This window comes from Choristoneura fumiferana, chromosome 23, assembly GCF_025370935.1.
Source record: "Choristoneura fumiferana chromosome 23, NRCan_CFum_1, whole genome shotgun sequence".
NCBI lineage: Eukaryota > Metazoa > Arthropoda > Insecta > Lepidoptera > Tortricidae > Choristoneura > Choristoneura fumiferana.
This window is the reverse complement of record NC_133494.1, coordinates 10,338,465-10,410,553: the sequence shown is the minus strand read 5'-3', so window position 1 is coordinate 10,410,553 and position 72,089 is coordinate 10,338,465. Positions and strand designations below refer to the sequence as shown.

Genomic DNA, 72,089 nt, shown 5'->3' with positions numbered 1-72,089 from the left:
ATAATAAATGGTTGTTCTACAAGGGCTACCTTCATATTAAATTTCAAGTTTCTGGGACAATTGAAAGTATTTTGTAGATTTTTATTCCTAGCAATTTGTATTGTAAGTATATGACCTTTTTATTAATGACTGTAGCTTTTGATTGCTTTGAATAAGAAGATTTATTTTTTACTGCTATAGGAAATTGGAAATTTAATGATAATTTCAATGGATTACGATATTACAATACATGGAAGTGCGTGTCCGTTTGTAGGCGGAAGTTGAAGTAGAATAAATATTGTTTTCAGAATTGATCTCTTAAAACTACATCCTTAATACATGCAATTACGGCCAAGGCGAATGCTCTTGACCTGCAATCGATTAGGTATTATATTTACGGCCAAGGCTTAGGTAATAGCAGTGTTCCTATGGACTGACTGTATTCACCATTCACAGACACATTTGTTTGGGTGCTACTAGCGTGACGGTAACTAGGTACTTATTTTATTTAATGCCACCACAGATAAAAATTGACGTCTCTAATTCGTATTTTTCGAATATCAAAGTAAATTATCAGAACTAAAAATAATATAAAGCTAGTTAATAGTAGATTGTTAAACAAGGGACTAAAACAAGCCATAATGACACGAGATGTTAAGCCACCCGAGAAGATTATAGTTCGAGTGTCATTATGGTTTTTTAGTCTCGTGTTGAATACTCTACTTTTCACTTTGAATGCGACGGAAAAAAATTACGTTCTATACAAAAGTACAATATTACATTTTTACAACGTACGTTCATTACGAGTAATGGACATATGTTTAAAGCAATAAAATTTGTTCCGCGGTCTTTTTCTTTTTTTTTCTAAAGTGACGCTTTAAATGCGTGCATAATTTTAGCCAACAGATTCAAACTTGAAAACTGTTTTAAAACTAATTGGACCATTCATAATAAAATGAATTCATCGTTAATATAATTAAATATATTCATTTTCGTAATTTAATCGTAATTCATGAATTTAAATCGTTTTTTAAATATTTTTGCAACATTGTCATTTTCAGGTTATTTCTACGCCATACAAATTGTCTATAAGTACACAATCAATGAAAATGCGATAATCCTCCGCACAAATCACAAACACCGTGATTGGTGAAGTAGGGGTTTCTAAAATACTTTAATTCCTTGAGATTAATAAGGAGCTTTAGTCCTGATATGCAGAGACTAGTAACATTTTAAGAGCATGAGAAGCGAAAAAGTACTACTTAAACGTCTATTTGTTCGACAGTCGAAAAGTGGCATGCGATATTGTAGGAAATCTGGGATGCTTGCAATACCTACCAGGTACTACAACACGTGAGCATTGCCGACCTTTCGTAAGTTTTATTAGTACTAATTATACTTATTACGTCTTGTTTGTGTTAGTGGCTAATCCACAGACCACCGATCTCACTTGGAAGTATGTTGGCTTATCGCATAATTTTTTGCAACTTTTGTTTTTATTTAAGAAATATCAGTGCATAATATTACAAAGGAGGCATATTAGTTTCCACAAAAAAAAACATCATTAAAAAATCTTATTGCAAAACCACGACTCTAATATGTAGGTACACAGATGATATACGCCTAATAATATGTCAGTATGTGTTTTCTAATATAGGTAAGTGTGTGTAAAGTCATTGGATCACAGCCAATTTTCCTAGCTACGATGCTTCTTAACAAACGTGATGACGACGTTGGTTATGACTCGATTATATACGGAAAGGTCAAGGAAATCGACGTGGTTGAAGCCATGACCAGTCTGCGCTTTCACCTCACCAAACTACCTAAATAAATAGGTAGACAAAGAAAAAGTACCTATCACAATGTACATTTTAATGCGTTTACAATTTCTGTCACATAAAATAAATGAATGTACCTACTCGGTAATTCTTTATTTTACGAAATAGCGACTCAAATGATCAAGTCGTCACCAGGGTTAGTGATAACCGCTCATGGAGTATTACAATTATTGCATTATGTAGTCTAGGCTTAAAAGATTTAATCAGAATCTCAAGCTTTTGCGCTTCGCTTGGCTCTCTAACCAAAGCCATATAATTTATTCTATTGGCTTTTATTTGACTCGTGTTTTTTAATCGTACCAGTAATAATAAAATTGAGTATGAATGTGCGTGTTTGTTACTCTCTCATATTAAAACAGCTGAACGGATTTGAATGAAATTTGGTACGTAGATAACTGGGTTTTGGATCAATATAAATTTCGGAATGTATAACATGTAAAACCTGTAGGAGACATGAAGTTTGGCGTGAGCGTTTTGCTTACAACACAGATGAAGACCGTTAAGTTTTATTAATGAGATTACATGATTATCTAATAAAATAACGAAAATCCAAGTCAACTAGGTACCAGATCTAATGGTTTACGCGCGTGAAGGCGCGTGTAAAATCTAGTAAGTCCATAAATTAAATTTATACGACACTTTACCCACGCTTTAGCTTTTTACCGAGTGTCATTCCAATATTTTTATTACAGTGTGGTCTTTCGTAACGTAAGTGCGTGCAATATGGTAGGTGTGAGATAAGTGCTGTAACAACGTCTCATCGCAGATAAGTCTCAGTTCAGTGAGGCAATCGCATGCATAAAACATTAGCAATTAGCATGGATCGTTGATGATGGTCGAATTAATTTAGTGCCAGTATTAGTACACCAAAGTACCTACTATAGCGGGGCTTAGTGACAAATGAATTATCTATTACTCCGTCAAACGTGTCTTGAGGACTACAGTGTAGTTCCTAACTTTTTGCTCCGCTATATTTGTGAGAAAATGAATATTCATTATTTGTATGAGGACATTTGAGAGAGGTCGACACGTGATGGGCTACTCCTCGTACTTGTTGAATTGATTGAATCTCAAGAAAACTTTGAAGTTGTTTACTCGTAAATTTTTGATTAATGGACCGTCGAGTTTTATCAGTTTCTACATTTTTTTTTACGAGCACAACATATCACTTGTAAACTGATCTAACTAATATTAGGTACGAAAAGGTATAAATGAAAAATAAATAATCTATCTGTATCTATGTCTTGGTTTATTTACTTACCAGAAAATATTCCCGTAGAAACGTATTTTGAGATTGTGAAGCATGTAGGATGAACCGAATGATCGGCAAAGCTATTCGAACACCTCTGTTAAATTTTAATTGCCGTAGAATATAGTGCTTTCGGGTCTTGCAACAAGCTATGAGAAAATAAAAAATACAAGATGTTTGATAAGAAAGTAGGTCTTGTTTGACTATGCTCAGGGGCTTAGTTGGGTTCCGCGATGTTATCTGTGAAGCATGGAGCAATTCACATTAAACACTGACCTGCAGGCGTGGGAGAGTAGTATTGTCAAAAAAACTGTAACTTTGGCAGTAGGTTAACTCATCTCATCATCTCGAACTATATACGTCCAACTGCGGGGCACAGGCCTCATGTCAGACTGAGAGGGCTTGAGCTGTAGCTCCCACGCGGGCCCAGTGCGAGTTGGGAATTTCACATACACCATTGAACTTCTTTGCGGTTGTTTGCAGGTTTACTCACAATTTTTTGCTTCAATGTAAAGCTGATGGCGAAAACTTAGAGGTGCGAACCCGCGTTCGTACTCACAATCATTTGGTTGAGAGGTTTAGGCTTTGGTAGAGGTCGAACCACTTATTTATTTTAGTAGGCAAATTAATTAAATTAGTTTATGAAAAAACTTTCTAATCACATGGGAAGACGTTGCAGCGGCGCAGTGTGCTTTTGGCGTAATTTGTGTTTGTGACCTAGGTATACGTTTTATTTATTTATTCAAAAGTTTTTTTTATTACTTATCAGATTTAGCCTAAACTGAAGTTTTATTTCACCGTGAAATGATATTTTTCGTCAATTTTTTTGGTTACATATTTAAGCAATACTTATAATTGAGGTCTGCTTAAATAAATATTCTTCTAATTATAATAGCGAAAATGATTTTCTTTGTTTGTTTTTCCGTTTTCACGCCTTTACTATTGAACCGATTGCCATGAAATATTCCATGAACTGGAATAAATAATAAGATTAACTTTTAGCCAGAAAAGAAATCATAGGTACCGAGAGCGCTCAATAAACGAAATATTCACGGTAAACCACTAGTTATTAACGAGTACCTAAATAAATATTAATAACAGAAGAAGACACATGACAACGTTGAGCGTAGGCGGTAAGTTAAGTCCTAATAAATATATAAGTACGTAGAATATATCGAATATCAGAACGTTGAACAAAATTAAGTGGCCTAAATAGTTTCATTAGTCTAAAAGCATTACAATGAAAATAAACAAGCGTCGAGGACAGCTGATAATGTTTACAAATTATAACAAATCGATGTCCTTATTTCCAATCATTTCTAATTATGCTATCAGCACAAGGTCTACGGGCTCGCTCCGGTAATCACGTTTGATGACATACTTTTTGTCGTTAAAAAAACGATAAAGAATTTTAGGGAAAAAAATTGGTTAATTAATTTTGATGATTCGACTCCACATCTTATTTCGCTCAAATGCAGTAAATGAACACTTTAGCTAAAATAAAATTTCATTATTTTAAAACTTACATTATAAATATCACAAATAATCAATGCAAATTATCACCAACGGTTCACTGTTTTAAAATTAAATTGAAACTCCGCGCTTGCGTATGTCAGAGTATTCAGTATACGTCCGATCCTTGCGTCGGTGCGCTGCTCTCTAGCGCACTATACAAAAGTATACTACGAGTATATAGCAAAAGCCACTGTCGCAGAAATACATCTCGCTGATACAAAGCGTACCTAGTTAGAATACCGGCGTTTGACATTTCAATCGAAAAACGAAATCGTAAATACGAAGATTTTACTGGTAAAAAATTGATAACCAAAATGACTCAATAAGAGTGAAGATATATAAAGAGACTTGCCTTGTTAACAGACTTGAGCATTATATTATACTTAGAGTTGGAATGAATGCTCATTTTTCAATGGTCTCTCGACAGTAATTGCATCGCATTTAAACAACGACAAGGATACAGAATAGTAGTCTCAAACTGAGCTCTGGAACGTGAGTTCATGTATTTACATAGGTACACTTGTCTCCCGTTACACTTAGAGACATCCATTGACTCTAATTGATTCTAAATACTATCGTTAGTGCAGTGATTACGAATCCATAAATTATTGCAAATAATAAGGAAAAATAATAACCTATACAACTCACTGTAACATTGGGACATGGTTCCACCTGAGCGCAGTATAAAATTTTCTTAAATATCACCTTACATTTAGGCGGTAAATACTAATCAAGCTATGATGGAATGTCGTTGATACCCTGGAAGACTGGCCGTGCGCTGGTGTGGGACTCTACCTGTACAGATACCCTGGTGGCTTCCTACCTACCAGCAACTACCAAATGTGCGGGGGCGGCGGCAGACGCCCGGGAACGGCTCAAGGTCACAAAATATAGCTGTCTCGGCGCCCAATATCATTTCTTTGCTTTCGGCGTCGAGACTCTAGGTCCTTAGGGGTAAGGGTGCGCTGGAGCTACACAGGGAGCTCAGCAATAGGTAAAGGGAGGCAACAGGCGACCCTCGCGCCGGCAGCTTTCTCGCGCAAAGAATCTCAATCGCAGTTCAACGCGGGAATGCTGCCTGCGTGATGGGCACCATGCCATGAGGCCCACCTCTCTTTTTTAATTAAAGTTTTAGTTTTAGTTATTTTAATTTAATAGTAGTTTTAGTCCTATGGATATTTTGTATTTTCTTAATAAATATCTCATCAAGCTAATAATATTGGAACACTTAACAACAAACGTCTTATGGCTCCCAAAAAACGAGTGAAGTTGTAGGCACTCTCAAGAATTTAGTGACGAAGCGGGTCATTGACCTCGTTGCGATCCTCCGTACTCTGATTCATCCTGGGTTCGCGGACCTTATCGACTTTTCAAAATTATGTAACCGGGCGTAATATAAAATTATGTAACACCTGTCCACATTATCTACACATTTAATATTTGACTGAGATATACTTAATCCTTATAACCTTTAACCTTTCGACATTCAAACAATGGTTTCTGCTGAACTTTGCTTAAATACCGTTACCGGAATTTAGGTAACCTGCAAGTTTGGAACCATTCAAAGAAACACAGTATTTGCCAGCAATAAGCATTACACTTATTGCGATGAAGATGAGATAATCGATTAAATTTTATTGTCACAACAACGAAAACTATGTTATGTTTATGTATGCATGTGTTTATGTTATTGTTAATCAAATTCCTGCAAAACTCTACACAAAACTATATAGCACTTTTTAAAAATCTCCCTTCAAGCCACTTTGCGCTAAAATTAACTCCTAATCTATAGAATACTCCCTATCATAGCATAGCTACCTATCATGACAACCAACAAAAGTGGGGGAGCTTGAAAAACAAGCCAGGACCATAATTATTTTTTGTATAACTTTGGTACTGTCTTAGGCAAAGGATTGTCTTTTTCTGCATAAAGAACTAAAAGGGTTTGAGACCGGGTACTCACTTGGATATAATGTGTAGGAGGCTTCGCGGGCGGGCGCGCGACGTTACTGCGGGGCGGTTGTGCTGCGCTGCCCGCCCTATTGCGCAGCTGCGAACTGTACAGTCTGTACCAGTTTTACAACTATATTACGCTTTTAAGTATGTTTAAAGCACATAATTAATATCAAAGGAATATAAATATTAGCAAAGAATAAACGTGACTGCGTATATGGAAAAAAGTCTTATATTTATTTTCATAGCTATATCGGAGTCAATAGAGATTATAATAAATAAATACACAAATTTATTTCAGGTAAAAACCCACAGCAATTTTGAAATTACAAAATGAAAAATGACAAGACAATTCAAATACAAAATAATACGAGTATATACCTAAATATTGTTATTTATAAATGGAACACATTTTTTTCTTCATTGACTTAAGATAACGTTAACCTGGAAAACAAAACGAATGTCTTAAAAATCATCAATAACCAGTATGTAGGTTTGTATTTCCAGAAAAAAAACCGGCCAAGAGCGTGTCAGACATGCCCAGGATAAGGTAGCCATTACGAAAAAATCAAGTAATATTTTTCTCGGGATTTCGTATTGTGTACGGAATCTTCTAAGTTTAGTTATAACTATTTTATAAGTTAGGATGCTATTTACTCTTAAACTACTAATAATTCTCAAGCAAACTTAGCCGCTATAATGTTTCCTATAAATTTGATATATTTGCTACCATTCTGATTTTTTCAAATTTTTCCACCCAACAGTTTAGATTTTTGAGGGGGGGGGGGCACTCGTTTTTAATGAAAATTTGCACTTTAAAGTTGAATATTTTGCAAACAGATCACTGAATAAAAAATCGTCTTAGCAACCCCCCAATGGTTTTAAAATACCTATCCAACGATACCCAACACTATAGGGCTGGCCGAGAAAATAAATCACCCCACTACGTCTATGGTTTTTTTTTAAGTTTTTTTATATTGCCACTTAGTCGGCGTGACTGATATGTACATTCATGCCAAATTACAGCTTTCTAGTACTAACAGTCTCTGAGCATAGCCGCGGACCGACAGACAGACGGACAGACATGGCGAAACTATAAGGGTTCCACTGGTGACCATAGGGCTGGCTCTTTCCTCGGTCAACGTATTGGCATTGCCTTACAACGAGGAAACGCAGCCAGCCTAATGGGTACCCTGCCTAATAGCAGCGACTTGGGTGATATTTGTAAGTACCTACAGTCTGTTCAATATAATATAGGAATGGACAGAAGGAAAATAGGTTCTTTATAATGCACGCTTTAGGAAGTCATTTAATAAATTGCATTTTTTTAAGTATACGGTCTAAACTTCATTCTAATTAAAATATCGAAGACGTCAATATTGGTTTCAGTTATTCATTAATTCACTGTTGCCCGCGACTCCGTTCACGTAGAATCGTTTATTGGGCTCCACAGAAAACTAGCGTTACTGCACATAATGTGCGGCAACACATGCTGAGTGGAGACCCTTTTTGGTATCCTGCCGTGTCACCTAGTAACATAGTTTTAGTGCTAGTTCTAGTCTTAGTTTTAGGTGGTACTTTTTGGAGCCAAAATAAACTTTTCTTTCTTTCTTTCTATCCCGCGGGAACTATGCAAATTTCCGGGATAAAAACTATTCTATGTCCTTCCCCGGGACTTGTACTATCTGTATACTGAATTTGACCTAAATTCTTTCAGCGGTTAAGACGTGAAGTGGTAGGTAACAAACAAACATACAGATTTACAATCTTTCGCAATTATAATGAATATTAGTGAGATTAACTTTGCTATTTTGTCATATAATAATTTAAATACAATAAAAAACTTTTCCTATTTTGTTAAAAACAGAAACGTCTTCCTATAAAATACCTAAAGAGGCAGAGGTAAAGAACGTTCTGCAAGAAACGCAACGTTTATAATATTGTTAACTCAAGAAATATTCTGTACATTATTTATAGTTTTTAATCGCCAGTTTGGATCAAAATGTAATGACCTTGAATCCACAACTAAATAAATGCACCAAATTTGATGAAATTTGGAATGGAAAAAAGCTTGAACTTCATAGCAGACGAGTAGAGTAGAATATTTTTATATGAGTCCACTAAACACAGTTATTAAATTATGTATAAATATAAATCGAATTATTATTATGTACCAAATTACGTATAGGTAATATTGTGTTATTTTGTAAGTACATTACGTATTAATCTACTTACAGAGTAAACAAAATTATGACTTCTTTTATTCATCATCATCATCATCATCATCATCATTATTACGACTTCACAAAAAATGTTTAGAACCTCTTCTTCTGTGACCTTCTAGAGTCCAATGTTATCCTGAATGGACAATATAGATTTTTAGGATTAGAGTAAGTTAGGTTTAGTTTTATTTTTATTTATTTTTGTTAATATTGTATATATTATTTGTTTGTTCATAAATAAAAATAACCTAAAAAACTAAAAATTAATATTAATATGATCGTGTTATACGTACTGTTGGATTTTACAAATAAAAATAACTTTATTTCGCTTGAAATATGGTACAAGAGGTGTTAATTAAAAGACAATATTGCATCACATATTTCACCATCATCTGGCATATCATTTTTCTGTCTAATACGCAATTTAAAACTTCCGTATCTTCGTATTTTTAGAAGAATAAAAAAAAAACGACAACTCGATTTATCACACAAAAATGTATAACATATCTACATTTGAACAAATAAAAGAAATGCTTGCTTTGTCCCATAGCTGAACTAATGGGTCATTGTAGAGATGGTGCTTCAAAAAGATTTCATTTCGTGGAAATACGAAAAACGTTTCCTCAGTGACAAGGAGAGAGACGAAAAAGTGGTGAGAGCAAATGGAAAAGGAAATACACTCCATAACATTTCTACCATCTTATTATTAATTGGTGGTTTTATCAAAATTATTACAGCTATGGAATCGTACTAAGTAGCAATTAACGTTATTTTGGTGGTAAATCCTCATTGTTGACTACGCTTTCGGATTGTGCAATAAACGGTTACTATGGGTAATGCATATTCACAGGTTTATTATTTTCGGAAGATATATAAAAAATGTATGCACCGCGCAAGCGCGATTTCACAGGCCAATGGGCACTTTTTATTCGATTTAGCCCAATTTTGAAGTTGGCTGCTTTCCGTCGTTATGGAGACGGTAGTAGTCCATACTAATACAAAATACTTATGGTATGGTCTATTTGATTGATGTTTTTTTCGGTCTTTATGTAGATAGGTAAGGTAGATACATAATTGAATTTAATTTGGAATAAATTTGAACTAAAAAAATCAAATAGGCATGTAAAATTATACGTAGTCAAGGTCAAAATAGTTAATTGTTATGCAAGGCTGGAAAGTAACTGTTTGGCACGAGTGCTTATATTGAAAGCCGAGCAAGCGAAGGATTCTAGGATTGAACCACAAGCGAAGCGAGAGGTTCAAAAGAATAATCCTGAGCGTAGTCGAGGGTTTCAAAGGCACGAGATGCTAAACAACTTTACAGCCGAGCGAAACCCACAATTTTTCACCTCACGACGGCGAGAAAAATGTAGATGGATGAAAATAAATTGAACACTCTTATAAATCAGTTTCAGGTTATGCTAGCTAGCTTATGCCAATGGCATCTTCTAAATCGCAGAATTCTCATCCCATGGTAATATAAAATACATCCACGTTCTTGTCTCCATAAAAAGAGGGAATTTCGAAGTCCAGGATAAATTCAGCTTTCTAGATCCAGGGTTTGGGTTGGACGTTGATAAGTGAGTTAGCCAGTAATTTTTACATTTAATTATGCAAGTAGCTAAACCTACTTAAAATTAAAATTAGGTACTAGAATTGGTAATACAGTGTGAACTTTTTCCCTCCGGTAGGTGCGTTCTGAATTTGACCACATATCTATCTACCTATTTGTCGTTATTTTTTGTGAATAAAGACGAAAAAGCTTATGTTATAGAACAAAATGTAAATAAATGTTATCTATTTTCTTTGGTATTAATAAATAACAACACTACTTATCTTATAACAAGAATGAAAACACTAACGCATTTATATTAATGAAATAATGACAAACCACGTTCCAGAACGTGTCATTGTGCCTTTTTTTCTCGGGTGTGTTGCCGAATCCCTTTTCATCATTGATATCCTATTTTCTTCTTGTGTGTTCTGTATTTTTTATTTTTGTAATTATAGACGCATTTGGAATAATTTCAGAAAACTGAAATGAGCTATATTATTACTAAATAAATGTTTAGTAATAAGAATAAAATAACAGAATAATTACAGATTTAAATATTAATTCAACAATGTATGAATAACTTTCTTTGTGAACACGTTAATATTTAACGCTTACTTCCTTAACCTCGTATCTACCCGAAATGTATACAACAATACAACACTCTGTCGTACTTACCACAAAGATGATTCTAAAGCAATATTGTGGCCAGATACGAGGTTGTGAAAGTAAGCGGTCGATATGTATTTTCAAGGCGGCACCCGTTCACGATAACGTTCGAATTTCAAAAACTTTCCAGCCAAGAGGATAAAAAGCGACTTTCCACGCAGATTTCGAAGGATAAAGACAGCTTTTTCGAGCTAGTGAGGTGAAATAGTACATTGTGTCTTAAGGGCAAAGAAAAAAAAGTCGATGTTCGTAATTCTAGTACCGCCCGTGCGACATTCAATGTTTTTCATCACATTTTCGAGTAAAATGTTATATTTCTAAAAGAAAAAATATAATTCTTCCAAATATTGGCGATACCTTAGGCTGCGCTCTTGGCAGCGCCGCCCTCCCCCTCCCCCTCCCGCATCATGCGCCTGACGTGCGTGGCGTGTGGGCCAGCGCGTGCAGCATCATCAGTACGGGCACTGACTCATTTACCGACCTTGGGTTTCATGACAAGCACATTAAGATCGAGGGTTTTATTTGGGGGTTGCAACCAACGGGTTGCAAAAAACGGGCTTTTCATGTTACTATTATTACTTTTACTTTTTTTAGTGTGTAGTGTATTGGGTCTGTGCACGACATCAGCGCCACCTAGCGGCGCGCATCTTTTTTGGCTCTGATGCTCTGACGTTTTGAAGTTTCATCGCGACATTGTGATAAAAATCAAACCTATAACGTTTTAATTTATAATACAAAATTACTGTGATACCGTGATTTGGGTGGACAAAAGGTGAATTTTATTTTTGGTCATTAAAATTAAATGAGGTAATTAAGTAAAATTTATTCAAAACGTGCAATGTGTTTTATTTTCGTTATGTCAGGGTTTGTTTACTGCATGTTTAGTTGTACTTTTACTGTAAAACGAAAAGATAAAGCTATCTTATTGGTTTTTTTGAATAATAGTAAAATAGTGCTGGCTGAAAATCAGCGCTGGGGCGTTCTTAACGTTTTTTGCAATGTGGCGTGGCAGAGTTGTCGCTGTAATTTTAGCATTATACTTATCGTCGTCCCGGGTGGTAGGTAATAATCATTTGTTTACGATTCTTGGGCACCAACAAACTTCCTCTACCGAAAATATCCGTCTAAAACCACACGTCAAATAGTTTGGTCGGTCTGGCCGAGACACCGCGCTGTCAGTCCGTCCGTCGCTGCCCGAATATCGTTAACGATTCGTCCTAAATTTATCACACGCTGCCTATTAGAACAAACCCAACTGAATAAACAAAGAAAATCTTGTGGTTTTTCTTAATAGATAATACTAGCTTTTGTCCGCGGCTTCGCCCGCGTGGAATTCGGTTATCGTGCGCTGTTCCCTCGGGAACTGCATTTTTCCAAGATAAAAAGTAGCCTATGTCACTCTCTGCGCCATAAACTATCTCTATGCCAAAAATCACGTCGATCCATTACTCGGTTTCGACGAGAAAGATGGACAAACATACAAACACACACACTCGCATTTATAAATATTAAGTATAGATTGCTATAAATAAGGAGAAAATGTAGGGCACAAACAGAATAATTATTAATAACTAAATGAGTTAACTATCGTTGTGCGAAGAGCTCTTTATTATTCATAATAAGCTCGACAAAAAGAAGAAGAAGCCCAGGTTTCTGTCTTCTCTAGTCGCTAAACTTTGGACGGAGTGGTCGGTCGTCGGTGCAGAGCCAACTTTCTTGGGAAAATAGGTAGTGTCTTGGTTTTCTCTTACTTATAAAAATTAATTCGGAAAAACTGGAAAAAAGATATACGGTATAAATTCAGATCACCCAGAGGAAAAAGTTTACTGAACAATATAACCAACTCTAGTTATATTTCACTGCATTCTTAGTTAGGTTACTCCCTACTTATTTAATGTAAAAAAAAATAACTTGGTCATCAATGTTCAGCTTAAACTCTTGGATGTAGAAAGTTGAACTTTTTAAAGTAGGTACTTGAAGCCCCACGTACAAGCAAGCGGATAATAAATTATAAATTAACCAAAACTGATCAACTCATATGCCTACTATATTTATTGTTTACCCAGGTATTATTTTCCTCGCTGTAGTGAAGTAAAATATTCTGTGTTTAGCTCGCCAGCAAAGTTGTTTTGATGCCTCGTGCCTTTAAACCCTTGCTACGCTCAAGATTTTTATTAACTACTCGACTAGCTGCTCTACTTCAGTCTTACGATCCTTCAGGTTTCAATTAAAATAATAACTTTTCAGCCTTGCATAACAATAGTTATTTGTTATGCAAGGCTGGAAAGTGACTATTTGGCTGGTTTGAGCAAGCGAAGGATTCTAGGACTGAACCACGAGCGAAGCGAGTGGTTCAAAAGAAGAATCCTGAGCGTAGTCGAGGGTTTCAAAGACACGAGATGCTAAACAACTTTACAGCCGAGCGGAACACACAATTTTTCACCTCACGACAGCGAGAAAAATAGCAGGGAGATGAAAGAAAATAAATTGAACACTTATAAATCAGTTTCAGGTTATGCTAGCTAGCTTATGCAAGTGGCTTTTTCTGAATCTCAGAATTCTCGTCCCATGGAAATATGTCAAAATACATTCACGTTTTTGTCTCCATAAAAAGAGGGAATTTTGAAGTCCAAGTAAAGCTTTCTAGATCCAGGGTTTGGGTTGGACGTTGATAAGTGATTTAGCCAGTACTATTTCACTATGCAAGTAGCTAAACCTATTCCGGTAGGTGCGTTCTGAATTTGACCACATATCTATCGACCTATTTGTCGTTATTTTTGTGAATAAAGACGAAGAAACTTATGTAATAGAACAAAATGTAAATAAAAGTTATCCATTTTTTTTTGGTATTAATAAATAACAACAATAATAACAAGAATGAAAACACTAACGCATTTATATTAATGAAATAATTTATGACAAACCACGTTTCAGAACGTGTCATTGTGCTTTTTTTTCGGGTGCGTTTCCGAATCTCTTTTCATCATTTGATATCTATTTTCTTCTTGTTTGTTCTGTAATTTGGCATGATTTTCTGAAAACTGAAATGAGCTTTATTATTACTAAATCAATGTTTAGTAATAAGAATAAAATAACAGATTTAAATATTTCTTCAAAAATGTATGACGAACTTTCTTTGTGAACACTTCTATATTCAACGCTTACTTCCTCAACCTCGTATCTACCCAAATTGTATACAACAATTCAACACTCTCGCATACTTAACATAAAGATGATTCTAAAGCAATTTTGTGGCCAGATACGAGGTTGTGAAAGTAAGCGGTCGATATGTATTTTCAAGAGGGCACCTGTTCACGATAACGTTCGAATTTCAAAAACTCTTTCCAGCCAAGAGGATAAAAAAAGCGACTTTCCACGCAGATTTTGAAGGATAAAGAAAGCTTTTTCGAGCTAATGAGGTGAAAATGTCTATTTTCTAATGGTTCTCTACCAAAATATTAGGAATGTCTAAAACATTGAAGTCATTGTAGTTTATGATGTGAATATCAGCTAGGAATTGTATTGATTTTGAAAGTACATCAAACATACCTACCTGTAGTATATTGACTTGCTTAAAATATGCACATTCTATCTAATACCTTTAAACGAGCAATTCATGTATCCTCCTAATTTTGAATGCTATGTGAAAGTTTCTGAAGATGTTTGGATATTTGTTACTTCATCACGTCTAAACCACTGAACCGATTTAGATGAAATTCGGTATACAGATATTTTGAGTCCCGGGGAAGCACATAGGATGGTTTTTATACCAGAAAATTGCATAGTTCCCGCGGGATATCGATAAACGAACACTACGCGGACGGAGTTGCGGACAACAGCTAGTATTATTATACATATACATATTTCGGGGATCTCGGAAACGGCTCCAACGATTTCGATGAAATTTGGTATATAGGGGTTTTCAGGGATGAAAAATCAATCTAGCTTGGTCTTATCTCTGCGAAAACGCTTGTTACCGAAGTTTAGCCCGAGTAAAGCTCGGTCGCTCAGGTGCTTTATCATTATGGGCCACTTAAAGTTGTCTATGATGGATGTTCTTCTAATACCGTCGAAGAAAAGATATAATCTAATAAATATAGTTAATAGGTGAATGTATGTCACACAAGGCTGGACCATAAACAAGAGTTAAACAGCCATTTGGCCCCATCACCAGAACATCGTTGATTCAATTGGAAACAACCCAGAGCGCTTCATGAGCCATAATAATAAATGATTAATATCTATTGTATTTAGAATTAACCTCATCTGAATCCCTTCAAAAAATCTCTTCTTAGTGCATCTCTATGATCGTCAAGGAGGGAATTTGTCAACCATACCTAAGTATATCAAATCTTTAGCCCCAGTGCGTTGTTTGTTAGTCAGTCAGACGTTAGTTACTTTTTTATATGTAAGTATAATTCAATTCAATTCTTGAAAGTACAGCTCCATCGATATTATGTAAGTATATCTAGTGCCATCCACGAAGACGCGTGATTTTGTTAAAATTAGACATTAATGACATTGTTATAAGAACCACGGCACGCGTCATCGTGAATGACTCTACCTATGCTCTACCTAAACTTACGAGTATGTACACTTAGATAATGGCTACCTAATTTCTAATTCGAGAAATGAATCCCTATTGCGCTATGCTCAGTGCCTGATTTAGAGTTAGGCTAACTATGAATATACACCCCCCCCCATAGCAGCAATAATTCCTCGCTGATGTAATGACCTCTCTTTTTCTTACTCAATCTATCTATCCCGCTATTTCACTTTCATTCTCATCTGTGTCAAACGCACGTATTTTCCTAAAATGACCAGATATTATTAATAAGTTGGCAAGTAAATCTCAGCTCCGCTTTGTGCGAGCTGTCCCCTTGCTCTTTGCGCCCTGGGCTCTAGCCTTAATAGCCTGTGGGTAAATCAGGCCCTGTCTATTGCTACCTTGTTTTTTTTTTTTAATTTTGTTAGTTTACTGTATTGATTTTTCATTTGACTGTGATAACTACTCTATGGATAATATTATTTGTATGTATGTTTGTGTTGTACTATTAATCATTCTTGGATACAAGTAGAGTACTTAGGCAGTACAAACTGGTGTTTATTAAGATTGGTTTTTTGGCATATTTTTGTATTTTTTATTTCAATTCTAAATTTTTACTTAAACGGTCATCCCGTAAAACCTAAATTGAAAATACAAACTGAAATGTAGATGAATGCAGAAAAATAAGACCATCACTGGGCTTCCCAGTGATGGTCTTATTTGTCTGTTTTTTCTGTGCATCTTCATTTCAGTTTGTATTTTCAATTACTGGTGTTTATGTCAAATAAGCCCACAAAGCTAGTGTAATCAGTAATTTTAAGTAACTACTGTGTACTTGTTAGTCGAGCGTGCTCTACATTCGCACCACCTGCAATTCGATGTAATGTGTAAAATATGGCGCTTTTCACTGACGCAAATTATAGTAATAAATTGCGTTAGCTCTAACACAAAACTATTAGCCTGGTCATTCTACAGTTTTTTTTTTAATAATTCGATATAAGGCTAATTTTTTGTATACAGCTTTTACGTGTAATTTTAAGAACCTATATTTTCGAATCCACCAAAATTTGGTTCCGGAAGATGGTAATAGTTATTTGTGCAACAAGAGAGCAAAGTGGTTTTTGATGCGAGTGTTGATTTTCAATCCCGAGTTAGCGAAGGATTCTAGGTTAGAATCCTGAGAGCAGCTAGGGATTCAAACATATGAGATGCCAAAAAACTTTGCTCTCGTGTGACACATACAATTTTTCACCTCAGCAGCGAGAACATAATTTAAATGTAACATAAGAATAAAACCACATATACCTACCTATTTACAAAACAAACACAATTTTTTAAATATAATCCGATTATTAAGAAACAAATATAATAATAACATTAATAATTATCAAAAATGATACTTACAGTTGCTATTATATCTTTAAAAAGTCACCAGAAAGTTAAGAATGCCAAACATTGTTCAAAAGCGGTAAGTAGAGAGGTTTTGAATTCGGAACGAAAAATTGTCTAGTAGGTACTAAAAACGTATAGTGATTACTTGCTCAGTGGTAGGTACAATACAAATCTCATACTCATAACATGCATTGTAATTTGAACTTAGAACTACTTGTAAAATAAGTCATACTTATTTTTTAATACTGCAAAAAGCCTTATCGTTGGGTCATTAAAAAGGTTGAACAATAAACGTATAATTTGTTATAAATATTATTAAACTTTTAAATATGATTTTATTAAGCTTTGCTTAGTTTGGGACTAGGTCAATTGTGTGTCAAGTATCCCATGATATTTTTATATTTTTTTCTATTACATAAAAATAAATAGATATTAATATTTAAAAATAAATTAATTTTAATTTTTTTTTACTTACCATAAAATAGGTGATTATTTTGAGCAAAAATTATATCAGTAAATTTACTGTCAAAATATGTTTGAATAATTCCGTTTTTAGACCCGTAAGCTGAATCCACCAATACATCTAACAGGAAATTAAAAAAAAAACACTAAAGTGATTATTTCGTATACGTCTAATGTCTATTAGGAGAAAAATAAAATAAGATTTTTTAAGTCAAATATTATCAAGAAATTGGATTTTAAATAATTATCATTTAAAATCAAACAATAGATATGATTGGAAATAACGTATTTTGTTAAACCGATATAAAATTAGCAGCAAAAATAAGTAGGTACAAAGAGTCTCAAGGCACGTTAAAAAGACATACTTAAACCATACTTACCTTTTATAATTATCGTAACTAATTTTTAATTTTCACTTTTCAAAACATGAAGCCTTTTTTGTTCCTTTAAAAAAATAAGTGGATTTTACATGTGTAACAAAGCACATAAATTAAACTAATAAATTATAAAGTAAATAGGCACAGAAAGTAATTATAACAATTTCGCCTCATTTTTACAGAATTATTAAAGAATATTTTTTATAAGATTTTATTGTCGCGGTGATAAATTTTGGTGGATTATTGAAGCATATATTCGCAAATTACCTGACCTAATTTTTAATGCAAAAAATTGCTTATTTGAATTAATTTTGATCTTACTTAGAGCGAAGGTGTTAGGTGACTGGGGTATATGGATAAAACAAATTAATTTGAATCATGATTTTGAAGACTCGAGCTCAAAGCGCCCTCTAGTAGAATTTAACCTCACTACTTCGCGTGCTTTCCCATGTCCAGCGCTAAAACTACGTAGAGGTTGTTTCCCTACTGTTACACGAGTTTTCGTGCTCAATGACATTATTTTCCACTAGATGTCAGCCATATCCATTAAAAAGGACTTAAATGTCAAGGAAGGATATAGGATGATATAGGTACTCAAGATGGTCCTGATGCAGTAACTTTTAATTTGAAGTCACCTTGCTTATTTTAATTAAGTGCTTCTGCATACGATTATAAAGTTGTTAATGTTAAATTGTCATTATCGTCGCTTAGCATAGTTATTAGTATTTATAGATGCAGTACCTATCATATAGTATTTGTTATTCAGTATGTAGTTTTCATTCATGATTTCGTTTGAAAGGTTTGAAACTTTTTAATTGACTTTTTCTTGCCAGTGACGATATTAAATTATTTGGCACTCTTGTTCTGTATCAAAAGCAACAAACGAACACAACAAAATAAGAATAAGCGAAATCGGTCCAGCCGTTCCCGAGTTTTGCGCTTAGCAGCACATTTTACGATTTATTATTTATTTAGATTTTTATTTTTATTTTATATAGATAGATTATATGGATTTAGTAATCGCGTAAAAGTTTAATCTAGGTTCGGCAGTCTGAAGCTGCAACGTATCCTTTTAGCTAACTACATTATGAATTATGATACAGTGCTGGTTATGGGGAATAGAGTATAGACAGATTTAAAGTCTGGTTATACACATGTTATATTCTTATAATGAATGAATGGTTTTGTTTGTTTGTTTGTTGGGCAATGTTAATCTTACTTTTTTGGCATTAATATTCAGTACAAACTTAAACGTTATACATACAATCTCACAAATGATTGTAAGCATAAGTAAGTCCTCAAATTTATTTAAGTAGATGGAATCACGAGACACCAACATAAGACGTACAAGTAGATACTTACACCAAGCCTTCCTTCCTAATGATCGTACCGTGAGTGCATATATCTACATATCTGCCACGAGAAATTGTAATTTAAATTTTAAAGTGTTAGGAACGCGATCTGGGAGAGCTTAGGGCGACTTTACACTTGATTTATAGGCGCAGGTAACGGTTGAAAAATTTAAATTTCGCGGCACACCGTGTTCTCGCCGTGGCCGCTCACTTCGAAACTCGCTGCACCACACTGCAATAATGGCCGAATTTGCATAAAAAATCAGATAATTATGTACCCACATTTCTAGACCAAGAGTCGTAAAACATTTTGACGGTGCTAAAAACTGTATGATGATAGCAATTTCCTAAAGGGAATGCACCAACAATTATTCAATTCGTAAATTTCAATATATTAGGCAGTAGTTTAGTACCTAATTACATGAGTTTTTACTTAATTTGGATTATAAAAAGCAGTTAAAAATGACTATCCCACTGTTTTTCTTTTTTTACGCATTTTTTTATTAACAAGACGACAGTTTTTTGGAGAAATTTGGTTGAAATGGTGAATCGTGTTGAATTGGAAATTCGAATAGAACAGTAGAAAATTAAGCTCTGATAAATAAAATTCCAGATACTATGTATATATAAAATAATAAAAAAAACATTAATTAGTTACAATATTTCATGATCATGATAGTTTAGGCGCAGATTGCGAGCTTGTAGGTATATAATTTATGTGCGGCGAGGCTAACATCTGCTGTCTGCATATTCAGGCTTGTTCCTGAACTTTGCCGAAGACATGAGCCCATGACGCAACGGGAAGTTTACCATACGGTGTGTACTGAGATCACGTATTTTATTTTTCATTCTACGAGGAAGCCTATGGCCTGCAGTAGAACGTATACATATAGGCTGAGATGATGTTGTAAAAGATATACTAACTTACTTTTTCGATGAGGTTAGTACACCTACTATAGGTATACGTAATAGGTAGGTAGACGACCGGATGGCCAAGTGGTTAGAGAACCTGACTACGAAGCTTGAGGTCCCGGGTTCGATTCCCGGCCGGGGCAGATATTTGTATGAATAATACGAATGTTTGTTCTCGGGTCTTGGATGTTTAATATGAATTTAAGTATGTATTTATCTATATAAGTATGTTTATCCGTTGCCTAGTATCCATAGTACAAGCTTTGCTTAGTTTGGGACTAGGTCAATTGGTGACAAGTGTCCCGTGATAAATTCAAATTCAAATTCAAAAGCGAATTTGAAATAAAAATAAGTATTTAATTTTTTACGGTCACGACTTTGTCTCTTTGGAAAGTTTTCACAGCAGCAGCTTCAGCCCAACCCTTCGTATTTAGTCCCTGGGACGGATTTATTTAAACCAATTACTAGAAAATACCATTTGCGAGGTTGAAATCTGTTCTGCAGTAAAACTAAAACTACGCTACACTTAAATTTTCAATTAATTGTTAAAAAAAATAGAATTGTAATTTTCTACTATCCACTCTAATTTGAATTTCAGACAGTTTTCCACTAATTTGGAATGTCATTTTCATGATAATAATAATGGAATGTCATGTGATTTCAAATTTGGTCTCCTGTTCCCAACAGAGGAATGTTATATAATGTTGCACATTATTATTTTTAAGCACTGATACTGTATATACTTGTAGCCGCTGCTGCATCGACGTATATACTTGTGCTGGATTCTTATTACTTAACTTATATTGCTGCAACAGATGTAATAAATTAATACGTTTTCTTGAGAATCTCAACTGACGCCGCAAGTGTGAGGAAGAGTTTCTGGAAAAACATAGTAAATTATCTTATTTCTTTATTACACATTTTTAGCATTTAGTTATTTAGCTACAATATTTTTTTATTCGCGTTAATAATCGTATGATGTCAAATACAACAACACATGTTTATCAATTATCAAGTACTTTATTTATACATGCCCATTTGTAAAAAATATATTTTCGCATTGTATTTAAATAATTTTACGTTAACTCTTTACATATTGCACAAAAATAATCAAACAGACACAATTGACAAACGTTGAGATATTGTGCAAAGGCGAATTTCCTATCGCTTTAGGGGTATTTACCAGTCATTGTTGCAAAAGATTTTACAATTTAATGGAGAAGTAGTTTCTTAATCATATCATAACTTAAGGTGGCTGTGCCCCTGGGGCTTCGCTTACGAGTCGGGAATCGAACTTGACGCACCCCTTGCCGGCCCTTTCCTTATATATTTGCACTCGGTCTACCCATCGCTACTAAACCATAGAATTATTCGTAATATTGAACTATATAAATGTCAAATAAGAAGTTTAGAAGCTTTGTATTTGCCTGCCTTGCGCTTATTTAGTTATTTACGTATGTAGATAAATACGTATTTTTTATACGTCCTTTGCTTTGTTAGTCTTCTACGAGGCTTCTATTAATTATGCATGTAAGGCATAATTAGCATTCCCGTGCCCCTACTTGTTAATTCTAATTCACGGAAAGGATGTCCATACGTACTGTCCCATGGCCACCACTTTCGGCGAACGTTCTCGGATACCTATGCCTCTGCAGACCAATTCGGACAGTTAAACTTTACAAGAACTGCCACTGTGGCACAACGAACAACTTCTACCGTATAACGTACTGTAACAAAGCGGAAAGTTACAGTTGCGCTGCGATTTTATTTAGTGAATCAGTGTACAGTGCCTTAATTGAGGATCGTCCAATCCCGCTCGAGGCCTATCCCATCCGCCTTACAGCTCGGCGCAGTAATAAAATAAGCAGTTTTTCCGATTCAACGTTTTATCTTGTCGCTTCGTATTCTTCAGGCAACTTTCGCACGGAGGGAATCGAGCGGCGGTCTCAGAGGGCCTACTACGAAGTTCGACAATCGAAGTTCGTGTCGTACCGTCCCTTTCGCTCTCGTATTAAATAGTATAAGTGTCAGAGGGACCGAACGATACGAGCTTCGATTTTCAAATTTCGTAGTAGCCCTGCAGGCTATTCCTAGGAGGAATTAGCTTTGCTTACCGTGCACGGCGGAAATCGAACGTTACGTACTCGGAGCTGCTGCTTGCTTAATTGGTAATAGTAACTAAGCCGATAAATCTTGAAGATTGGGCCAATCAACTTTTTTACCGACACTAATCTGTCCGCAACATTTTTCAAACAATTGCAGATTTTTGTTAGTAAACATGTTTTTTCTGTAATTTAATAGATGGTGTACATGAATACATGCCGTCCTACGTAAGTTCAACCTATTAAACCGTGAAATATCTTGTTGGAAGTACGATTTTTTGGTAACGCCAGAGATAATTTTGGTAACGCAGGAGACGCCCAAAGTGTCGGTAAAATAGTTGATTGGCCCGATTAAGACTAACGCTGAGCTATTTAAGTAGGCGTATTTATAAGAGGTTTCAAGCAGCACATATGTTCGCTTGCACTACGATGGGCACTATACTTTGCAGGAATATTTATTTACACAGTGATTTTTCACTAGCCGAAGACTTTAGATTAAATCTCCTTTAGCCTTAAAGGTATTTCCGCTCTATTATTGAGTACATTCAACTACAAAATGTCTCTCCCTGTAGTTGTTACGTTAGAACCATGATCAAACAACAGTCATCGAGAAGTGTTTGATGTTTATTTGCTTCAGCCATAGTACCTACCTATTCGAATCTCGAGTTATGAAAGGCGAAGTTTTACAATGTAAACACAAAATCTTCTCACAAATCAAATAAGACGTCGCGTCTATCATTTTACATTTAAATCAGCTCAAAGTTTAATTCCGTAGCCTTTCGTTGAATATTACATTGTATATTGCAAATAAGTGGCATGTACTCGTAACATAAAATATTATAGCATCTTATAATGCCAGTGTAGTAAATGGTATATTATTAGGGTCAAAACTCGTCATATGTATATCGTACCACTTCAGGCTTGTTATGACTTACTCATTTATTTAAATAAAATTCCAAAAAATATTAGGTACAAATGAAACGGATACAAAATTCAGATCTATTGTCAAGAATACATTAATATCTAAGGCGTATTATAAAGTTAATGATTATATCTTGGACAGGGATATTTGGTAATAATTCCGATTCGCATTAGCGATCCCTTCAAATAGCGAACCTAATGTGTTAAAAAAAAGTTGTGTTATACTTGTGATGTATAGATATCATTTAATAATATTGTAAATCTGTTTTAAAAATATACCTCGTTGAGTTTCTTGCCGGATTCTTCTCTGTAGAGGTTTTTCCGAACCGGTGGTAGAGTTTTTTGACATTCATAAGTGCTTGTTATAGCCTAAATTGAATAAAGATATTTTGACTTTGACTTTGACATGCGAAGCCTGGACCTTAATCCAGAGAAATGAAATAAATCTTTATCTACACCCATATAGTAAATCCTCCATTTTGCGTTCAAAAACCATAGATAATGACCATTGTTACGATATTGGATTCTATTATGAACACGGCTGTATCGTAATGGTCTTTACGATACAGAAATCAGTATAGCAATGAGATTTCATACATCATTTTTACAGTACCGGTGAGGTGGGGGGCGCAGGGCGCACGAGCAGGCCCAGGTTGTCGGGCGCGCCGCGGGCGCAGCTCGTGGGGCAGACATACCTAGTTCTCGTTAATGCAGGTCATTCTCAATGGTTCTTGAACACATGATAGAGGATTTAATATATGGATGTAGATAAAATATTGTATGCAACTGTACGTAATTATGCCTTAAAACACTCATGTGACCCTATTTCGGCTACGTCTCGTTTCATAAAACCACACTCGTGTTTTAAGGACCCCTATTACAATACAGTTGCATAAATAACTATTCTGTGTTCGAGAAAAAGTGCTTAGAAACATTTTTGGTCCTGTTAAAGAGCGTGACGGTAACTATCGTCAACGTGTGAACCACGAGCTGGAGCCACTCATAGAGCACGAGTCTATCAGCAAGTTCTGTAAGTCACAGCGTCTGAGATGGGCGGGTCACATTGAAAGGATACCGGACACGTGAGCTGCAAATATAGTGACAAAGTTGACGTTGCAACAGAAAAGACCAACAGGCAGGCCAAACAAATGTTGGAGAAATTGTGTGGAAGAGGATCTGAAGAAGATGGGGATGTTTACCAACTGGAAGAAGGTCACCAGGCACCGCGACAATTGGAAAAAGATTGTAGAAGCGGCCAAGACCCGCAAACGGTTATAGCGTCAACGAAGAAGAAGAATATCAGCGTAGAAACTTCTGGTCTCTTATGTGCACTGGCTGATTCTTCTTCGCTGGCGTGTCGCGCTGGTCGTATCGGCCTGACAGGCCCTGCACTGTGGTTCATTAACAGGTCACAGCATCGTTATAATCTGATTGCATGAATTGGAAGATTAATATCTCTTTTCTGGAAAAAAATGTTACTTATTACTTATAACTTTTTGAGATTAGCTTCCATAAAGTAAACACCATCAAAACTTCAAGTTATAAGATTTTCCGGTTGCAGAAATCGACAAATGGAATGTCCGATGCAGCGCCGAGTGGCGGCGGCGCATCGACGAAATGGATTTTATGAAAATTTCACCTTTTCCGATGCCAGCTTATCAACTAAGTGGCAAATTTCATTACCCACGAGTATATCTGAAAATGAAAATATGCGAAACATGTTCCGTTTAGCTAACGGACGCAAACGTGCGTTCTACCTGTATAATTAGGAACGGAAATTAAGTTTTCGATTGGAATGGCATTTGCCGTTTTTACCTTAAAAACACAGAGTAGCTACCCTCATCTAATCCTAATTTGTTGGAGGGGCGCCCGTCGCGAATTCATTTAGGCCCTCTAAAGGCTGCGCGAGGCCGAGTACTCTCCACCGCTGAACACTATGCAAATTATAAGCTATTCAATAAACCCACTATTTTCCTAAAATTATGACGGAACCACTTAAAATTCGGGTCGGGTTTAAGTTCACCCAGATAAGCGGCTGTTGGTGAGATTCAAGGATCTTAAATCTTAAATAACAGTCCAAAAGTTTAAATACACTGCTCCACAGAAGTAATAAAATAACAGAAATTTACAATACAATACAATGACTCTTTATTGTACACCAGAAATAGGTAGTAAGCGATACAGAAAACAGGTACACAGAGAGAAAATTACAAGGTAAGCAATGGGCGGCCTACAACACACACAACAGACATTTATTAAAAGATCTGTATACAATATATTGCAACAATGTCGGTCCTACTAATATTATAAATGCGAAAGTAACTCTGTCTGTCTGTCTGTTACCTCTGCACGCTCCAGTCGCTGAACGGATATAGATAAAATTTGGTATGAAGGTAGTTTGAGACCCTGGAAAGTACCACGGAATAGATGTCATCCTGAAAAAGTTATTAGTTCCCGTGGAGCAATAAATGAATTCTTAGTAGACGAAATCGTAGGCAAAAGCTAGTAGTTATATTTTAAGTAGTAAGCATTCGGGACACCCTTGTAAAATAAGTAAATAAATAAATGGAGGCTCAAACTCGTTGCATTACTTTAGGCAAGTTCACAGCTTCGCTCGAGTTTCTTTCCGTTTGTTATTGTTGCGGTAATTTGGTACACTTTGTGAGCTCAATACGGGCTATAGTATAAAGAGTGTAACAGTAGTACATCGGTATCGCCATAGACTCTTAAGTACCTTTATAGAACCGATAAAAATGTTTAAATACTCGTATATCTTAAAGCATGCACGTTCTTACTATATAGACAAAATACTTCAAATATTTAGACTAAAGTTCAAACATCGCAACGTGCATTATTTTTCTTTGTCTCACTTTGTTTGTAAGTTAGGTTTGTTTCTGGTTGTCCGAGGTAAGGAACACATGCCTCATCTTAAATGCGATTTTATGCAATGTGACTTAACATTTTGAAGACTTTCTTTTGACCATTGAAATGTGCAGTATTCTATAAATTTACAGTAAGCGTTTACCTTGTCGATCTTTATCGGGATACCTAAGGATTGGAATTCCCTGTCAGCGTCTGTGTTCTCTGATCGGTATAATCTGACCATCTTTAAATCTAGGATGAATGGCCAGTCGAGGGTATAAATCTATACAGCTATAAAGGTACTAGATAAATATTTTTGACGTCTTGGTATTTATGACCTTGAACGGGCCATGATCAGATAACGTAAACAAAATCTGTGTGCTGTGTCGAAGGTGGAGCGGCTAGGTGTCGTAAACACGCCTCTGGGAAATTCTTGACGTTCGCAACCGATCCCCGCGCGCGCTGAGCCAGCGACTCTGGCGGCCCATTCGCCGCTTTGCCTTAAGTAGCTTTCTTTTCGTTCTATGCATACAAAAGCAAATAAACGCGTACCTAGCTGTGATAATAAGAATGGAAGTTGGGCCTTTGTCAGTCAACTGAGGGGGCTGCTGAGCTGAGCGCTCAAGAGGAATGCTTGCGTTGTTTTTTGTTGAATGATGCTCTTTGGTAACTTAAACGTTTAGGTAGGAAGTTCTAATGAGTAAAAGTGAATGGTTTTTAAATAAAAAAAATCCCCATCTTACTTATTAGTTATAAGTAGGTACGTTATTTTTGAAACTAGTTGATTTTTCATTATCATTATTTGCATCGTTCAAATTGATATTAAAACTGAAATACTGAAACAATTCAACAATATCTAGTTACGAGTACTCGCATACAATCGTGCTCATTCAAACCCTGCCACTGTCATTAACGATCGACTAAACTTCGTAATTAACCCGTAGGTATTATAATGTTTCGGTGCTTACGGGATAAAGTTTGTATCACGAACGAGTGCCCGTTGGTATAAATATCAGGTTGAGATTTAGTGGATCCGGCGCGGCCCACCGTGGGAAATATGAAAATTGGAAATGCTGCGGCGCCGCGGCGAATAAATTCCACCCCTATTTGTAAGCGAACCTCAATACTCTGTAAATAGGTACCTTACAAGCACCATTGCCGCTATCTATCGCGCACTAACCTCGGGTAAGATAATTGTAGCGCGCGTGTAAATGTAACGAGTACCGCTCTCGTCTCTGGTTGTAGTAACACAACTAATATTTTATATTAAGTGCAATTTCATTATTGTTTTAAACTTTTGCGATTTTCGCCGTAACTTTTGCGACACGTAGTCAGACTAGATGTGACCACGGCTGCTGCAATAGGGTCGAAACGTCTAGGTGCTTTTAAGAATAACGAAGCCGTGGTGGCCTAGTGGTTTGACCTATCGCATCGTGAAGTCGCACCTCTGAGTTTTTCGAAATTCATAATTACATTTGAAATTTACTACAAGCTAAAAAACATCGTGAGGAAACCTGGACAAACCTGCGAAGCAATTCAATGGCCCGGACTACGTCTGAGCAGTTAGAAGTTGTACTAATAAACCCTGGCCGTTAAGTTTAACTTTTTTTTATCTATCTTTATTTCTGCCCGAAACTTATGGACACCTGTAGTTTTTACCTCCGAACGCAGGTCGAAAGTACGCATAGCATATATAAAGTTATTTTGATTAGGATTTTATTTTATCGCTCTTTGTGTACAAGCATACTGCCTTAGGTAATTATTATGTAAATAGATGGGCACTTGTCCCAGCAGTTAGAACAAAAACTTGCCTTGTATATTTAAAAGGACGGGCGAGGCTTAGGAGAGCCCTCGTGTGGTAAACCGGTTGGGGTCAAGTGGGGCCCAGCCAGACCTTAACCCGTCAACTTTAATGCGTTTCCGAGTCACCCTGCCTCCCTCTTATACCCAACTAATTAGCCAATTAAATCCATACTTATACTTACTTAATATTATAAATGCGAAAGTGTGTGTGTTCGTATGTTTGTGTGTTTGTATGTATGTTTGTCCGGCTTTCACGTCGAAACGGATCGCCGGATGGACGTGATTTTTGGCATAGAGATAGTTTATGGGCCAGAGAGTGACAATGGCTACTTTTTATTCCGGAAAAATGCACAGTTCCCGAGGGAACAGCGCGCGATAACCGACTTCCACGCGGGTGAAGCCGCGGGTAAAAGCTAGTATATTTTATACTTGATTATTTTTCCTCGTCAAATCTCGTGAAGGAGGTAAGTTTAGGTACCACCAGCCAAATAAGTGGTCTTTCAATTTTTAAACAAGTTCCTATCAAATGAATACCTATATGTCGCTAAAGTCGAACTTCCAAGTTGACAGACACGTTACGTCTATTGGCATTCTTTTTTTGTGACATGCAAACGATTATCAACTTTATGGTGGTAGACCATATATTTGGCTGATGATATGTACCTACTCGTAAAATACGTTAAGTAAAAAAAAATAAAAATAAAAACTGACTGCGTCAAAAATCTTGAAACGAAAACTCGAAAGAAAAAACAAGTCTGTTAGTCTTGAACTCTGTTAAGTACATAACATAACAGAAAAACGAGTTTTTTTATTTTACACTTTTTAGTTCGTGTTATAAGATGGTAAATATATGATTTCACAATAATATTAATCGATAAAAACTACCATTAGGTATTTACTTAGTGTAGGCAAGATTTTTAAAAACTGCTGTTTTTGTAATAAATTGTGATAAGTATTACTTTATTTATTGAGTCATTGTTAATTATAATATATGTACATAGGTATTTGCTGTTTAAATGCAAATACGAGTACATGGAACTATCGGGAGCTCCTGTCTCACCGCACTCACTTATACGAGTAATTGTGTGATGTCGACATCACATAATATATCAGTCACACAAATTTGTCTAATATTAAGTTGCCTAACCTAGAGTACGAGAGGGAGCACGCACGAGCGAAAATATAAGGTATACCTAGGTATCTATAGATCACTGAATACGACAAGTCCGTACAATAAAACTTAGTATTTTTCAAGAATAATGTCGCCAGTGTTTTCGGCTATAGCAGTAAGAGGCGGCAAACTGCCTACTTAGTATTCCAGAGCGGGCCGGCGCCTCTCGATTTAGAGCAGACAGGCCTCTAGACCCGCTGCCTGTCTCCATACGTCTTCCTTCAACGTGATTTTTATTACATCACCTTCTGATTGGAAATATTTTTTTGGTCTACGCAGGAATTTCTGACGTAATTCGATTTTAGTTCCTTTTATTGGTATGTCACACGTCCTCTCTGCGAGCCTAAGAAAACTTTCGACGTAAGAGTGTAACGTTGAAGAAACAGCGTAATCTAATATTCTATGCGAGGACGGTATCATCTATTTTACGTTTGTACTGTTATGGATTTTGTCATTGTGTTGATATTATTATGATTATTTTTAGAGTGCTCTATCGTTAAAAATAGTAGAGCAAATAGGAGAGATAGTTTATATTAGGTAGCTTCGTTGAAAGATTCCTAGGTTACAGATGTGAGGACAACCAAAGGCGAGAGGAATAACACTCGCGTAGATGGAAATTGGCGTACATTGTTAGCTGCGAGCGTTGCTCCGCTTTACAATATTCTAAAACTAGCTAAATAATTATAAATATATTATAATTAACTATGATACCTTTTGAAGACGTTACATTGACGTCTCAATCTGAGTTCTATACCTACTTAATAAGGATATCTGGAAAATTTGTCCAAGCATTGCAATTATACTATACCAATACAGGGTGAAAAAAATATATGGTCCCTGAAGGGCAACTACCTTAAATTCTTTGGTTGGCTAATTGTACTGAAAGGAAACATTTTTATTTTTAATATGAAACAAAACTGCATCCAAACTTCAAATTTCGCTGGTCTCACCCGAGAATCGAACAAACTAAATATAAAAAAACCGGCCAAGCGCTCTTGGCGGACACGCCCAAAATTTGCACTTTAAAGTTGAATATTTCGCAAACACATCACTGAATCGAAAAATCGTCTTAGTAAACCCCTAATGGTTTTAGAAGACCTATCTAACAATACCCCACACTATAGGGTAGGATGAGAAAAAAAAATCACCCCACTATGGGATATTTTTTTATTTTTTATTGTACCATTTTGTCGGAATATTTTACATATATATCCGTGCAAAATTACAGCTTTCTAGCATTGATAGTCCCTGAGCAAAGCCGCGGACGGACAGACAGACAGATAGACATGGCGAAACTATGAGCGTTCCGTTTTTGCCATTTTGGCTCCGGAACCCTAAAAAAACACGCTATTTTATTATAGTTGCCCTTCAACGCCAATAGATTTTTTCCACCATGTATAGTAGAGTACATTTATGTCGTAGATAGTAAAGGAAATATACGTACATCTACTAATTCCAATGAGTTATAAATTTCTATGTATTTGTGATATATTGCAACAGTTCCAGTGCAACACTTCTTTTTACTACATTTTTCAGTATACTGCATGGTGGTGCCTCTTGATAATATTATAAAGTCGTACTTTCAAATCGTGTTATATAAATGGACTTTCCCAACACTCAACCGTTCACTGTTTAAGGGAATCAAATAAAGCAGACAGAATTGTCAGTCAGCTGCCTGCGGAATAAGAATACAGGACTTCGGCGATAGACCAAATCGAACGATTGATTGCTTTGATTCCGCGACAGGCGTGTTTTTTCAAGGGGCGGTTGTATCAACACAAACACATCTACATATTTCTGAACTGTAGGTATCTTATTGTTTTGTTTGCTTTAAATGGAAGTGGTATGCTACTGCTACTTTATTTAGTATTATACTAAACTTAACATCCATTATCTGCATAATATGTATGTAAACTCTTTAATGCACAAATTATTTTAAAATAAAAACACGGGTACATACACAGATACTCGTAGAAATACAAAGGCGAACTTAATAACCCTAACAACTATGTACTCATGTATTCATTGTATTAAGCGGGCCTCTGTTGACATTCTATAATATTAGTTTTGTAATGTGTAAGACTGTTTTTCCACCAGACCTGGATGAGATAGGTCAAAGGTATCCATTTCTAAAGCTACCGTATAAAAACAGGATCCTAGATGTTAGATAGATTTGTTAGCTATGAAATATGGCATGTTTTTGGTAGAAAAGCAGTCTAACGGTAGAAGGATCGTACGTTCAGGAACAGCAGCAGGGCTACTACGAAACTCGAAACTCGAAGTTCGTATCGTGCGGTCCCTCTGACACTACTATACTATTTAATACGAGAGCGAGAGAGACGGTACGATACGAACTTCGAGTCTCGAGTTTCGTCGTAGCCTTGAAGGGCTACTACGAAATTCGAAACTCGAAGTTCGTGTCGTTCGGTCCCTCTGACACTTGTACTATTTAATACGAGAGCGAGAGGGACGATACGACACGAACTTCGAGTTTCGAGTTTCGTAGTAGCCCTGCAGAAATTGGCGGCGCCGGGCGTGACGGACGAGCGAGAGCCGCCTTCGCCGGTACTAGTGTTCCAATTAACTGCCGACCGCCAACATGTGTGCCGCCAATATGCGTTTGCGGGTAAAATTGCAATGTAACATAACAAATGATGAGGCCTTGACACCTGGCGATATATTTGTACTTAGGCACCTAAGTACTGCTTAAAATTCAGTATCTTAAAGTAAAATGTACATATCAAGAAAATACTCATCATTATTCAAATCTTTATTTATGTTCAAAACTTTTATCGAAACAGCAATTTAACCTAACAAAATTTGTTCGCCACGACCTGCAGCGCGTAACGGTTATTGCAATTATTATTGCAACAATATATTCAGCTTAACTCAACTGCTCGATTCGCCTTAATACTTGTATGAGTTTACAATTCTAATAATCAGCCCTAAACTTCTTACTTAAATGAGAATGTTGAAACCACAATGAATAATCCTGCATTGAGAAGAGAGGTTTACTATTATGGAGGTAAAACTATCAGAAATTCAAGAGCGCCGTGATCGAGTCCTTTGCGCTCGAGTTCACAACTGGCTGATGATACGAACGTACTCATAAGCTGAGGCCCGAGTCGCTAGCGCCGCCACAGCGTCCCCGTAGCCCGCTGCCAGCCTCGGCACAACTCGCGTTATGAAATGGGAATTAAATTGTCTGTGAAGAATACAACAGGATTACGGCTTATTCCTGGTCATGTACTTAACGACCATTCATTCTTATAAAGCCTGCATTGCTCCTTTGGTTACTGGCTCCCAACCGAAGTCCGAGTTAAACCCGCAATATGTTTGCGCAGTTTACAAAACTCTGTTCGCGTTCGTAGCCGGGTGGAGTTTAGTACCGGGGTATCCGCTGCACTGCAGCTAGGGCTTGGCATGCTGCTCCGAGTTTGTATATCGTAAACACTCGCTGGATTAAGGCAAGCACAGCCAGTTGGAGATTTGGTCTTATTATTTGCAAAATTACTTAGCATACCAATAGCTATCCCTATAAATATTTATTCAGACCATCATTTTTTCTTTTTAACGAAAAAATCAAACTCATTAAAGAAATATGAAGCTGGTTTTGACTTTATGTAGAAAGTGTTAGGTTTTTTAGGTTCCGTTTTTAAATTGGTTGCGGTATGTATGTCATCGAAATAGTAACTGTTAACCTTATTAACTTTATTACGATTGAATCTTATGTGAACGGGTCTGGTTTTCAGTGGAGGTGAACTTATACTTTTAGTGTATGGGGTTAAAGGATTTTCAGTTGGTGTAATGGTCGAAATTAAGCGAAGTTTATCGCGCGGTATATTAAAAAATATATCATCATTGAGTTTGTGATCTTTGAATAATTCATTAATTTTTGTGAAATTTGATCGGATTATGTTTGCTTTAGCATTATTATTGATTGGCTTATTCCATCTAGAATGACGGCTTAAAACACCTTTTTTATCAAGAACCTTTGTTGTATCTTTATTAAAGGGAGTGTCTATTATAATTTCATTTGTAAGTTTTTTTGGAACTTCGGTTGGCTTGCTTCTGTCTCGTGGCAGCAGACTGACATTAAGACTGCCTTTAGACGGCTTAAAATTATTTTGCTTGAATTGCCTATTTTGTACATTTTTTTGAACTTTATTCATAGTACTAATAACATTCTCCAGTTCTTGTAATGTTAATATTGGTTGTGATGACGCTGCTACTTCTACTTTACTTTCAAGATCAAATAATTGTTCGTTGCTGATTCTCAAATCTTCATATTTTGAGAAATGACCTAAATCTTTTCTCAATGGGGACCGTACAAATCTTTCCCAATAAGAACGCGGCGCGAAACTATTCTCACCAAGGAATGGTTCTGTTTTACGGTCGGTCCGAGCAATATCTATGTCGACTTCACTTACGACATCAGGATGTATATCTCTTATGAGTGTAGCAATTTGCTTTCCTAGATTGGAGTAATAGTTGTCGTCAGGCTTGGAACAGTCATTGAGTCTGCGCCTCGTTGGAAGTTCGGCTTGCAGACGACCGGGCGTAAGGGGTGGTCTATTTAAATTTCGATACATTACTGGAGCTTTAGAGTCTTTGAATGAACCGGGTCTTTTGGGGGTAAATGAAGCCGTTGGCAATGACTTTGTCTGGTTGCCATCGACCCTATGAATAAGCTGTGTCAAATATTTGAAATCGACATCGTCGTCGAAAGGCTGTAGATTTTCTTTTTCCTGATCACGTATTTCTTCTTCGATTGGTTGTTGGAAGAAATTATCAGCGGTGAAGATTGATGGGTCTTGATTTGCATCAATAAAGTGATTCTTACTCTTTGTTTTTCCTGGTCTTACACCTACTGTCCCCATTCTCTTAATTATTTGCTTTTTGTTTCTGTCCTTTAGACGTTGTAGCTGCGACAAAGAACAAAAATGATTTTTTATTTTAGATTTACTTGTTTAGTTTATAGATTTACCGACGAATTGTACCTACTATAGTTTAAAGAAAGAAACTAATGAACACTTACAAGTTTTTTCCTGCCTTGGCTTCGTAATTGCTTTCTCATTGCTCTGCAAAACAAAAAAACGAATCATATAATATCTTCTGTTGTAGGTACTAGAATTAGAATTATATAACAGAAATAAGGGAAGTACGTCCAAAATGACAGCGTGTTTTGATTTTGGATCATATTTCTTCACCTAATGTAAAAATAATAAATGTTATTGATTTATAATCAACTTCAGTTCATTGGCTATCAGTAATATAGGCTTTCAATTAGGTAGGAACAATATTAAAACCAATATTATGAAGAATGGTAACGAATCCAAAAAACCATGTTGTCCGTATAGTATGGACAAAATGACACACAAAGTAAGGATATAATGACATACTAAAATTTCAAGAATATTGTTGGCAAACGAGCATTGACTGGGCTGAGAACAGGAAAAAAGACGTTGCAACAAATGCAAATTTTTGTTGTTTTTTTCGAATATTTAGTATTTTATTTCTCATTTCATTCCATATAATTTCTATAATATTTTTTTATGGATTCTTGGCTCCGAGGCAGACGATTAGTTTCTATCGCGGTTCCGTGACAACCCACCGAGATAAATGATAGACTTTGATTAACAGAAAGTCTATGAACAATCGTCCACCATGTCATTTTGTCCAGTGTGTAGGTATGTCGTTTTGCCCAAATATAAACAAAAAACATCAAAAAATCATATTTTTCTAAAACAGCTGATAAACGAATAAAAGTTAATATCAATTACTAGATCATATCATAGTTCATTAATTTTAATAAAAATGATTACAATTATCTAAACATAATTCACCAACAAACAGATGAAACAAGTGTATATTTTAAACTTTTGTGGGCATGAAACATGTCCAAACTCTTTACTCCGGCTCGATTGTACCAGTTGGGCTCAGCGTTTCACAGAGTTGTGAATATGGCCACCGTGACGTGTTGCAGTGTCGGAGACTTCGCTACAGCCCGCCAATTTCAAAATAAGCCCACTATGTCATTTTGTACATATGTCATTTTGTACGTATTACTCGGGCGCTTTATGATTTTACTACACACACACACACACAAACATCACGCCTGTATTCCCAAATGGGGTAGGCAGAGCACACGAAACGTTACCGCTTCGGAGCCACTTTTAGCAATTTTAGGTTAAGTTTGGCAAAAACGGTACAATAGTGACAGGTTGCTAGCCTGTCGCCTACGGTATACTTTAACCTATATCCTTTGTCGCCTCTTTCGACATCCACGGAAGAAATGGAGAGGTTTAATTATAACCCGACGCCACACGGGGACACAACATGATTTTACAACTTATTCACAAATATGTAAATGTATATTTAAACAAATTATAAGCAAGTTGAATATACGGGCCTACAGCAATTTTGTTTAACTCATATACATAGGAGTACTACAAATGGATGTAGTATAAAACAGATACACAAAGAAGATAGGTATATTAAGAACTAGCTTTGTAAAAATAATATATTATTGTAATTGGCAAGGCAAAACATAAAAAAACAATAATAAACTCATACAATTCCGTGGTTCCTTCCACTGACGCCGTAGCGTCTCCAGATGTCGAAGGATTATTCGTATCATCCACTGATGAGGTCGTCTTTGAATCTTCTTCCGTCGTGATTTCTACAGTTGTTTTTTCTGTTTTTGTTGTTGTTTCTGGCCCTTGTGTCGTCGGAGTGCTTTCATTTCCAGTGGAGTTATTTGTTTCTGTCAATAGAGATAATAAGTAACATCAATTCAAATTAATAAATCAAGTTTGAGACAACAAAAAATACGTAATAATTAGAACCTGGTGGTATTATGAATGGTTGTATCGGTGGTACTGGAATCATCGGATACATAGGCATGGGTGGAACTGGTAGTCCAATGGGTGGATAAAATGGTGTCTCAACGTTTGGTAAAAATATGAAGGACGGCAGCGGCGGCTTGGGTTGTTTGCTGTAGACAACTATTTTCCGGTGCCCGTGGTCTTTGTTAGGATCCCGGTCGTGACCACGCCCATCGCCCATGTCGTCCTCCCAGCTCTCCCAGGTGCCAGAACTATCGCGGGAGTCAGATCGCGAGTCCGAACTCGAAGAATCAAACATGCTATCATCTTCCGATATTCGCAACAGCTTTCTTCTCAGACCGCGTTTCGTCGATTTCTTAAAATTCTTTTTCTTGTTATTCTTATTACGCGTTCGTTTTGTAGATCCACCGCTCCTTCGGGTCCCTTGTAAAAGTTCGTCATCGTCCGTTTTATTGATGACTTGGTTCTCTATTGTTTTAAAAAACTGATTGTATAGCCAGTCGCTGAGGTCGCCCGTGTCTTTGGCTATTTCGTCGACGTGGGCCTCCAGCGCGTGCGCAGTGGTCGGCGGCGGCTCAGTCGGCGTGTCGCTATTACCCGATGGAGGAGTTGCTACTACATAATGCCTTCTAAAATCTTGCGTTAATTTAATGCTGAAAATAAGAAATAAACAAATGAAAACGTGCGTGTAACATCAACGTTTACCTGTACTGGTAAGCGTTATGTTGAAGTCTTACTTCGGCTCGCAAATTTTGGTATCAGTATCGAAATAGTATCCCGGAAAGCAGTGGCAGCCGACCACGCAACCCGGGAATCCTTCGATGCAGTACTCGAAATTCCCGTGAGGACCACACTCTAGAAAAATAGTGAATATTATGTTAATAAATATCACAGCAGACACCAATTGACCTAGTCCCAAAGTAAATAAAGCTGTTATATATGTTGTGTAATGGGGACTAGGCTACGGATGAACATAGGTATGTTCTAGGTCTAGCCTAGGTCAATTGGTGTCTCTTGTAATTGGTGTATAAGTATACAAGGTGAAATATTTAACGTGCATCAAAAAAGTCTGAAATTTTTTCGGTTTCCATACATTGACTTCGTGATTTAATTTGACAATGTACGGAAACCACAAATTTTTCACACTATTTCAAAAATAATAATATATAATGCATTATATTGTCCAGCATTAACTGAGCATGAAATACTAATAACATATTAATTAAAACGTATAATTATTTTACCGTATCTTCCCTTAGCATTGCAGTTAGTAAAAAAGAGAACTATTATAAAAACAAACATTTGAACACTTTAATTTTTATAACTCCAAACGTAGATATCATAATGAATTGATAATTCACTTTTTTTGTAATCAACTACTTTTCATGGGATTGTACATTTTATACAAAAAATATGGTTTTTAGTTTAGTAACTTGACTAGCGTGCATGACATCCCATCATTATATGCCATGAAAACTACTGAATCAAATTTCTAAAATAAAAAGAAAGAAAATAGAGATTTATCGAAGGATGTGATACAATGGTCATTTTCACCAGCTTCTTATTGGACCGGCACAATAAGCTCATTGAAATGATAAAAGTGCCGGACAAGCGACATTTCATTGAGACAACCTAAGTGGATAATATCTTTGACACTGTTTTTTGCTTAATTATGACAGAATAGGAGTCTTTACATGATACGGGATCCTTTCGATTGCCATCATTTTATAAGTCATTCATAATGTAATTTTTGTCATAATTATTGTTAGTCATAATTTTTTTCCCGCACAAACCATACATTTTTCATAAATTTTTAAATGGTCACCTGTAGAACTCATTAGGTTAGGTGCGTTTTATAACAACTCTAAAAAATAAATGGTTTCAGAGAAATAAAGAGTTAAACATTACATTATGACTAGCAATTTTCGTCCAGTCGTTATAGACCCATATGATACACTATTAACTTATCGAACTACTAGGTGATAGATATTGTAAGTCTAATCCTCAGGTCATCATTATGGAATATTTTCGTTTAATTATCAGCTGCTTTAAAACCCATTAAACCACTAGGCTCTTGTAAAATATTATACTTGTAGTATTTATGGCTGGGGATTTCCGGGGTATATAGAAATAAAGTTGATACGTCAATTATTATTTGTTATATTTACTTATTTGTCTTGGCGTGACAAGAAAAACAACATTTTGGGTGGGGAAATTCGACAAACTTTGACAGAGTGCTTAAAATCCAGAAGTGACCTCTGCGCATAATGGCAGGATTAAGGCCTAGGGTCTCTTGCCACCAATTTAAGAAATTTAGTTATTTGTTATGCAAGGCTGGAAAGTAACTGTTTGGCAATCCTGAGCGTAGTCGAGGGTTTCAAAGGCACGAGATGCTAAACAATTTTACAGCCGAGCGAAACACACAATTTATCACCTCACGACGGCGAGAAAAATAGGTAGATGGAAGAAAATAAATTGAACACTTATAAATCAGTTTCAGGTTATGCTAGCTAGCTTATGCAAGTGAAGTTTAAGTAAGTAAGCCAGTACTTTTTACATTTAATTATGCAAATAGCTAAATCTACTTATAGTTAAAATAATTATTACCTACTAGAATTGGTAATATTGACAGTGTGAACTTTATTCCCACCGGTAGGTGCGTTCTGAATTTGAACACAATTATCTATCTATCTACCTATTTGTCGTTATTTTTTGTGAATGAAGACGAAAATTTTATGAAATAGAACAAAACGCAAATAAATATTATCTATTTTTTTTTTGTATGAATAAATAAAAACAATAATAACAAGAATGAAAACACTAACGCATTTATATTAATGAAATAATTTATGACAAATCAACCACGTTTCAGAAAGTGTCATTGTGCTTTTTTTTCGGGTGCGTTTCCGAATCTCTTTTCATTCATCATTTGATATTTAGATTTTCTTCTAGTTTGTTCTGTATTTTTTTTGTAATTATAAACGCATTTAGAATAATTTCAGAAAACTGAAATGAGCTTTATGATTACTAAATAAATGTTTAGTAATAAGAATAAAATAACAAATTAATTAACAGTTTTAAATATCACTTCAACAATGTCGTCTTTTTGAACACGTCAATATTCAACGCTTACTTCCTTAACCTCGTATCTACCTAAATTGTATACAACAAATCAACACCATCGTACTTAACATAAAGATGATTCTAAAGCAATTTTATGTGGCCAGATACGAGGTTGTAAAAGTAAGCGGTCGATATGTATTTTCAAGGGGGCACCCGTTCACGATAACGTTCGAATTTCAAAAACTCTTTCCAGCCAAGAGGATAAAAAGCGACTTTCCACTCAGATTTCGATAGATAAAGAAAGCTTTGTCGAGCTAGTGAGGTGAAATAGTAGATTGTTGCACCAAGCAGAAAGTTATTTATTACTGCACCGAGTGCCGATTTGGAGCCCGAGCGTCAGCGGGGGGTTTAAAAAGCACGAGGGCAATATAAATTACTTAATGCGAGGTGCATAATCTGCTTTTCTTTCAACTATTACAGGAATAGTAGACGAAAAAAAAACTCATTCTAACCAATTAATAGGAAAGAAATGTCACTAGCACTCGATGATTCCATTTTTAGGGTTCCGGAGCCAAAATTAGGGGGTTGCTGAAACGGTTTTTCGATTCAGATATTTGTTTGCAAAATATTCAACTTTAAAGTGCACATTTTCATTAAAATCGAGCGTCCCCCCCCCTCTAAAATCTAAACCGGTGGGTGGAAAAATTAAAAAAAATTAAAGGAAAACTATAACGGCTAAGTTTGCTTGAGAATTATTAGTAAGTAGTTAAGGTGTAAATAGCAGCCTAAGGTAGAAAATATACCTAAACTTGGAAGATTCCGTATAAAATACGAACTCCTTAGAAAAATATTACTTATTTTTTTCGTAATGGCTACGGAACCCTATTTTGGGCGTGTCCGACACGCTTTTGGCCGGTTTTTATTTCTGCTCTAGAGCAGAAAAGTCCCGCTGTGTGCTGGGTATTTAGTGCGGTTATGATGAAATTAAAGCATAGTTGGAAGAAAAATAATTTTCTACCATTCTGAAGTCGGTACCTGAGCACGAGCCAGCAGGAGTGATTGAAGCCTTTTTTGTAGTCGGTTCAATTTTTTGTTCTTTTTTTTTGTTTTATGTACCTCGTTCTGTACTCTAATTTTTGTTCTGTTGACATTTTTAGGGTTCCGGAGCCAAAATGGCAAAAACGGAACCCTTATAGTTTCGCCATTTCTGTCTGTCTGTCCGTCCGCGGCTTTGCTCAGGGACTATCAATGCTAGAAAGCTGTAATTTTGCACGGATATTTATGTAAACTATGGCGACATAATGGTACAATATAAATATCAAAAAAAAGTGTACCTCCCATAGACGTAAAGTGGGGGTGATTTTTTTTTCTCATCCAACCCTATAGTGGGGGGTATCGTTGGATAGGTATTTTAAAACAATTAGGGAATTGCTACGACAATTTTTTGATTCAGTGATTTGTTTGCGAAATATTCAACTTTAAAGTGAAAAATTTCATTAAAGTCGAGCGTCCCCCTCCTCTAAAATCTAAACCGGCGGGTAGAAAATTAAAAAAAAAACAGGATGGTAGTATGTGTAATATCAAACTTAGAAGGAAAACTATAACGGTTAAGTTTGCTTGAAAATTATTAGTAGTAGTAGAAATCCTTAGAAAATATTACTTATTTTTTTCGCAATGGCTACGGAAGCCTATTTTGGGTGTGGCCAGTTTTCACAGTTTTTTGAACACATTTTTAATTAAATTTTTAATTTTATTGCTTTGACATTTTAATTATTTTATTGTTTGTTTAATTGATTGTTCCTATTTCATAAATTTGACATAGATTTATATTCTAGTTTTACCTTACCTATATTATTATTTTTACTTATTTTCTTCCTTAGTTTAGGTTTTTATAAAAGGTTTCAATTAAATGAAAAAAAAATCTTTAATAAGGCTTTAATTAGGATAGTAGGGAAAATGAAAGGCCACATAATAATAATTAACGTTTTTTTTAATAAACAACAAATAATGGTGTAATTAGTTGTTTTCCATTTTGTTAATTTTATCAAATTTAAATCATAATCATAATATCGCGGGACAATTCACACCAATTGACCTAGTCCCAAAGTAAGCTTAGCAAAGCTTGTGTTATGGGTACTAAGCAACGGATAAATATAATTATATAGATAGATACATACTTAAATACATATTAAACACCCAAGACCCGAGAACAAACATTCGTAGTTTTGATACAAATATCTGCCCAGACACGGGAACCGAACCCGGGACCTCAAGCTTCGTAGTTAGGTTCCCTAACCACTAGGCCATCGGGTCGTCTAAAAAGTTTAAAAGGTTTATCCTTCCCGCTGCCAAGTGATGTCCTGTCGTTACTTGCTAAGTAGTTGAGATGCTCTGCTTACACATCGTCTCCAATATCTGGTATGCCTTTTAAGCCTCTGCAAATAAATATTTTAAAATGGGTTATGACTGTTTTTTCGAAAATGTCAGTAAATATTGAAAATAATGCCTGTTTTTTCGAAAATATAAGTAAATATTAAAAATCAGTTGAAGCTGCAAAACAAACTGCTCTGCCGCCTAGGAACTACGATTTTAAATGAAGCTTGACTCCATTCTTGATGAACTTTTTTTTTTCTTTAAGTAAGTAAGGTATTCTAAGCAAATAAACATTTCTTTCTTTCTTTCTTCTTAATAAATTATAACACTACTGGGCAAAGGCTTTCACATCTTTCAGCCACTCGACCCTCTCGAGAAAATTAATTGCTTTAAAAAAAATGCCATTACTTGGTGCAGTCTTCAGGCAGTACACACTTGTGTGTACGGTCGTCCCGTACGTAAGGGTGTATGCAGATGCAGCCAGGCTCGCAGAAGGGGTAGCAGGGGCGCAGGCGCTCGCGCGGGTTGTCACACGTCACGGCCGCGCAGCCCGAGAAACATGCTTCGTATCTGTGTGACATTTCAAGTTTTTTTTAGTCGGTAGAGACGTAGCCTATGGCAATTTTCCCGGTGTTTGCATCGGGGTTGATCTGGAACAGTATCATTCTGTAGAGTAGGATGAGCTGTTTAGGTGGCAAAAGAGGTGGCAACAATAATAATGTGCTTTAAAAAAACATTACCTAGAAGTAAGTTTATTAAAGAATTGTATTGTAGTTTCCACTATTTCTGACTTTAATGGTGATTTTCCACCGGCGAGGCGAGACGAGAATTAAAATTTGTATGCATTCTCGCGTGCCCGCCGCGAGCCGCCGCGAGCGCCGCCATACAAATTTCAATTCTCGTCTCGCCTCGTCTCGTCTCGCCTCGCCGGTGGAAAATCACCTTCAATCTTATTAAACTAAATATTCCTCTGATCCACTCAAAGGTACTGTAAAGTTGCTAATAGGGATAACTTTGCCTTAGTAATTTATTTTGACGGTTGTCAATTGTGTTTTTTATATGTACATATCGTCACTACTTTGAAAAAATCTCGTATCCAAAGCAATATGTCAACAAAATAGAACCTTGATGTAATGTCTAAAGTTCACTTAGAAAAATTATCTATTTTTGAGCTACGAGTTTTTTTAAAAGTAGTGACGATATATATTTATATTCATAAGGTAAACGTCCGAGTGCTCGACACGCTAATGCCCAATAGACGACACCCTGCTGTCGTCTCTTTTGCTAATGACATAAGATTAAAGATGCAACTATTGGGACAATCACAAGCACACGTACGTTTACCTTACATATATTAGTACCTGCATGTGCACAGTAAAATGTTGAGTGAAAAATAATAAGCTTTCTCATTTTAGAAATACATAGAAGTCATTCATCTACTGTTAATAGAATAATAGCATAAGTAGCTACCTCTCATGTGGCCTATCACAGTTCATTGACATTTTCTTCTCGCTCTCTTTTTCTCTAAAACAAAAAACAGAAATAAATAATAATTTTGATAAGGCTTGATAATTTTCATGACAATTAGATTATTTTTTTATTGTGTTTCACGTTCTTAAATAACACACAAGCAAACAAATACAACGTTACTACAAGCAAAATTAAATATTTACGAGTAAGGCGAAGACTGTCCCATCTCAGCACTCTTCATAGCCATATTAGCCATCTTATCCACGCCGTCGTAATGTCGCTGCCCTCTGTAAGGGGTCGGCAGGTCAGGACTTCTCCTGTCCATGTCATCTGGATACCTAACACTCTCAAAATCTCCTCTTCTTCTAGTGTTGTCATCCCATTCCTTTCCTTGCTCAATGGATTTGAGATTGAGAAGGGCTTTTTTCCTCCAGTTCCTTCTGTCGCTCTCGAGTGCGTGTCGTTTGCCGTCCACATCCTCGTAATCGTAGTTGTTCGATCTCATTGCTAGAGCAACAATGTCATCTGCAACATCAGAGAGTTATTGGAAGCTATCAAGAAAGTCTATTTGCAACACGGGACACTCTCTTCATCATCATCATTATATCAGCCTAAGACGTCCACAAAATTAGGTTTAAGTTGCTTTAAGAAACCAAATAAGTACCTACTTAGTCGACTGACCGCCTAAAATGAAGCCTAAAAAGGCATAGAAAATTAACGCCGTACTCGCATACCCATAACTAGGTATCGCCATACAAAATCTATGGAAGAATAGTGGAGGCGTCATCATCCCATTACGGACACCACGCGACCCTCAACCGATTTGACCCAGTTGTCCCTATTAAGTAATTTATAATGTTTACATTACTTACATAATAAAAGAGCCAACAATAGTAAGTTCCGCATCGTTCCGCTATTGTTCTATTGGTGCGTTACTGCCATGCCGGCGGCCAGTCGGCGACTAAGCGCGACATCACCGCGCGTTGTTGAAAAAACCAAAGATTTTACGACCAAGTACTTGCGGATGTGAGTTTAGTTCGTTTTTGATTATGGAAATTGTAGGGAAATAGAGCAATTGGTTTTATCTTCCACAAATGGAGTTTTTCAAACCACTGTTTTCACTAAATGAAAAATTCTGTTTAAAGCCGTTTTAGTTTCTATCTTGAAGAAATGTAAAGCTGGGTATAAATACTCTACAAGAATGAACTACTTACATCGAAAAAAAAATACAAAAATATCCTAGTTTTGTTTAAAGGTTTCCTAGTCCACTAATAGCCTTATATTTATAAAATGATAAAGTATACAGGGTGCTTATCCCATACACCTAGCCTGCACCTATTCCTTATTTAAAAACGCAATGAACTAGTTGTAGTTAGAAAAATACCGAGTATCCATGCCGTTACTTTAATAAAGGTTTAGACAGACAGGTGTTGACGTCTTCTCAGTTTATATGGAACGCGCCATCGTTGCGTCGATTGGACTCTACGTAGCGCCCGCAGCATGACTAAGAGTTATGACGGCGGCGTTAGTATGTTGTATGCAAGTATGCTGATGGCTAATTATTTTTTAGGTAAATAATTATCATTGTGCAGGAATCATCCCTTATAAGGCATTCTATATAATTATATGTTCAGGATTTTGGAACGAAATGAATGAAGAACAAAATGTTTTTAGATAAAAACCATAACTTCTTATTTTATTAAAAAATATTAATACATTACATTAACAAATTAGAAAAGTATTTAAAAATGTATCTGTAAAAAAATCAACTAATAACGATTTTAAAGGAATTGGAGAATATGACTCTGCATTACATATAAATGTTGTGTTCTATCAAAGTTGGTCGTTGTATATGATAGGTTTCTCAGTTTATTTGATATTAGACCCTCGTAAATTTTCGGTGCTGAATCATGCTGACATTCTCTTCGCAGGCGTTCTGTACCCGTCATTTTGCAGGATCTTTCTCGGTTGCAGCGCCTTGATTGGTGGAGGCGCTATCACTATGTTAAAGTAGTTCCCCATCCTTGAAATCTCAGATGGCCTCTTGAACTCTTCATTCGGCATCGTTTCGCTTTCTCTCAAATCCTTTAGCTCCGATAAGCCCTCATCTCTTTTGCCGTGCATCCGTGGCGGGGCTCTGTTGTTGTATTTAGGAGCAGGAGGTTTCGCTGATCGCTTGCTCGGTACTGGGATCCCCATTTGAGTTCTGTTTAAGAAATATTACTATTTAATCATTTGTGCTTGACCGTATCTAAATAGGCCTACAAGGTTTTTAATGCAATATCATTTTGTTTTCAATCAAATTAAAACAACTAAGCAACCGATTAATTAAACCATATCATGATTGCAAATATTATATCGCTACTGCAATACACATATTGCTAGAAAACTATAGATCAAATTAAAATTTTCACCAATTGAAAAAAATAATTTTCCTGTAGTACTTCTCTATTCGTAATTCAAATTCAGCAAAATTATTCATTATGTTGAAATAGCATTTTCCCAGATGCGACTACAAACATGTAGATTAACTACTTATCAAGAGATAGAGCCACCGAATCGAACGGTATAACCTATAGGTAGTCATTCACGATGACACGTGCCGTGGTTCTCATTACAATGTCATTAATGCCTAATTTTGTCAAAATCACGCGTCTCCGTGGATGGCACTAGGTATACATTCAGATGACAGTACTTTGAATAAAGAAGAAGAATTTAGCCTAACGACCTAAATGGTTTGTGATTCACGGTCTAACATAAGCCAGACCGGTCAAATACATTTGCCCTGCATTACCCTTCCGGTATGAGGCTGATTCCAATGCGACTCAACTAGCAGTTACGTACGGCGAGCAGTCCTGCGGCATGACGCACTGGTGCGTGCGGTCGTCCCGTACGTAGGGTTCCTCGCAGACGCAGCCCGGCTCGCAGTACGGATAGCACGGTCGCAGGTGGTTGCGGGGGTTGTCGCAGGAGACCTCTGCGCAGCCGCCGAAGCATGGCTCGTACACTTCGTTTGGCCAGTAGCATGCTACAAACAAAATTCATCAAACTCTCGAAATATATCGGTGGATATGGCAATATCAGTACTTAATCTATTCAAGTGCAGCGCTATTTGGACAAATAAATAAATTGATTTAGTACTTAAATTGTTTGAGTATTATAAAATGAAAAATTTTGTAATTCTGTAATTTTTGACTGTCGTCACTTCGATGATACCCATTAGTTTTCAGGAGTCACGAGTTAAGTAAATACATACTTACTTTTCACCTTCTTTTACTTGTATTTAATTTAATTTTGTGTCATACTAATCGTTATTTAACGTTTTATTTATGTCTATGACAGTATTACGATAAGAAAAAAAATCATTTTTTTCGGTTGGTAAACCAAAGTTGTGTAGACGCAATAACGTACGATTTTCTTCCTCTATCTTTTACTAGGTACAGACAGACATTATTAGATGTCCAAGAACACTAAATCAAGTTGCGGGCACTAGACTTTCATTGTTCTTTTCCTGGTCGTTTCCGCGGTCCATTACTGCTCCCCCGAGTGCTGCGATAGCCTAGACTTACAGTAATAGTCCTGACTTGGACATTGTGCCTGCAGGAGATAAACTCAACAGTTTGTCAGAGATTTAGCACCCGTAAGTATTGTTTCGGTAAAAAAGGGTAGGAAAATCACCTTTTATGATCTTATCTTCATCTCGACAAGTGGCTGTGCGGAGCAGGGCGACGGCCGCGAAACAAATGAACGTTCTTATCCCTGACGCCATCACACAACCAGTCGATACGGGCGGCTCAGCCAAACTAGAAAAGGTGTTTGCTCTATTTTTTACAAAACTGTGATGGTTTGCGTAGTTTGTTGTGGAAATGAGGCAAAGCCGGTTCACTTGTGAGTTAAATATCCTAAACAAATCAAATATATTATATTGCTGCACATATTTGTACCTGAACCTGAGTGTGTGTATGACATAATTACAATACAAGATTAACGTGGCTCAATAGACATTGCAGGGAAGGGATAACCTAATTAGAGTCCCACTAAACCAGATACCCATAACCGCGATGACCATTTCTATTATTTACCATATTGACGTCCATGAATCTCAATTAATATGATACAGTGATCTCGGCGCGGTTCGCGTCGCGTGAGGAGGGTGTGTTCGGTAAACATGGCGAGAGCCGGGTATAAGCCGTGCCTGATTGAATTATTGCTTGCGTTGTAATTTCGAAGGTGCCGGGTCACGTTTCTCTTATATTATTATGATGATAAATTTCTCCACGATATTTACCTACTAAGCAGGTAACCCTTGCCCGTAATAACTTTATTTTCCGTGGTTTGGCCGTCATTTACGGTGGCAACTAAATAATTTGTCAGTCTATATATATCTGACTTTTTTGGATAAAACGTACAGACAGTGTGCACAAAAAAACATTAGCTTTTCTAATTATTGTTAAGAATGGATTTTCAATCACTCAGTTCAAATAATGTATCGAAGAATTTAAATTTAATAAACAATTCAGAATATAAGAAAATTGCAGTGCCCTGACAGGGTATCATGTACCTACTGGCATGTTTACTTTAAGATCTATAATAATTGTAGGTACGAATGAACATGATCGCAATAAATAAATATGAATATGAGCTATTGGTCTCCTCAGAATAACAACATTTTTATCTTGTTTATTTTTTATTCTACTTTATGATAACGGAGAAGCGGAGTAAAAAAATTGTAGTTCGTTCTCATCAGTGTCTTAAGCATAAAGATTATCAAGAAAAGATTCCTTAAATAAAAAATGGGTTCTGAAACTCATCTACTTATTAATATTTCACAGTTTGGGAGGCAATACTAGATAATAATTTGTAGGATGTAGTGCACTAATGGAAAACAAAATTATACGCAAGCTGTGGATTGCTCGCATAGTAACAAAACAACCCTCATGGGCATTTGATGAAGCACAAGTGATATTTGATGCGATACTGTGATTGATGGAGCACAATTAATTTCCTTCTGCCTTTAATTGTGCTGGGAACGTTTTTAAACAACTAGTTAGGGGACAGGTAGCTTTAGTGGAGCGAGCGCGCGGAATCACGTCTATAAATTGGTTGGTTCGGTACTGGTTACGCGTAAAGAGAACAACAACAGGATATATTATTTCACCGTTTTTATGAAACCGTGTGGCGTTGGGTTAGAATTACACCTCTCCATTGCTTCCGTGGATGTCGTAAGAGGCGACAAAGGATATAGGTTAAGGTATACCGTTGGCGGCAGGCTAGCAACTTGTCGCTATTGTACCTTTTTTGTCAATCTTAAAACCTAAAATTGCTAAAAGTGGCTCCGAAGTGGTAACGTTTCGCCTACTCTGCCTACCCCATTTGAGAATACAGGCGTGATATTTGTTTTTTTGTGTTTCACTGTTCATTCGGCGTCTAGCAGTCTTTAATATTTGCTTTGATTTTTGTATTACGTTGGGACTTAAATATCGCTATCTAACCTTAAAAGTCAAAATTTCTGATTTTTGTGCTTGAGTTTTTATTTTCCAGTTAAGTTTTTTTTTATATACGAGGGAGAAAACGAGCATGCATGTCACGCGATGGGAAGTAATCACCGCCACCCATGGATTCTGTACTACGAAGACTATTTGAGAGTTTTTTACCGCTCCGGAATTGCGCTCCCATGAAGCTGGATTCATTTTTATTTATTTAAATAAGTATACTGTAACTAGATCACATTGTATTATACATTATATACCTATTATATCATATTTCACATTGCACTAAACATATAAATAAACTCTTTCCTGAGTTTAAAAGAAAATCTTGCTCTAATGCTGAATAGGCTATTCATTATGTTACAATATTTTTCATCTATTTACATAAATTACCCAACCCGTAGTACATTCAGGCAAGAAGTAGGCACCTCAAACAAAAGTGTTAATAAAAAGTATTTTAACGGTCTCAACTTAAACAATACTTTGCTTTAACGGTCTGACTGAATGAATATTTATACGAGAGCAGGCGCTGCGTCTAAGGCTTATTGTTAACAAGTCGTTTTATGTAGCCGGCAAGGAATTGAGGCGTGCACATAAACGCCCGCGTCGGATCCACCTGCGAAAAATAGCTTTCCCGATAAAATATGATTGCGTGCGATCTTTTTTATTACTTACCCCGTTTCTCCCGGGACGCCCCGAGGTTCGAGAAACATTTGGATTTGTAAATAAGGCCAAACAACATCAGATATTCCGAATTTCAGCTGAAGAAAATATGGTTAGGTTTGATTAAGATATCAATTTACCTTGCGGATTTTTGATTACAAAATTAGAAGTCTGATCCTGAGTATACAATTTCCGGGGTTAGTGGCTCAATACCTCTTGAATTATTTTCATATACTAATCACGTCCGATACAAATTACAAATAAAGCTATCTGTTGACCCCTTGAAAAGAGACTACCTTTTCCCATGCTAAAACGGACAACTCTTTAGAGAATTCGAGCTCTATCTATCCAAGATAGGTTTGGTATTTGTGTGTTGAGTGCAACAAAGCAAAAACTGTTCTGGGAGTACCTCGAAGTCGGTCTCTGGGGTCCTGAGGCCTAACACATTCGCTGGCGAGTCTTCAAGATTACTGTCAGCAAACACAATGAGCCTACGTGCTCTGAAATACAGATGCTCGGTAATATGACCTAGTCTACTCCGACAGCGGTTCCCGATTTGGTTTTAAATAGTGCCATCGCTTGATTGTTCCAAAGTCCAATTATAATACTTTTATGTAAGTGTTTTTTTAAGCTTTTGATGTAATAAATACTGGTTAAGTTCTGTTTGCTGCTTTTAGGGTTGGGACATCGAATTTGAATAAAGTGATAATATGGGGAGCAAACAGGTCGTTGTTAAAGATATGTGTGGGTGGACAACCTCGTTTAACCTTTCATATCTGGCACTGACGAATTTCTCTCGCCATGTATCATGTGATATGAGAAAATGTCTAATCCTTCCACAAGAAATATTAACTCGGAGACGGGAGCTTTGCATAAAATTATTTGTGAATTGCTAGGTATATACAGAACTCAAAATCTACTCTTAGGGCTTTGTAAAATCTTCAGACACATATGTAGTCATTAAAATTGATATCGTTGGTTATCGCAGTGTCTTGCACTGTTTTCGTCCTCTCTATTATAACATCGCTTTGAGCGTTAATTGCAGGTAAACTACACGAGCATGGCATTGCCTCCAATTCACATATATGATATTACACATATATAATATTATGTATGATTTGGTTAGCGCACAAAACAGTGCAATACACGTGCCTCGTTACTTCAAAGGATACAGTTAACTTGTCGTATTAATTCTATGAGAATGGAGTTTGAATGTCTTGGAGTATTCTGCCGTTGTTACAAATCGTACGTGAAAGTTTTATCTCAGTAAGTAATTATGAGCTTTAAATTATGGTTGTTCGTTGTGCTGCGGTTTTGAATAGGTAGGTACGAATGTGTGTTTCAACTGGATGTGTTTAAAGCGACGCCGTGAAGGCTATTGCGTTTATATTTTTTTTATGGTGGTTAGTGTAAGTACCTGAGTATTAAATAGGTACACATAATGCCTTGGTTATAAAAAATATATTTGAGGACTTTAAACTCAAGTTTTTTAACGATATATTAATCAAAACTTTCATGTGAACTTGCGGTATCAGTTTTCAAATTATAATCAATATTACTCAAAATTCTGTGTCACGTCAATGTCTCTATTTTACCGTTTTGCCAAACTTAAAACCTAAAATGCTAAAAGTGGCTCCGAAGCCGTAACGTTTCGTGTGCTCTGCCTAGGTACCCCATTTGGGAATATAGGCGTGATGTTTGTGTGTCAATGTCACTCGTTATGTTTGTGAATTTTACAATATGGCCTTCAACAATGACTGTAAAGTTTTATAACTATTTTGTTATAAAACGTTTCTGTCAGTGAATTGAGTCGTCTGTCGAAGTTAACGGAAACCCCTTACCTACCCGTAATAAGGAATTGTCTACTCATTAACTAAGTAACATAGCAATAGAACGTGCGTACATACAAGTAAATTTATCTGGCTCGGCTGTGTAATTGAAAGGCGCGGTTTGGGCCGATAACAATGGAACGCGTCGAGTTTGTCGCGTATAAATTAGGGAATTATATTAATCCGCGGATAACGTGCCTGCGACGCCCTAACGACTCATGGTGCCGATAGAAGCTGACTTTCAACCGCCGTCCGCGGGTGATGTTGCTAGCTTGAGAGCAGAACATGTTTCCTACCCCGTTGGGTGCGCCATGCTTCTAATTTTGTGAACTTGCTGCAACCCTTGCAGAATAATGACGACGAATTTTTGTATGTAAACTCTTTATTCTACAAAATAAGTAACAAACACAATTAACAGATATTGAGATATATGTACAAAGGCGAACTTATCCCTTTAAGGGATCTCTACCAGTCAACCTTTGAGTGGATGGAGAGGAGCATTAGACAGACAAAAAGTATAAAACTTTTTTTTTTCATGTTGATGCCATGCAAGAGTAAATACCAAAAGTTTTGGCGATGATTATTATTACACTTAATACCAAGTTAATTCTGAACAAATACCTGTTGAAAAGTAGAGCATTCCTAGAAACATTAAATAGGTTGGACAAGTGCTGACATCAAAGGTCAGAAGTCAGCAATCCTACTTTAATATGAAAAGTATTCGATGGAATCTGTGCGTTATTACGACGAGCTCGTGAAAAATGATGCGAGCATTTTTTCATGCCCATTAGCGGCGGAGGAAAATATTTAATTTAATTTCGTGGAACGCGACGGGCAGTACAATCAATTTGCGAGACGATTATGCGAGGAAAATTAACGCAAGATAACAGGGAATTAGCGACGCACCTGGGGAAGGATTACGCGCTCCAGATAAGTGAATATATTGCAGCAATTACGGCCGAAAAGTGTTAGGAATAACGGAAAACCACTCGACGGGAATCCCCAATCTAAACGGCTGTAACGAGTCTAGGAGGAAACATCTTAGTGCGTTTATCTGAGCAGCCTTTGTGTCACATGGCTCGATACAAAGCTGTAGGCGTTTTAATCTGCCTCTTTTGTTAAGCGAAGTGTCGAGTTGACGTGGAATAACTTGCGTTTTCAAGAAACTTATCAGGGCACTAATGACATTTCGAGAGGCTAAACAACAGGAACAATGACGAGACTGAATGCTGAAATTTATATGTATACTCAACAAACTTTGGTTGTTTTGCAGCGCGCAATTTCCTGCAATCTGGTGGTGGAGTTGTGGTTGTTAGGCAGATATTCCAGTAAGTGGAATCACAGGTATGATGAAATGTTTGCGTGATTCTGCTAATCCTACTATAATATTATAAGTAAATGCGAAAGTTTGTGAGTGAGTATGTTTGTTACTTCATCACGGTGAATGGTGAACATAGATACTTTTTATCCCGATGCATGTTGGTTTTGGGCTTAGAGTCATGAAATTTGGTGTGTTAGCTGGACCTCTGGAATAAACATAGGCTACTTTTTATTCCGGTATTTCCACGGATAGGGATAAAATCTTGAAATTTCAACCGCTGGGTTTAGAGCCTTGACATTTTGGACAGTTGTTCTTAACACAACCTCAATGAAGACCACGATATAAATTTTGGGAATTCTCAGGGGAATTTTGAAAAATCCCGGAATTTCAATTGTAAGTAACCAACCAGATCGAATAGTTTACGCGTGCTAAGCCGCGGGTAAACTCTAGTAAGTATTAAAAATGGAAAATTTTGTGAGTGTATATGTTTGTTAGTCCTTCACGCTAAAACGGCTAGATGGACTTGGATGAAATTTGGACATATGGCATAAAACATAGGTTTTTTATCGCAACTTTAGCCTCTGACCTACAATTTTTAGTCACTTACTCATTATATTATATCGTTTGTAAAATTCAACAAAAAAATTAAATGTAAATTTTCAGCACATTTGATTCATTCAAAGAGTCGTAAAATATTCAGTTCTCGTTGAATTTTCCACGCTCGGTTTGTTTGCTTTTGCGTTGTTTCCAAATTGCAGTTGCATTCGACGTAGCGACTGCAGCGAGCATAGATTGGCTGTCGAAGCGCCGACACTAGTTATAGAGTTAAGTGCGACCATCTATTTGATGTATGTTTTAATAATATCATAGTTTTACATATTTGTAGGTTTTTCCAGAACTTTTAAGTTAGTATGTTTACAGGCCTTTGAAGATTCCGTACCTCCAAAGGAAATAAAGAAAGCCATTATAGGATGACTTCATTATCTGTCTGCCTATTATACCACGCGCCATATAAATCTGCCTAAAAGTTCATTACTTAATACTCAGTTTTGACGCATTTTTGAGATTCATTTTTTATGCCACGTCTTTACTTTACTCCCGGATTGTGTTCGAATCGCTTAACGGTATAGTGCCTACTCAATGATTGGAATTAGACTTTTATAGTTTTTGTGGTACTAGTCGTGGCAATGAACTTTTAGACTAAGTTAGGCGGCGCAAGGTATAACACTATTTTCTCAGGAACGAGTAGAGTTATCGAGTTCATATATATATATTTTTTTATTCGACTGGATGGCAAACGAGCAAGTAGATCTCCTGATGGTAAGAGATCACCACCGCCCATAAATATCTGCCACACCAGGGGTATTGCAGATGCGTTACCAACCTAGAAGCCTAAGATGGGATACCTCAAGTGCCAGTAATTTCACTGGCTGTCTTACTCTCCACGCCTAAACATAACAGTGCAAGCACTGCTGCTTCACGGCAGGATTAGCGAGCAAAATGGTGGTAGTAATCCGGGCGGACCTTGCACAAGGTCCTACCACCTAATATAAGTAATTTAAGTAATATGAAATATTAAAGGTCAAAACCTTACTTGAACGTAGGTAGGTTTTGGACACTTTATACTTCTATGTTCGTTTGTTTGTTTATATAAACCTTGAGATTACCTAATTTGTCTTATTTTATTACTTACTGAATTCCAAAATAAAAATCTCATTATTTCTCAATTTCACTGGATGTGTCTGGGATGGGATTATTTTATGTAATAAAACATTTCCATCATTTCATACAATTTATTCAATTCATTTCGATAATTATACGAAATACAACATTAATGAAGCGAATATTTACAACAATATCTCTTAACTACATATAATTATGGTAATTGATTGAAAATTTACAGTAAAAGCTCCCTAAATTGTCTTTGGCACTTTAATTTCAATAACAATTAAATGTAGAACATTAATATAAGTTCTAAGTTACTAAAATTATATCAAAATAATATCGTTTGCATTTATTTAGATGTATAGGGATTGAGCAAAATGTATAGATATAGTACAAACTTAGAGCCAGTAAGTAGGTTAAAAAAAGGAATAGGTTAATGCGTGACTCGATCCACATCTTGTTCCATTCTATTTTGAGCTGATTTACAAGTACGAGCTTTATTTTTCTCACAAACGATGACCTAAATACAAGTACAAATTGTAAGATAGACGCCCAAATGGTCACTTATCCCTGTTGCCATCTTTTATGTTATGTGATTAGCAATAGAGGTGTTATCGTCTATTAGGCATTAAATAGCATGTCAAACTCTAGGATATTCAACCTTAATCATGTTGTTCCAAAAATATTTATGGCTGCAAAATGTGGTAACATAAACTATCAACTAGGTTCCTATTTGTGGCAATGTAGATAAAAGCCTACTTTATAGGTCTAGGATCATTGAAAGATAACTTATCAAGTACTTATGTTATTTTATGTATTACAATGACTTTAATCGTTTAAGAGACCTTACACAAATGTATTCACATAGCTTAGGTACCTACTATTTCAATAGTGGAAGAAGCTCTACATTATAGTGATCGATATGTCAGGGACACGGACGCACGATTTTTTTTGATACATTTAACTGTCAGCATACTCATACTTCTGAGACTAAATATAGGTAGGTAGGGACCAGAACAATATAAATAGGAATTAAAGGGTACATGCTAAGGTAGAGCATTAAATACCCCTGGAAATCGCTTTCTCTCCTGTTTTTATTCCTGCAATAACATGTTGCTTTGTGTAAGGACTCTTAAATGTTCGCTACTGAACAGGCCAAATAGGAGCCAATAAAATACTCGTAACTTTGTACAAAAATGATGTGTGTAAACACTGGAGGGAGTGCGATATTGGACGTTTGTTATTCGATCCTTATACATAAACTCCTTAGTATTTAACCTATTCATAGTCCATAGTCCATAAAAAGTTAGACGAAAGTATTTCACGAAATTTCTCTACTAGAAAGTTTCTAAGACGTTCACAGTAAATGAAGTTAAGAGTTTATTTGTATATACCTAGGTCTATTGTTTTCAGGTTTGAGGCCAGCCACGGAATTATTTTATCTGGTTTGAAAATCACAAGTGAATCGCCAAATTTAGTAATTAAAGTGGCCTTAGTCTTAATTAAAGTGGCCTTAGTCTTAATCAATTTATTATACTTAGGTATCTACTCGGTAAAAGTTTACGATTGTGAAGCCCTTTGAATATCGTCGGGTGTTTGTCTTATTTGAAATAATTCTTGGGATTTCAGTTACAAGAGAAGTAATTAAGAAAGTTTGTATTATCTGAGAAGATTTTGATCATTGAGTATTTGGAAGAAAGTTTAACATACACTCGAGTGATTATATCCTGAGTATCGTGTAGGATAATGACGAAACAAGTGTGATTACCGAGATGTAAACTTTAATAAAAATAATATTGTGCAGTTTGTTGTTTCCCGGGGTAATGTGCATTCACTTTGCTGCACATAATAGGATGGAGGTGAAATCGGAGCATAGGGTTGTTCAGTTTTAATAATAATAAAAGTTAGTGTTAAGATTTAAAACGTAGGGCGGTCAAGTATTGGGAACTATTTTATTTATTACATTTATCCATAGAACAGGTACTTCTGACTCCGCACTAAATTAATACTGGACACTTGACAGTGACCTCAAACATTAACTTGATAATTTATTCAATTTACTATTCCTATATTTTCTGTGAATTAATAAAATATATAATGTTCAGAAAATCTGGTAATGAGAAGGCGATTTGTGGCTTTTATGTTACCTTGGAGTACGGTACATTATTGATAAGGTTTAGAAAATACCACAACAAGAATATCCAAAATCTACACGAGAATAGCGAATAATGAAAGGACAAATGAATACAAGGACAGCTCTACATTGACACGTATGAACTAGCTACTTAAGATCTATTTATACAAAAATAAATGTATCTACGACTATCAATATACAAATATATATATTTACAACTACAGCGGCAGACCCCAACAACAAAAAGAAATGCATTAAAAATATAGCTAGTTTAAATGTATGCACTGACTAGTTTAAAATGGTTGAAATTCGAGATCACAATATTGCTTGGCATTACTAGTAGGTATCCTTAAAACTAAGCACTAAGTTTTAAAAATTATTAGGATAACATCTTTTGAGATCATCTGATACACCTAAATAGGTTTTGGCGTCAATTTTAAATACAATAAAGGAAATTTTATTTTCAACAAAATAAACAAAAATAAACATACTTAATTAAACTTAAACTATAGGTAGAAAATATGGCCTCAATCGCCGTCAATGGGCAAGGTATTTAAAGTAAGTAATATCACTATATAATTTGAACTTATCTTCTAATCAAAACCATTTGTGGAGAACTCACATTGCTACACAATATAACCGGGTTTATAATAATCAATAACGTAAAAGAATTAAAGGAACAGACGTCATCCATTATCATTATCGAGCTGCCAGCCAGACATTGAGTTCGCATTATTCATTTTATTTCCAATGGACAAATGCTGTTAGGTCTAATAGCGCTCAAGCGGATGAGGGGAGGCTCGAGCACCGAGTGGAAGGGTATTGCAGCGGGTTACATTACCCTCAGGTAAACTGCGGACCCCGACTTAGCGGGCTCGGTCGAATGTACTTGCTTAATCAGGCAGAACGAAGCCCGCACATGTTCGACCTTTTTACGTGCGCAATATTACTGGACCTTCTAGCTCGCCGACAAAACTGCCAGTGCCAAACTAAAAGTAGTAGTTACGGTGAAACAATTTGGTTAGTTTAGGCAACTTTTGTTGGACAAGTTTTCACGTGTCAAGGATTATTTGACTACTTATGTTTCATTTTTGACCAAAAAAATAACACATAAACAATTTTCTCCATTCAAGTCAAAATGTAATATTAATTGAACTTTTCTGTACGTTCTCGTATTTTTTTGTGTTAAAATATATACGGAAATAAAAATCTATTCTGGTTTAGTGAAATTATGACGACTTGGATTAGGAACAAACAGGTAATAGCAAAACAACGAAATTTCAAGCCAAATGTTACCTAACTAAAGTCAGAAAAACTCCGGGACTGAAATGCCTATGGGTCTTTTCATGACTTAATCAGAGGACTTGATCAGAGATTAGACAGGGCTGATTTAAACTCTGCCTTATAATTTGTTTCAATTAATTAATTGCACATTGAGGCTTACCATAAGGTCCGTACCTAGTGTTGTAATTACATAGGTACACCAACGAGTTATCCTTCAGCGCTGTAAGTAATGTTTTGCCTAAAATACATTTTGTCCAAACTATATTATTAGATAGACCACAGGTTAGTTGCCCAATAACAATGTCACACGAGCAATACAAAACCAAATTGATTGCTAAATCCTCCAAAGTAGATTTGGCTAATGTCTTTACTATTACATTATTTTGTATCACTTAAGTATAAGTCATTAGCTCGAAGTTAATGTTTAAACTCTATTTAGGGGGTATTATACCATAAATGACATCACACACAGCTGATTCTGATTCCCTGTATCTTGGGTCCGTGGATAAAATAAATACTTACACAAAAACAATCAATGTTAGTTTTAGATGTTCTAGACTAAATACGGGTAATATTGACAATATTATAACCGATGTCATTGACACAAGATATTCTATAAGGTTTTTGACTGGCTTAAATCATTTTCACAACAGCAGTAATGTAGTCTACTCATAGACAGAAACTTTAGTGGCATGCTGGGCTACACTGGTGTCCTAAGAACTACTGCAAATTATGACACCCGTGGAGATCACGAGTGGTTGACCATGAACCACCCTCGGACCGCTACTGCGTAAATAGCCTAGAGCGAAGAAGACAAGAGTGCGCCAGGTAAGACAACTTTCATGGCTTGAAATTCGGACTGTGCGTTCGAACGATAGATTACGTCTTTACTAAAATGCACCAATAATCTCGCTCACAACTTTTGTTGGCTGCTGCTACTACAACCGATTTTCTTACGTCGAACTTGCAACTTGCTTTTAGGAAGTCTTGAGGTGATGTGCGTCGTGGTCGCAGCGCCGCAGCACAGCGAAGTGCGTCATCTGGAAGGTGTTGGTGGTGCGGCAGCCGCGCTCCAGTGTGCCTGTCATTGTGTAGCCCATGTTGAAGTCCGCCTGCGTCACGTTCGTCGTCAGGTACAGCTGTTACAATACAATAAGTACATTATAGTGCACTAGTTTTTGCCCGCGGCTTCGCTCGCGTTAAATTTAGGTTAACATAAATTTGAATTCTGCGAATCTTTTTTTCGTGTTTTGATTGATTTTTCGGAGGATTACCTACATGGAAATACAAATACAGACATACGTTTCAGACAGATGATGCTAATTTTCGAATTAAAAAATCTACCTACATAATCATAATTCATACCAACTTTGAACTCCTGTTTCACATATTCAGGAGTAGAATTTCGAAAAACGTTAAAGTGCCCACGTGTTTCTTTTGACCGCAACTTCGTACATGATAGTTATTAGATAATTCCCGCTAGATAAGAATTAGTAAATAAATACTATAGAAAGCTACATTGTTTTTTTATCTTTATAGCTATTTCAGTCTTTCATTAAGTTAGTCTGACAAAACTGAAAGTACATGACTGTAAAATAACGTATCAGAGCTATCGACATATGAGGAGTTCCCTTATGAGCAGACGACCTTGGCTATATCATCAGGTGGTGTCTATCATATTAAGGAATTGTCAATGAAATAAATTAAATAATCTTGCAAAGTTTTTTGTATGAGCCAGTTTGAGGAATTCGTTCCTGCGGAGACGATTCTGGCCGGACTGCCTGGATATCACTCCCAGATTATCGTATTGTCACCAGTATGACAATTGTGTGTATTTACATAAGTATGCCAAATCTACAGTCCATAGGTTTATTAGTTTAGCTTGTGCATTTTACAATTCAGTTAGTTTATAAAATTATCTTTAAACGTTTTATCCCGTGCGATTTTTGGGAAATCTTGCATCAGTTTTTACCAGTTTACATCTAATGTATTTTTATGTGTATCGAATATGTGTAAATAAATGTTTCTCTCTCTCTCTCTCTCTGTTAGTGTTACCTATCTGCATGCCAAATTTGAGTTCACATATTTATAATTACGGAGTTAAGGCCGCTTTGAAGCGAAAATATAAATCCCATTTATTCCCTATCTCGTGGGAATTTTGTGTGTAATGACTAGAATGTTTCAAATATCAAGTCTCTAAATCAGCTCTCTCTCTCGGTCTGTTAGTGTTAGTACTAGCTATTGAATGCTTTGAAGTTTCAAATTTCGAGTTTTTAGCTGTTAGTATTACCTACTTGCATGCCACCTGAATTTTTCAAGTGAAAATGTAAATCGGGGAATCAATGTCACGGTAGCCAAGCGCAAAATATCAGTCAGTCAGTCAGGACTTTGAATTATATATCAAATACATATAGATTACACTGACATTAATTGTACAGATTCAAATAAACAAAAGAGTAAAAGGTATAACAATAATATGACCAATAATCGCTTAAGAATTGTTCCAAATGGGATTTTAATTTTGTAACTTTTGTGATTTGCATTTGTTTCGTTGGTTTTAAAGTTTTGGTTTCTCTGTGATCTAGTATTTAAATTATGTGGTCGGTAGTTAACACTAAACATTATTCTTATAGATTAGCCCTGTAATGACTGACAGTATTATCTATCAATTGAACGTTTCTTTTCAGTGTATTATTGTGCTATTTACCAACATCCTCAAAGCAATACATTACGCAATATTCTTCATGGAACACCACAGTGGCTTATCTAGGCACATTCCAGGACCCCGCATAGCATAGGGAACCTATCATTCGAAACATCCAGTTAGTACATTATACCCTGTGAACGTCACTTACTTCAATTAAACAGCAATCAAGAGCTAAATGCTGTCTTGTTTACCTTGAAATCGGCGTCTGTACCGAGGTGCTTGAATGTGCCGACGACGTGTACGGCGTTTCCGCCGCTCACCACCATCCGAGCGTGCGTGCTGTGTCTGCAAGCAAACACGTCTAAACTGTAATATGACACTAGAAATGTGGGAATACTTGCAAGGTTTCATGTAAGCCTTTCGTGTAAGTATATACACGGCGCTCGATGAATCATGCGAATTGTGTTACATTGCGGGACTGCGGGACTATGGATTTGCGTGAACGCAATTTTAATAAGATATTCCTTGCATTGTGTTTGTAAAGCTTTACAATTAAATTTCGGTATTTAATTAAAGACCTACATAGAACTGAAATGCTTCCGAAATTGACGTAGCCACTTTGCTGGCTATACAGTAACCACATAAACTAATATACGACCTCAAAGTGTTTTAAGTCACCCTTTTATTACATTGGCAGATAGTCTTGTTGTGTAGACTATTTTAATTAGTTACTCCTGCTAATTGTGCATACCCGTGAATCGTGCAGACTTTAATTTGTATATTTAAAATATACGCTTTTAAATAATAGTTAATAGAGATTCCCGTATTTTAAGTATAATAGATTTCTTTATAAGGACATTATTTTGCTGTTTGAAATTAAGCATATGCCTAATACTAACACTTTATGAGGTATAAGCCATAATCGTAACAGAGCGGGCGGCGTGGCTCCGGCAGTTTGTCAAGACGCAAGATTAGTGCGGAAGCGGTTACCTGCGACCACGCCGCGCCGACATACCTGATTTATCTCCCGTGCATTACACCAACTTACCCGGCAGCGCGGTTTAAGTTTATTTTCTAAAGAGATTTATGTGTGATAGTAGCGTATGATGACCGTTACCGAGACCAAGTGGCGCCGTGTTGTGTAAGTTAAAGTTAAGTTTGATATTTAACAAGCGAAAAATCGGTGAATGCGAGACAGGCGTCTGACAGAGAACTCCCACGATAAGTGACCGTAGTGCAATTGCGGCGCGAAACCAGGATATCTAGGCTACCATGAATAGTAATAAAACCGGCCAAGAGCGTGTCGGACACGCCCAAAATAGGGTTCCGTAGCCATTACAAAAAAATTAAGTAATATTCTTCTAAGGATATCGTATTTTATACAGAATCTTCCATAGTTTAGGTATATTTTATACCTTAGGCTGCTATTTACTCTTAAACTAGTAATAATTCTCAAGCAAACTTAACCGTTATAGTTTTCCTTGGAAGTTTGATATATTTACTACCATCCTGAATTTTTTCAATTTTTTTCCCCCAGTGGTTTAGATTTTAGAGGGGGGGGGGGGGTTGCTCGATTTTAATGAAAGTTTGCACTTTAAAGTTGAATATTTCGCAAACAAATCACTGAATCGAAAAATCGTCTTCGCAAACCCCTAATGGTTTTAAAAGACCTATCCAATAATATCCTTGGATGAGAAAAAAAAACTCACTCCCACTTTACGTCTATAGCATAGTTTACATATATATCCGTGCAAAATTATACAGCTTTCTAGTATTGATAGTCCCTGAGCAAAGCCGCGGACGGACGGACAGACAGACAGACATGGCGAAACTATAAGGGTTCCGTTTTTGCCATTTTGGCTCTGGAACCCTAAAAATGACGTAATAATGTATATCGTCAGTATTTTTATTAAGCAATCAACAGCTATCACGTACTGGGGACGCTAGGTAACCTATTTAAATTGGATTTATTTTTATTACTCATCAGTCATCAGCTCCGATGAAATTGCTCTTAAATTTAAAATCTACGTAAAAATTACTTAATTGATAAGAGACTGGTGTATCGAGTTTTATGCAAGTTAAATGTGCTCCGGCTACAACGATACTTTATTGATAAATTAAAAAATAATCACAAATGTACCAAAAAATGCTATTGCAACCTCTATCTCTACCACAAAAAATAATCAAAGTCCCCTCAGCTTTTTGGCGCGGATGAATTTGTTCAGTGTTGGGCGGACGGGGCACGGGGCACGGGGCATCGGTACCCACGGCACGTATCCCAGTTAGTAGGGCGCTCCACGTAGCGAGCCCTAACGGCCGATGTAATGGCGTCCGCACTGTTATAGCCGAACACCTCCCGAAACTTCGCGGAACAAATTAAAAACCTTTATGCTCCCTTTTGCACTAGTTTCTTGAGCTTATAGCTGACAATATGCTGTCGCAATTTGGTGGGAAATTAAATAGTTTTAGCTGCGCTGTGTTTAGTTTTTTTAAAGTTTCAAATTCGTTATCAACGAGATCTGTATTTGAAAATTTGCCTATTTTGCTCTTGAAACAACACTGTTTGGTTTGAAAATGCTGTCATGAAATACGAGTCATTTAGTTAAAATAGGAGGGTGGGCAGGGCAGCAATAATCGTTAACGCTAACGGGCCCCGTTTAGTTCGCTGTCGTACTGGATGTTTCGCTCGAAATTCTTTTTAACGGTTCTATTAGAGCTCGAGGACAGGTTTAATCGACACCTTAAAAATAGTTTCATGGTGTCTCGTTCGTGTTACACTAAGTAAATTTTTGAGGGTTGGTCGGTTTGTTATTACTGAGCAACCTTGTGGCAAATTAAAAATAATGACCGAGTTGTTTGCCTCATTAATCTTTATGTTACCCGAGAGCGAAACACGCTGGGCGACCTTAACAGTGAAGATTTTAGTCAAATATTTCAACAAAGGGTTTTCAATAACGTATAAAATGTTCGGTAATTTTGTCCCAAAATGTCCTCAAAATATTTCATACCTCATGATTCGTTAATTAAAAATCTCTCAACGCGATTACCCTATCCCAATCAGAATGATACATCGGAGTATGTAACCGTAATAAATAGGGTTTCGGTTCACTAAGCCCTTTGCGTCGGCCATCTTTATTTACGGCACGTCCGCACCACTTCTCAGCGCGGTGGCGCTGCGATCTCGCGATAGTGGCGCCCTCAGTTCCGCCCGTTTCTCAAACATGGCGGCTTAGCGGGCTCACCTGAGAGCGGTTAATTGCGAAAATACGGTTAATGTTGCAACATGATACACCGCTTCCTTTTAAACGAGAAGATATATGGCTGCATTTTAATGTTGCATTTTAAATGAAATGACATTTTAAATAAATTAGCTTTGCATCTCCACTACTTAGCATGTTTTTGAGAGAAAATTATGAAAATTAAATTAACTATGCCCATAGCCCTAAAACATGGCCACAAAAACCTCAAAGGAGCATATCCTGAGATAAAAATTGAGAGCAAAGTTCGCCATTTATTGAACAAGGACTTACAATAACAATAAGTAATTATGAGAAAGGCAAGATTGATGTTGTGTTGTATTTACTTGTTCCGACTATGACAGGGGGTTTTAAAGGTTATAACTGAATTTTATCGATGTGCCATCATGAAAGTGCCGTATAACTACTCCCACAGCGACGACCCAGTCTGATGGTTACCTCCTTGTGCCCGCGACCTCGACGACCTTGCAGCGACTCTTGCGCCACCAGCATGGTTGCAGCGTCCAGTACGAGGACGACGCGCTCCGCGCCCAGCCCTCTTCAGGAAACAATAGCACCTGCGAAAGAATTGATTTACTATACTGGTTTAGTTTTAATAGAATACTACTGCGAATCTAGTTTAGAAGTAGTAGGTAGTTCATGAGTTTCCGCTTTTCCTTAGTTTTTGTGTTGCGTTGAATCGAGCTGAAAACTAGAGCTCGAAACTTCCAGCATGTGCTGAGTCCAGTATCCATGTCAAGAGTAGCTATTAGATTTTAAGTATTTGTTCACTCAATAGTTTATTTTTTCAATTTTATATTATAGCAGAAAATATTTTCAGATCAATCTATCTGTACATATGAAAGAGCAACGTGATGGACTGACAGGCAACGCACAGCCGAAACTAATGGAGCCTGAGACTTGAAAGTAGTCAGATTATTCCTTGAGAGTCATAAGAAGGATTCTTTTTTAATTCTCCTGGGATAGGGAATAAAAAGGATTCATATTTTCGATTCAAAGTAGCTTTATCTCCCTAAGTTTAATTATTTACAATTTCAATATTTTCTCAAATCCTTACGGGATTAAACAAAGAGGAATTAACTAGTGCTACAGACTTGAAACTTGAAGGTGAACCTTTTGAAGATTTTACCTTGAAGGTGAAAGTAGCGACTTTATAGTTATAACACTGTTCTTAATACTTATTAGCTGATAACAGACTATGATGACTTTATATATAGCATGTTTATTCCAGGGTCAAAAAGGTGCATTAAATTCCCGTGTGAAAGGCAATAAAAGGGCTTTAAGTATATTTTGATACAAAGTGGCTCTGGCCCGACACACACTTTTCCGTTTTTATTATTGACCTATTTCTTGGGATTATTCGTAACGACTACTTTTACTTTTAAACAGTTACTTAATTTTACTACATTCGTAAGTGAAGTTGCAGGAAAAGGTTAATTGATTGTTATAATTTTTGTAAATAAGTACTTCGTAAAAAATATATGTTGATTTTTGGGAAAGAGAAAAACTTGATTACCCGTAATTCAGATCTTCTGACTTTCCGGTATTGTACAATCAGCCAAATAAGTGGTCTATCAATTTTTAAATAATATATCCTATCAAATGAATATGTCGCCAAAGTCGAGCTTTCAAGTTGACAGACACGTCTATTGACATTATTGTTTTATGACATGCAAACGATTCTCAACTTTAGGGTGGTAGACCACATATTTGGCTGATGGTACCTACTCGTAATTGAAGCATGTAAATTGTACGAGTATCAAAGAAAATGCCATATTACGTTCGGAAGCTATGTACAGAATACCAAACATCCCCGCCCAGCCATAAAGAAAAGTGGAAAACAAAGGATTTTCATTACGACGTTCATCTTCGCTATATCGCTTTATACGACCATTATAAACCTTCTACGATCTTGCTCTTGGGTACTAATAGCCTCCTAACACGGGATAAACGAATACTTAGAGCAACCACTTCTCCTAAATCATATTAAAAACTCAGTTTGCGTTTTTAGGGTTCCGGAGCCAAAATGACTAAAAAACCCTTATAGTTTCGCCATGTCTGTCTGTGTCTGTCTGTCCGTCCGCGGCTTTGCTCAGGGACTATCAATGCTAGAAAGCTGTAATTTTGCACGGATATATAGATAAACTATGCCAACAAAATAGTACAATTAAAAATTAAATAAAAATTTTTTTTAGGGTACCTCCCATAGACGTAAAGTGGGGGTGATTTTTTTTCTCATCCAATCCTATAGTGTGGGGTATACTTGGATAGGTCTTTTAAAATAATTAGGGGTTTGCTAAGACGATTTTCCAATTCAGTGATTTTTTTGCGAAATATTCAACTATAAAGTGCAAATTTTCATTAAAATCGAGCGTCCCCCCCTCTAAAATCTAAACCGGTGGATGGAAAAATTTGGAAAAATTCAGGATGGTATAAAGTATATCAAACTTTCAAGGAAAACTATAACGGATAAGTTTTCTTGAGAATTATTAGTGGTTAAAGAGTAAATAGCAGCCTAAGGTGTAAAATATACCTAAACTTGGAAGATTCCGTATAAAATACGAAATCCTTAGAAAAATATTACTTATTTTTTTCGTAATGGCTACGGAACCCTATTTTAGGCGTGTCCGACACGCTCTTGGCCGGTTTTTACGGTAGTTCGCTTCACTATATCGCTATACCGTTCGTGTCATACATGACCCATATTGGACAGCGAGAATTGTTGAGCCGCAACTTTTTCTAGCAACCCTTATCATATTTTATTCTGAAGGCAACAACAAAATTCATTTGCAAACTTATTTTACTTTCAGATCGATATCTATTTAGGTGGTTATATTTTATTGAACGGTCCATTTAACAACAAAGATAATTTATTCGCCGTTCTCTGAGGCTTCAGGCATTCTGAGAAGCACTTTCTGATGGTGTTGTCTTAGCAATCGAAGGCAAACAAGCAATATTTAACAAAAATAAACCGTCTTCATCGGTACAGACCGGATGAGAAGCTGCACGAAGCGTTGAATTCGAATTGATTAAATTAGAAAACTTTACAAGCCTTTCGGCGGTGAGTTGAGAAATAGCTTTTTGACAGAAACTAATATTACTGGGAAGGGCAAGGCAGAAACAAAACAGTGCGGAGTCTTAACGAAGTTGTTTCAGTGCTTCAGGGCAGCGCGATGAGTTGACGCGCGTCGTCGTGCCGCGCCGCGCCGCCTCCTGCCGCGGCCGCCGGTACCGTTCACGCGGCAACATGTCGCGACACCGGCGCGCTCGCTCGATTGGCTCCCGGCATTCCGTTTTCATTTCTCCGCCGCGACTTAGCCAATATTTTTTTTCTCGTGAAGAGTTTTCCTGCTTTCGACAATATTGCGCCAGTTTCAAAGAGGCGGAGTCGCCGGGGATGAAATCGCTTTCACATTGAGTGAGCACACTAATGATTGAGTTCCGTGCACGACGTGCACGCGGCCGTGCCGCTGTCCCTTTGACGACTCACTCTGGCTACTGCTTAATGGGCTTTAAAGGGTTCTATTGTTAATTTTACCTAGGTACAACTGAAAATTTACGTACAACTGAAAACCGGCCAAGAGCGTGTCGGACACGCCCGAAATAGGGTTCCGTAGCCATTACGAAAAAATTAAGTAATATTTTTCCAAGGATTTCGTATTTTGTACGGAATATTCCAAGTTTAGGTATATTTTATACCTTAGGCTGCTATTTACTCTTAAACTACTAATAATTCTCAAGAAAACTTAACCGTTATAGTTTTCCTTGAAAGTTTGATATACCTACTACCATCCTGAATTTTTTCAAATTTTTCCACCCACAGTTTAGATTTTAGAGGGGGGGACGCTGGGTTTTAATGAAAATTTGCACTTTAAAGTTGAATATTTTGCAAACAGATCATTGTTTTGAAAAATCGTGTTAGCAACACCCTAATGGTTTTAAAAGACCTATCCAACGATACCCCACACTATAAGGTTGGATGAGAAAAAAAAACACCCCCACTTTACGTCTATAGGAAGTACTCTCAAAAAAAATATTTTTGAATTTTTTATTGTTCTATTTTGTCGGCATAGTTTACAAATATATTCATGTAAAATTACAGCTTTCTAGCATTGATAGTCTCTGAGCAAAGCCGCGGACGGACAGACAGACAGACAGACAGACATGGCGAAACTATAAGGGTTCCGTTTTTGCCATTTTGGCTACGGAACCCTAAAAACAAGGTAATTATTTTGTGTTAAGCACATTGTGTGCACTTGCAAGGCGTCATGGATTAACTTTTACAACTAAAATATATTATAAAATAAACCTGTCTGGTACCTCTTCACGCTTAAATTGCTGAACCGATTCAAATGAAATTTGGTATGAAGATATTTTTATCCCAAAAAATCGCAAAGTACCTGCGGGATAGCGATAAACGAATTTTTCACAGACTGAGTCGCGGACAAAAGCTGATTGAAAATATTAGTACTAATCAAGACATCCATTAATTAAAGATCGATAGTATTCAAATATGATTAAGCTTAACAAGTCACATATCAAAATGTTATGTAAATCAAGTAGTAGTAAGTCTACCAAGATATCGGTAGGTAGGTACTAAAAACTATGGTTCAAATGATGCAAGTACGGTTGCAGACAAAAACTCTCGAGCGCGATTAATATTCAATGGTCCTCCTGTCGCGCGGCGAGTCGGCGCGACAGATCGCCGACGCACAAGTGTCGTCGCGCGACAAGTGTCGTCCAATTACGACGCAATCGGCGCACGGTTAATCACTTCGTTAAACGAACACGAATCGGTGCCGCGTGTGTTGGTTGTGATCATAAATCAGATCAGGTGACGGAGAGACGGTAAGGAAACTTCAGATCACCTGTTTTATGAACACAATAAATACGGGAATAGAGTTTGTCATGGTAATAAATATGTTAAGAATGCATTCGTGCAAGATACCAGAGACTTTGTTAGTTTTTGTGATTTAACAAGACGCCAACCCCTCTTAAATAACTTCTTGAAACTTTATCATTACTTAGTTTGCATTACGTGAATTGAAAGTAGAGCTTGTCTAAGCTAAAAGGACGCGTCCCTCACACAACTAAGTGAGTTCATTGCGACTAGTTAGACAGCAAATCTTACAATAACCACCTGAGTCTAACGGGAATCTAGTTCCACGTTAGACTCAGGTGGTTTATTTTTAAATTTCATTTTTAGCGCAAAATGTTTTCAAAACGATATTAAGTCTTTGTGTAACCATCGGCCGTATTGTCTTTTTCTCTACCCTCATCCAACCTATACCGTGATGATTCCGAGTGCGCTTAACAATAAGGCTTCGACTTTTCGATATTTTAAAGTCATCGCAGTATTTCATTCGTAAAGCAAATTCGTATTCAATTTAGCAGTATCCCACGACGCCGCTGCATGCAGATACTGCGCGAGTCAATAGTCACGTCCTGCCTCTTGACGGCTCTTCACTGCGCCCGTAGCCCCATGCCAGCTGCATTTAGTGCCGACTGCCAAGTCGCACTGCTGTATAGAAGTGGCCGATGTAGCCAAATGTGCTCGACAACTACCGATACTTTTATTTCCTTATGGCATATGCTTAGACTGTCATTAAGGAAAGACGGATGCTCCAAAAAACTCGCACTACCTATAACAAAGTTTTGGCACAGATTATTGAATAAATTCAGATTTTTATATTTATCACACTTGTCATGGAGGCGGTCACGACACGAGTAGACTGTACCTAAGTAAGTTTTAGTACACCTTACACTTGTAATCAAGCAAATATGTTGCGTTATTATTTACATGCGTATTCAAAAACGCATTAATGCTACAAATTATTTAGTAAGTAATGTTAAAAAATATATGTTATCTAATTACAATATAATCTCTTTCATTCAGATGCCATCATTTTGAGTCCTTATTGGGTCTCGTGTTCTTACAATTGTGTTTCATCATTATCCAGTGTTTTTCATCCTTTTTCATGACACGACCCCTTTAGTATGAAGAAATATTTCGCGATTTCGCCGTTTTTTTTTTTCAATTATTTTGTGACAAATATTACTTGTTAGTTAACATTTTTTTAATAAATATTTATGAACTTATTGTTTTTTTTACTGAAGTAGTTTTCCCAGCCACTAATAGGGCCTTCGTGACCCCCCTAGGACCAATAGGCTTCCCCCTAAATAGACCCACACGTTGAAAAACATTGCATTATACTATGCAAAGTTCGAAGGCAGAGATGGATATAATAATTCCCTTTTCATATGAGAACGTTAATTGCAAATACCTATACCTAGCTATTTGATTTAAAAAAATTGAAAATTTATTTTCTCAAATCTGTATCTCTTCTAGTCAGTTTACGTGGAGTGGACAAGAGCTGGCAAGGCTCTTTGCACGGGCGGTAATTGGGCGTCGACGCGCGCGCAATATCGCGATTTGATTAACGCCGACGTTTTGACTGGAAAAGCTGATCCTTCAATGGTCTACAAATGACCCCGCTGGTCGTACTTTTAGGATTTATCGAAAATATTTAGGAAAGAAAGAAAGAAAGAAAGAAATAGATTTAATTACAAAACTACACAAGACACAACAATATTATTAATATTTATTAAGTACGATAGTATAGATAGGTAGTAGTATTAAAATGTTTATTAAGATTGAGGCATGTTTTATTTAAGTTTCGGTAGGTAGTGGAAAGTATACGCGTTTCAAGGAATTAGGTACTTCTAATTGTAACTTAAAGAATTTATAAGGGAGATTGCACGAGTAACGTAGTTTTAGTAAGTTGCACGAGTAACGTAGTTTTAGTAAGTCCTTTGCAATCCCGAACAATATTTTTCTTTCACGGTTAATCTCAGTGCAGTTGCCTTGTTTCGCAAAGAACTGTCCGATTTTATCATGGTAATAACTAAGAGTTGACCAAGTGCTACAATCACGTAGAGCGTGCTACGACGCTACGCCGTAGCAACAGATTGAATAGACTGGGCAGAACATGACCCGTTGGTTAAATTACTACATTGTGTACAATTTGTACGAGTATAAGTAGGTACTTACAAATAGCCCAACGAAAGGTGCTCAACTGTCTTAATAATTTATCAAATAGACCATTACTTTTGCTGCTCGTAATTTATGAAATTGCCCAGTAGTGGGGTGTTTGGTAAAGTCACTACAATTGGTCGTTCATGTTAAGAAGTTTATTATGATGAGTGTTCATTTTAACCTTAAAAATTTTATGACTGTCTAATGTCGTGGGGTGGTTTCAATTTGTTAATTGCTTGGTAAATATTTAAAGAGAGACTGTACCACCAAGTCAATATATTTAAATATGTAAATATGTTGAGGTTTACCTAAGCGACGATCATTAGCAAACCATTTAATTAAATACATTAATAATTTATAGAACAGGCATGTGTTAATAGTGATACTGCATTGCCAGACATATGTACAACATGTACAGACATATATAATATATGTTTTTGCGTGTGTGTGTAAGCTGTCAATGTCCACTTTAATCTTGCTCGATGTCCGAGGGATGGACTTTGTTCTGACATTATCATCTTTTATATTGCGGGATCCATCGTGTTTGCTCGATTAAAGGCGTTTACCTAGGGCTTGCGCTTGTAAGAAATTGATTTATGACATAGCTTGCCGAAGAATTTTTCATATACAACATGCCCGCTTTCGTGATATTTATGTGGGTTACGATATGTGAGGTTACGTAGCTACATGAGTGTTTTGGCGGCGGATTCTGCGTATCTCCCGATAATCGGAGGATTATGTTAATTTTGACTGTAGAAGAACATAAACAATTTCTCAAGTATAAGTGTGCGTACGACAGGACAAAGAGAAAATCTTTACAAAGGAATAAATTGTTTCAGTCCATCGTCCGACGTTCTTTTGTATTTCCTAAATTAGTATCGGAATAACAGGGATTAAGTCAACAACCCCGATTAACTGCGATTTAATTAGTAGGAAAAACGTTGGAAACGCAGTAAATATGACGATTTTTTCGCTATCAAATATTTAATGTTTTAACTGACTAAGTGTACATAATGGTCCCTAAATTATAGCTATGATGTTAGATTTCTATAAGACTTGTACATATAGAGATAGCCATATGGATAATATGTGTCAATTTGAATTACCTCCCAGTTATACGTACAAAATATTGCAATATTTAATATTTTGAAAAATATTTTAAAATCATATTAAAATGTTCTGTGGTTCGTGTAGAAACTTTGATTAGCAATTGTTTTAGCATGCGAAATACCCGACAGGTAACAAGATTTAACCGTAGCGATGTGAGAATTTAATTAACCTAAAGTCGAGAGCCGAGCGAGTGGCGGCCGGCTTTCATTACGTTTTATTGGCCGCCACACTACACGGGCTGTGAACTAAACTGTAAAAAATAGTGCTAGATATATCGTTAACAGGCTACGCTCTGTCTGTTGTGGCTTATCGGACACACGGCGTGCCAAGGAATAGCTGTGCAGCAGCAACAAACTTGTGTGAAAATTATACCGTTCCTATTTATTAAAAATAATTTCTTGGCCACATTGTTTTAATAATAATCAGTATTGACACATAAACAGATAAAGACGTAAATACAGTCTAGTAAAATCATAGCACTACTACAAACAAACCTAGTATTTGCAAACCTCCGGCATCATTTTCGCGTGAGCAGTTCAACGGAGGAATTCACCAAAAGAAGCAAAAGCCCGTTTCAGAATGGCGTGTGTACCAACGCCCGCACGTTGGACGGCAGCGGTATAGAACTAGAATCTAAACTGCCAATTTGTAGTCGGACGAGCCTACAAAGGGTCGTGTGTCGTGGTCGTGTCGTGTCGGACACCGCTAACTCGATTCCGTCCAAATGTCCGCTTGCACCAGATACCAACTACCTGCGGATGCGAGCCTTTTGATACAAATTCTATAGAGATTTAGAACGATACTGTGACAATCAAAAGGATTTGTTTCAATAAGTTTTGTTAATCTTAATTGAATTGTGCAGCCGAGGACTTTTCCGGTTCTGAACGCTAGTGACTTTATTATTTAAGCGCGACAGGGATTCAACGGCTTGTAACAGATAGTAATGAATTATTAGTGGGGTTGTTTTTTTCTCATTGACGCAAGAGGCCTTTGTGTATTATATGAAAATATCCAAATAATGGA

The 72,089-nt window shown here is 36.5% G+C and overlaps 5 protein-coding genes across 7 annotated transcripts in view; all 5 read right to left on the bottom strand.

Annotated features, from left to right (window-relative positions):
* LOC141440884 (uncharacterized) overlaps window positions 1–6,625 on the bottom strand; it is a 10,554-nt gene extending 3,929 nt beyond the window's left edge. Inside the window, exon 1 of one of the 2 annotated variants that reach the window (XM_074105469.1) lies at window positions 6,545–6,625. The gene's annotated coding sequence lies outside the window, so the exon portion shown is untranslated. Of the gene's footprint in view, window positions 1–4,592; window positions 4,738–6,544 lie in introns of those variants that run through there. The other variant, XM_074105468.1, reaches the window with a different exon arrangement.
* A 25,007-nt stretch (window positions 6,626–31,632) lies between these two features.
* LOC141440745 (uncharacterized) lies at window positions 31,633–37,611 on the bottom strand. Its single transcript, XM_074105291.1, has 6 exons — window positions 36,970–37,611; window positions 36,463–36,580; window positions 35,726–36,378; window positions 35,454–35,643; window positions 33,916–33,958; window positions 31,633–33,802 (listed from the first exon to the last, which is right to left on the bottom strand). Exons 1-6 carry the CDS (start codon window positions 37,025–37,027, stop codon window positions 32,435–32,437), a joined length of 2,430 nt encoding a protein of 809 aa, XP_073961392.1. The 5' UTR covers window positions 37,028–37,611; the 3' UTR covers window positions 31,633–32,434.
* A 3,146-nt stretch (window positions 37,612–40,757) lies between these two features.
* On the bottom strand, window positions 40,758–43,628 carry LOC141440942 (uncharacterized). Its single transcript, XM_074105537.1, has 5 exons — window positions 43,504–43,628; window positions 42,835–43,156; window positions 42,632–42,685; window positions 41,570–41,731; window positions 40,758–41,223 (listed from the first exon to the last, which is right to left on the bottom strand). The coding sequence occupies exons 1-5, from the start codon at window positions 43,535–43,537 to the stop codon at window positions 41,184–41,186; spliced, it is 612 nt and encodes a 203-aa protein (XP_073961638.1). The 5' UTR covers window positions 43,538–43,628; the 3' UTR covers window positions 40,758–41,183.
* Window positions 43,629–44,305: 677 nt separating this feature from the next.
* Window positions 44,306–46,431, bottom strand: LOC141440987 (uncharacterized). The gene is made up of 3 exons (XM_074105587.1): window positions 46,310–46,431; window positions 45,476–45,659; window positions 44,306–44,837 (listed from the first exon to the last, which is right to left on the bottom strand). The coding sequence occupies exons 1-3, from the start codon at window positions 46,398–46,400 to the stop codon at window positions 44,540–44,542; spliced, it is 573 nt and encodes a 190-aa protein (XP_073961688.1). The 5' UTR covers window positions 46,401–46,431; the 3' UTR covers window positions 44,306–44,539.
* An 8,672-nt stretch (window positions 46,432–55,103) lies between these two features.
* The window catches only part of LOC141441128 (uncharacterized), a 56,684-nt gene continuing 39,698 nt past the window's right edge, over window positions 55,104–72,089 (bottom strand). For both annotated transcript variants that reach the window (XM_074105806.1, XM_074105807.1), the window contains exons 3-5: window positions 63,359–63,477; window positions 59,915–60,008; window positions 55,104–58,155 (exon numbers count right to left, since the gene is read on the bottom strand). In XM_074105806.1, coding sequence (XP_073961907.1) covers window positions 57,994–58,155; window positions 59,915–60,008; window positions 63,359–63,477 — 375 coding nt within the window. In that variant the 3' untranslated portion in view covers window positions 55,104–57,993. The remainder of the gene's footprint in view (window positions 58,156–59,914; window positions 60,009–63,358; window positions 63,478–72,089) is intronic.

Bases quoted from the DNA above. Each gene is read 5' to 3' on its own strand.
- LOC141440745 (XM_074105291.1), bottom strand. From the start codon at position 37,027: ATGTTTGTTTTTATAATAGTTCTCTTTTTTACTAACTGCAATGCTAAG. The intron at 36,581-36,969 runs GTAAAATAATTA...CTATTTTTCTAG, and splicing joins CAATGCTAAGGGAAGATACG to AGTGTGGTCCTCACGGGAAT. The intron at 33,959-35,453 runs GTATGAGTTTAT...TTTGTTTTGCAG, and splicing joins GTGGAAGGAACCACGGAATT to AGCAATGAGAAAGCAATTAC.
- LOC141440987 (XM_074105587.1), bottom strand. From the start codon at position 46,400: ATGGCGTCAGGGATAAGAACGTTCATTTGTTTCGCGGCCGTCGCCCTG. The intron at 45,660-46,309 runs GTGATTTTCCTA...TTTTGTTTGTAG, and splicing joins TGAAGATAAGATCATAAAAG to CATGCTACTGGCCAAACGAA. The intron at 44,838-45,475 runs GTACGTAACTGC...TTTCTTAAACAG, and splicing joins ATGCCGCAGGACTGCTCGCC to AACTCAAATGGGGATCCCAG.
- LOC141440942 (XM_074105537.1), bottom strand. From the start codon at position 43,537: ATGCGGAACTTACTATTGTTGGCTCTTTTATTAT. The intron at 42,686-42,834 runs GTAAATATTTAA...TTTTTGTTTTAG, and splicing joins GGACAGTCTTCGCCTTACTC to AGAAAAAGAGAGCGAGAAGA. The intron at 41,732-42,631 runs GTAGCTACTTAT...AATGTCACACAG, and splicing joins TGTGATAGGCCACATGAGAG to ATACGAAGCATGTTTCTCGG.